This window comes from Beta vulgaris, chromosome 4, assembly GCF_026745355.1.
Source record: "Beta vulgaris subsp. vulgaris cultivar EL10 chromosome 4, EL10.2, whole genome shotgun sequence".
Taxonomy (NCBI): Eukaryota; Viridiplantae; Streptophyta; class Magnoliopsida; order Caryophyllales; family Amaranthaceae; genus Beta; species Beta vulgaris.
In genome coordinates, this window is record NC_079205.1 from 48,070,952 (window position 1) to 48,131,899 (window position 60,948).

The 60,948-nt window shown below is 34.9% G+C and overlaps 6 protein-coding genes across 6 annotated transcripts in view; 1 reads left to right on the forward strand and 5 right to left on the reverse strand.

Moving 5' to 3' along the window:
• LOC104890922 (zeta-carotene desaturase, chloroplastic/chromoplastic) overlaps window positions 1-584 on the forward strand; it is a 9,824-nt gene extending 9,240 nt beyond the window's left edge. Inside the window, exons 13-14 of the mRNA XM_010676540.4 lie at window positions 1-65; window positions 234-584. The exon at window positions 1-65 is cut by the window's left edge and continues 100 nt beyond it. Of these exons, the coding sequence (XP_010674842.1) occupies window positions 1-65; window positions 234-395 (227 nt within the window). The 3' untranslated portion in view covers window positions 396-584. The remainder of the gene's footprint in view (window positions 66-233) is intronic.
• Window positions 585-833: 249 nt separating this feature from the next.
• Window positions 834-2,155, reverse strand: LOC104890921 (DNA damage-repair/toleration protein DRT102). The gene has a single exon (XM_010676539.4). It carries the CDS (start codon window positions 2,028-2,030, stop codon window positions 1,080-1,082), a length of 951 nt encoding a protein of 316 aa, XP_010674841.2. The 5' UTR covers window positions 2,031-2,155; the 3' UTR covers window positions 834-1,079.
• Window positions 2,156-8,950: 6,795 nt separating this feature from the next.
• LOC130591165 (disease resistance protein RPM1-like) lies at window positions 8,951-10,471 on the reverse strand. The gene has a single exon (XM_057394100.1). The coding sequence runs from the start codon at window positions 10,469-10,471 to the stop codon at window positions 8,951-8,953; it is 1,521 nt and encodes a 506-aa protein (XP_057250083.1).
• Window positions 10,472-10,559: 88 nt separating this feature from the next.
• On the reverse strand, window positions 10,560-15,475 carry LOC104890949 (putative disease resistance RPP13-like protein 3). The gene is made up of 3 exons (XM_057394101.1): window positions 15,044-15,475; window positions 14,581-14,972; window positions 10,560-10,947 (listed from the first exon to the last, which is right to left on the reverse strand). The coding sequence occupies exons 1-3, from the start codon at window positions 15,473-15,475 to the stop codon at window positions 10,560-10,562; spliced, it is 1,212 nt and encodes a 403-aa protein (XP_057250084.1).
• A 10,647-nt stretch (window positions 15,476-26,122) lies between these two features.
• LOC104890948 (disease resistance protein RPM1) lies at window positions 26,123-33,367 on the reverse strand. Its single transcript, XM_010676565.4, has 2 exons — window positions 32,577-33,367; window positions 26,123-26,894 (listed from the first exon to the last, which is right to left on the reverse strand). The coding sequence occupies exons 1-2, from the start codon at window positions 33,365-33,367 to the stop codon at window positions 26,222-26,224; spliced, it is 1,464 nt and encodes a 487-aa protein (XP_010674867.2). The 3' UTR covers window positions 26,123-26,221.
• Window positions 33,368-44,620: 11,253 nt separating this feature from the next.
• Window positions 44,621-54,579, reverse strand: LOC125496727 (disease resistance protein RPM1-like). The gene is made up of 4 exons (XM_048642269.2): window positions 54,419-54,579; window positions 48,950-49,696; window positions 44,834-45,408; window positions 44,621-44,784 (listed from the first exon to the last, which is right to left on the reverse strand). Exons 1-4 carry the CDS (start codon window positions 54,577-54,579, stop codon window positions 44,621-44,623), a joined length of 1,647 nt encoding a protein of 548 aa, XP_048498226.2.
• Window positions 54,580-60,948: the final 6,369 nt, after the last annotated feature.

Below are 60,948 nucleotides of genomic sequence, written 5' to 3' on the forward strand. Positions count from 1 at the left end.
CTTTCAGGCCCGACCAAAAGACTCCTGTTAAAAACTTCTTCCTCGCGGGGTCATACACAAAGCAGGTAATTCATGTTGACTTCCTGTTGTGATGCACAGCAATAACTTCTCCATTGTTGCAAAAAATTTAGGCCCTGAATATTGCACTTACTACCTGATTTCTTACAATTATTCCTTCCAAAAATTCCTAGGTAAATTGATTATTTTAATTTTGCAACTGGCCCTTTTGACAGGACTACATAGACAGTATGGAGGGCGCGACTCTCTCAGGCAGGCAGGCTTCTGCTTACATATGTGATGCTGGAGAAGAGTTGTTTACATTAAGAGAGCAACTTCCTGCTATAGAATCTCTAGAACCTACATTACCTTCCTCCTCCCAGCTAAGTTTCGTATGATTCTTTCACATCGTTATCGTTAATTTTTAGTCCCTAATTTTTTTACCACCTTCATGTATTGTAATATTCTGGTGGTAGCCCCTTGTAATATGTATGTGTATTAATATTATAAACATGTAATAGGTGTAAGAAACTTGCATTTGCTTGAGATAACATTAATAATACTTGTAAAGTTGTAAATTTTATCAATCTTTTGGAGGAACTAGAAGACGAATTTTATCAGACAACAAATACAACATATAATTATAGATCTATTTTCGTCCTCCATCTCCAAGGTCATCAGACACACTCTACTGCACCCTCGTCCCATACTAAAATTCTTGAAATTCTAAATGTACATATTGAAACACTGCAAATGAGAATTTGATATGGGGCACAAAGCAAACGAGAATTTGATATGGGGCACAAAGAACTATCATAACACAAACCCAATATCACTGACAGTAACAAGACATTTACTTCATCATTTTCCTCCGATTACTTTTACTTGGGGGGAAGTATTGTGAATTGGAAATCTCCAGATTCATACACATATAGACATAGATATAACAACAAAATTTCACACAAAAATCATAACATGACACAAAATCAAAGTTATAAAATCTGCAACCAACAACACAATAAATTACAAAAATCCCATATCACATCATCAAGATCACATTATTCTCTTACCAATTTTCCAGTTCAACAATCTTCCTTAGCAATAACAGCCTTAGCAGATTCAAGATCCTCATCCAAAACAATATCCCAAGGACCATCCCACTTAAGAAAAAACTCTGTATCCTCAAAATACTTGACTCTATGAATATCCCCAGCTGGAGTAAACAAATAATCTCCATCACTTAAATCATATCTCTCTTTCTTACTCAAATTCCACACAGTTTTCTTCCCCTTGATCACCATTAAATCATGCCCAAAACTATGGTGATGAGCAGGCTCAACACTCCCTGCTTTAAACCTTATAATCGCCGATGTCGGACTTTCTCTAACTATCTTCATCATCCCTCCTGGCATTATCTCCACTGGAACAAACTCCCTGCACTTCGCCACACAGCAAATGGCACATTCGCCTTCTTCATCATTATCTTTTGCAGAGACAGACAGAGGAGTAGACTGTGATTGTCCGATTTTCGCCATTTCCGGAATAGATTTGTCGAGGAAATCCTCGACTTGTGGGTCCCACTCCTTGTCCCCGGAGGCGGGGCAGGGGGACTTGAAGGGGGCGTTGATGAAGGTGTTGATGATTTCGACGGCGGTTTCAGGCGAAGTTGACATGCCAGAGACAGCGAGGACGTTGGCATTGTTGATGGAGCGGGCGTTTTTGGCGTCATCGGCGGTGAGGCAAGTGGCGGCGTAGACTCCGGGGATTTTGTTTGCGAATATTTGGACACCGACGCCTGTGCCGCACGCGACTAGGCCACGAGCGGTGTATCCGCTAGCGGCCACTTTGCGGCCGATCTTTTCGCCGATTGAGTAGTAAGAGTCGACGCCGAGATCCTCGACTTCGATGTTGAGGGAGCGGAGGTGGGAGATGAGGGTGTCTTTGATGGAGCACCCGTTGGAGTCGGCGCCAGTGATGAATTTGAGGGGTTGGTTAGTAGAAGTGGTGGTAGTTGGGTTGTGGTGGTCGGCCATGGTAGGAGGAGAGTGGAGACTGGAGAGTAAGAAAGGCAATGAAATTGTGGCCTGAGGGTGTAATGAGGGAGGAGTGTGATAGGGTGAGGGTGAGTGTTAAAACGGTTAAAGTTCGAATTTGTGGGTGCAGGGTGCACCAATGTCATTGTCCATTAATTACTTAAATTCTCATTAAGGCTATGTTTGGTTGACCTGAAATTTTCTGATTTGAACTTATCTGATCTGATCTGAACTTATTTTTTCTGATCTGATCTGATCTGAACTTATTTTTTCTGATCTGATCTGATTTACAAGATCTTATCTTTTATAAATATATTATTACTATTATATTATTATTTTGTAAATCATTATTATGCAATACATTATAAGATCTTCTTTATACTACCTCCGTCCCAATTTATTTGCTACATTTGCTTTATCACAAAGACCAAGGAGGGAGTGGGGACCATTGCCATAACAAGAATTAATAAAAAAGCAAATAGGTAAATTGTGGGACCTATGTAATATATATGGAAATATTTACAAAAATCAAGGAGGGAGTGATGACAAATTTGTAAATAAAGTGTGGGACCTATATACTATATATGAAAATATTTGCAAATGTAGCAAATAAATAAAAAAACTAATATGAACCCGGTGCACACTAATTAGTGTGCACCCGATCCATATCACGTGAGTTTATGATAGTGTATATTGATATGATATAATGTATGTTAAAATGATATAGTGTATGTTAAAATGACATAGTGTATATTAAAATGATATAGTGTATGTTACAGTGTATGTTAAAGTGATATAGTGTAAGTTATAGTGATATAGTGTATGTGTAAAAGTGATAGTGTGTGTTAAAGTGATATAGTGTGTGTTAAAGTGATATAGTGTGTGTTAAAGTGATATAGTGTGTGTTAAAGTGATATATAGTGTATGTTACAATGATATAGTGTATGTTAAAGTGATATAATGTGTGTTAAAGTGATATAGTGTGTGTTAAAGTGATATAGTGTGTGTTAAAGTGATATATAGTGTATGCTACAATGATATAGTGTATGTTAAAGTGATATATGTATGTTAAAGTGATTTAGTGTGTGTTAAAATGATATACTGTATGTTACAATGATATAGTGTATGTTAAAGTGATATATGGTGTGTTATGGTCACGTGCCTGGGCCTGGTCTACACTATTTTTAGTGTGAACAGGGTCCGCGCAAGTCGGATTGGCAAATAAATTGGGACACACCTAAATGGCAAAATGTAGCAAATAAATTGGGACGGAGGGAGTAGTATTACTATTATTATCATTTTATTTCTATTACAACTTTACATAACTTTAATTATTAATAATAATTATTATTATTATCATTATTATAAGAACAACAATAATAATTATTATTATCATTATTATAAGAACAACAATAATAATTATAATCATAATAATTATTATTATTACTAAAAATAATTTTATAACTGAAGTCATTAATTTATAAGAGCACTTATACAATGTTTCACACTTTCCCTTTAAAAAAATATTTCACACTTGAGAAGTCGGCAAACTCAACTCTTTTTTTTTCATATAAAATAAAATAAGATATACAAACAACTATGACTTGAGCAAAAAAGAAATAAATATCGTGCAACTTCAAATTGCTAGAGAGATTCGGAATTCGGTAGGAAGAGGTATACCGAATCTAAATTTATAATTTGTATCTCACACTTAGCTTATTTTGAAATGTAATCCGAACTTAGTAGTTTCGTTGTCATGAATTTGAGATATCTATTTTATATATTTCTTATTTTTGCGTCAATCTTATGTTCTTAACACGTGGCTTTTAATTTTCTATTATTTAATAACAAGAAAATAACTTAATATAATGATAACAATGACATTTATAATGGTAACAACAAGATTAATAATAATTACTAATATTAATAACTACAACAACAACAACAACAATAACAATAATAATTCTTTTGAACAAATGTACTAGTATATAATAATACTCCCTTTGTATTTTTTTATCTTTTTCACTTAGAATCTTAACACTATTCACAATTAGAAGAATCTTTTAGATTTTTCTCAATATATAAGAAAAAATATAGTCATGTGGGGCCTTGTTTGATTCGTCTCAATGAGTACTTATTAATATTCAATTATTATTATTTTTACTAATATGTAATGAAAGATATTTAATAATAATAATGAGTTTTTAAATATAAGCATGATCTGAACTGATCTGATCTGATCTGATTTGGTCTGATCTAATCTGAACTTATTTTTTCTGATCTGATCTGAACTTATTTTTTCTGATTAGATCTGAAATAAGCAAAATTAAGGTGAACTGAACATAGCCTAAGTAAATCAACTACAATCCCCAAAAAGGAAATTTAAAGTCAAACTTAGATGTAACATTGAAAAATTAACTTAAATATCGAAGATAATTAAGTTATTGGCCCTTTTGACAATCAGCTTTTAGAGGTTTTGAACTTATTTTAGAGTTTTGACCAGTCAAAACTCTAATATGAGTGTTTGGTGAGGAGAGGTTTGCAAAAAGGTTTTGGGGCCAAAACTCTCAAAACAAAAACGCTACAAAATGCAACGTTTCGTTAAGAGTTTTACAAAACAAAAATTTGAAGACAAATTTACCTAAAGTTAATTACCATTATTAACCCAATGCAAAACCACCATCATTTCTACCACCAACAATTTCACTGAAATTCACCACCGTAAACACCACCACCGACATCCACACAAAAAACCACGACCACCAACCACCACTACCATTGATGAAGAATCGCAGATGGAGATGCTGCCGCCTTCAATTATTAAAATTCCTCTTTGAAAAAAGATAGATGTCAGCAAAAACGCACTAGTTGAGTTCAAAAAATTATCCCATCCCATATCACTTAGCATATTATAATATAAGATAGGGATAAAAAAATTGACTTGATTTAAGAATCCTTGTTTATTGTTTATCTTGGTGGAGCTAGCTATGTGAAATACTCTATCTACTAAGATTGGACAAGTCTGAGCATCAATAGTGACTAGTGAGAGTAGGAGAAGAAGATGGACGAGTCTGTCTATAAACTTACAGAGATCAAAATCAACAAGAGTGGTTCCCATTGTGTTTTACAAGCAAGTTATTAGTACAGATATTTACTTTGGCGAGAAGTGGTTCTGATGGAAATTTGTTAATGGAACTTGTAGTGGGCTTTTTATGTTCATGTTACGAGAGTAATGCTTTTATAGTTGAATTTTATCTTTTGTTATGGCGGAGTGAAGTAGGAAAATGAGGGAGATCTTTTTATGAATGGTTGACCTCTTATTAATGATGCTTGGTTTGTTACGTTGATGATCAAAATATGGCCTTGGTTCCCACTTGAAGTACGTAGTTATTCGTATTTTTCCGGTCGTCAATACTTTCGGCCCAATCGATGACTGTGTCTCCGGTAAGCTTGTAATTCTTCTCTATCTCGTACAGAATATCATATTTTTTTGTTCCCTTGACATACTTGAGAATCCTTTTTGCTGCTGCCAAGTGAGTTTTACTTGGCTCACTCATGAACCTTGATACATTGCTCACAACATGAACTATGTCGTGCCTTGTGTGTGTGAGATAGATGAGAGAGCCGACCAAACTTCAATATATAGATGCACCAACCTTCACTTTGCCATCACTCTTGGATATCTTTTCATTAAGTGCCATTGGTGTAGCCAATGACTTGCCTTCATTCGTTGAACTTTTCAAGTAGGTCATGTGCATTTTTCTCTTGTGAAAGAAATATTCTTAGCTTCCTAGGCTTTCCTTGACTTGCATGTCAAGGAAGTACTTCATGGCTCCAAGGTCGGTTATCTCGTATTCCGACATCATTGCATTCTTAAATTCATCTACATAGAGGCTTTCAATTTTGAATTAGTGCCTCTGTAGATTAAATCATCTACATAGAGGCACACTATGGGAAATCTTGAGCTCCTTGGGCCTTAATATATAGTGATGGCTCACTTGGGCTTTTTATGAAGCCATTTTGGAGGAGATAGCCATCAATTTTGCTATTCCAAGCTCGGGGAGCTTGTTTCCCATAAAGGACTTTTAGAAGGCGATATACTTTATTTTCTTGGCCTTCGATGACATAACCTTGAGGTTGCTCAACATATACTTCTTCTTCGAGCTCCCCGTTAAGAAATGCTGACTTGACATCTAATTGAAATACTGGTAATTTGAGTTGTGCAGCAAGTGCAAAGACTGGCATGATTGTCTCCATGTGAACTACTGGAGCATATGTCTCGTTGAAGTCAATTCCTGGTTGCTGAGAGTAGCCTTTTGCAACAAGACGTGCCTTGTATTTTTGGATGGAGCCATTTTCATTGTATTTGACTTTGTAGACCCATTTGAGGCCGATAATATCTCTTTCTTAAGACTTGTCAACTAGCTCCCATGTGTTATTCTTGTTAATCATTTTCATTTCTTCATCCAGGGCTTCGATCTATTTTTCTTCTTGTACCGCTTCTTGAATGTTTTTTGGTTCGCTAATGAAGAGAGCCATGATAGCTTGATTGCACTGAAAATCTTCCAAGTAGCTTGGTTGTCGCTGATCTCTTTGTGAACATCGTAACACTGGAGTTTGGCTTTGGGAGCTAGACTATGATGTTGGACTCACCAATCTCGAAGATGTTGTTGGAGATCTCTGTGATGATGGACTGTATGATGGCTGCGTTGCTGGATGAGTCTGACCTTCATCTTCACTTGGATTTGATGGAAGAAAATTTACTTAATGTGGTTGAGATTCCTTTTCTGTCCACGTCCATTGAGCTCCTTCATCGAAGATGACATCTCTTGAGATTATTAGCTTCTTATATTGTGGCTGATAGAGAGGATATCCTTTAGATTCGTCACTATATCCAATAAAGATATATTTTTCTCCTTTTCCATCGAGCTTTTCCCGATGTTCTTTCGGGATGTGGGCATATGTAATGCACCCGAATACTTTAAGGTGCTCTACTCTTGGCTTTCTTTTATGCCAAGCTTCATAGGGTGTCCAACCCTTTACTGCTTTCATGGGAGACCTTTTGAGAATATACACAGCTGTATATGGATAGCTTCAGCCCAAAAATATTTTAGTAAATTCTTAGCTTGCATCATACTATGGGCTATTTTAGCAATTGTTTTATTTTTCCTTTCCGCAACACCATTTTGTTAAGGAGTACGTCTTACTATTAATCCTCTTTTGAGCCTATGTTCCTTACAAAAGTTGTTAAATTCTTTACTTGTAAATTCTCTTTTGATCCCATGCTCCTTACAGAAGCTGTTAAATTCTTTACTATGTAAATTCTCCTCTATGATCAGTTCAAAGAATTTTTGTTGAATGCTCACTTTGTTTTTATGTGAGGACTTTAAATTGCATGAAGTGGGAAAACACTTCTGATTTTTGCTCCAATATATAGACCTGCATCATACGAGTGAAATCATCAACAAATAATAGAAAATATCTTTTTCCGTCAATAGAAGGATTTCTGGTTGGGCCCCATATATCTACGTGAAGAAGCTCTAGTGGAGCTCTGGCCCTCTACGATGAAGTAGGATATGACAATCGATGCATTTTACCATATATACAACCCTCACAAATTTTTCTTTCATTATTTATAGATGGAATTCCAATCACCATTTCTTTTTGTTTTAATAGTTTTAAACTGTTAAAATTTAGACGTCCAAATCTAAAATGCCACAATGTGGATTCATCCACTATAGAACTTGGGGGAACATTATGCTCCAATTGCATTCTTAATGAAAATATTAAATTAGGAGCCATTTGAGTAGTAGTAATAAATTGCCCTTTTTTCTTATCAAATATGAGGCATTTATTAGCATCAAATTTCACCATATAGCCTCTTTGGATTAGTTGGCGTACTTAATAAATTTTGTGCAAGCCCGGGGACATAGAAAAACTTCGTGAATAAATTTAGAGCCGTTTCTCACTCTAAGAACAATTATCCCCTTTCCAGCAACCTCTTGGTTGCTACCATCACTAAGAGTAATTTGAATTTTTATGTTTTCATCCAAATTGACAAATGAATTTTTGCTGTCAATCATGTGATTTGGACAACTACTATCAATAAATTATATATCGTTTGACGAGCATTTAAACAGGTATAAAATAATTGATCTCTACCATTTTATTGAAAATTTTGGATGAGATTAATGTATTCAGAGTACGTTGTTTTATTTGGAAAAGGAGGAGAGAGAATTAGTGATACACTTGAGATTGTTTGCAAATGGTTGTGTTTCGTTCAACTTCAAAGAATAACACATGCATATATATACATGTTTGAGTCGATGAATGATCGACATACATACTTCATTTTTCTTCTATAACACTCTAGAGAACACTAGGATACACTCTAGATAATACTAGACTACACTCAAGAATTTTCTGTTTAGATTATTCTATTCACTTTTCATCATCATTTTTTACTAAATTTTTCTAGATTAGTTTTTAATGATGTTACCTAACTCTATTTTTTTTTCTCCCATTATCTTTACGAACAAAGCAAGTTAATAGAAGTAAGCTTCATAGAATTATAGAAGGCGATGAGCTAATGACAAATTGAATTATATTTTTCACTATTAAAAAAGTATTAAAAGATAAAAATGAATTTACAAAGATAATAGTTTTGGGATGGACAAGAATTACCATAGACATAATTCATGATTCATGAACATGTAAATTTCCTAACAAAAGCATACTGAAATTCCATACTGTTATCACCATTTTATATTAACAACTATTAAATGGACGGTCTAGATAAAATTCATGAAAAAAAAATTGGGGAATGAGGATAAATCAGTCAATTATCTTGACCCCCCCTCCAATCCCATTTTAAACAAAAACAACAATACTTCCCTTCCCTCTTATTGCCATCCTCCTCTTTAACCATGAACATCCTTTCCATGTAAAAAACCATGAATAGACGTCTCATCAACATTTACAACAGTTATTGAATTTGAACTTGTTTGCCAAATTGTAAATGGGCATCGAACATTATTTTCATGCATTAGCGATAATCGGCTTAAACCCCATGGATTGGACATATTATGTATGGACACATCAAACTTGTTTGGACAACCATCAATCAATATCGTCTGAAGATGAGGCGTATTGATATACAAATACTTCAGATATGGTAGCCTATAGAGTATAACAACCCTAAGCTTACCATGTGTGAAGTGAAGATCCTCACCAATATAGGCTTCATTAAGAGTGAGGTCTTCTAGATTTGGTAGATAATGAAGCATATATAACTCACCTTCCTGGATTCTTGAATATGCCAAGTACAATTTGGTCAAGTTGCGAACCCACATTATCCACATTGGTAACTTCTCAAGTATTAATGGTCCACCCAAGTAGAGACGTTCAAGTAAAGGAGGAGGTGAGAATATGTATTCTAAATCAAGGATTTCATGATCTGCATCTATATTAGATTTTGACTGTACACTTAATGATTGAAGATGTTTCATCTTCTCTATTGCAGAGCACAACTCCCTCCCATATTCTTTGTGAAGATTTGTGATCTCTAGCCTTCTCAGCTGATTTAAATGTTGTAAATCAACCATTACACTAGGTCTATCAGCAACATCTAGACGTGCTAATTTTTGCAGCTTTGGAAAATTGAGTACTCCTTCTAGTATCTTTACACCTTTCTTCTTTAACTTTTGACGCCAAAATAAGGCAAGCCCATCATGTACGCGTAAGTGTACGTGCTCCTCTACATAAGCAATAAGATGGCGTAACTTATGACAATTACCAATTTCTCTAGGAAGCTCAACTACCAAACATTGCTTAAGATCTAGTGTTTGTAGGTTCCAAAGCTCCCCAATTGTCCTAGGAAGCGTTTTGACTTGTGTGTTTCTCAAGCTCAAATAATGCAAGTTATGTAGGTTTCCCAATTCATTAGGAATATTGTTAATGGGAGCACCTCCAAGATCTAGTACTTTCAAAAGGCGAGTAACTTTCAAGAACGAACTCATGTAAGGTTCTGACAACTTGCTAAACCAAAGGAGAGAACGAGTACTGCTCAAGATGTTGCCATTATTAACAACCTCTGCAAACATACTATTGCTAACACCATCTGCATAGATAGATAATCGCCGAATTTTTTTATTGGTTGTGAGTAAATTGTTTTCTGATAAAACTTCACCAATGCATAAGTATTCTAACTTTGGAAGAATTACTATCTCACGGACAATATCATGAACTCGAAATCTTATTTGTGGTCGCTCAGTTGGGTTATTTATCTCATGAACTTGAATCAAACTCCTATTAATGAGTTGACCCAAATATTCTTTCGCTACCTCTTCAACCGTTTTCCCTCGTTGATTTTGTATAAAACCCTCAGCAATCCACAGCCGAACTAACATGTTGCTGCTGATGATGTAATCTTCAGGAAACATGCCCAAGTACAAGAAACAAGGCTTGAGATAATATGGTAACTTATAATAGCTGAATAATAGTATTTTAGTGGTATTGGAGAAGTGAGGATTACTTCCATCTCAAAACCAAAACTATTGTACAGCTTAATCCACTCGAAATAATCTTCTCTTTGGTGGACAAAAGCCCTGCAATCGCTACAAGCGCAAGTGGTAATCCTTCACATTTCCCCACCATTTCCCATGACAAATTTTCCAATTCAGGAGGACAATTTGTATTACCAAATGTCTTATGACAAAAAAGATCCCATGATGCTTTTGCACTTAGAGGTTCCAACTTATAGAGATGATGACCACTTGATGGATCATTCCAAGCACCACCCACGTCTACTTCTCGCGTGGTTATCATTATTGCACTGCATCTTTTGTTATTGGGTAAAGCATTTTCAACATATTCCCACAGCTTTGAATCCCATACATCGTCGAACACGACTATGTACCTATAAATAATATTAAAAGGGCATACATGAATAATATAAAATAGATTTACCGAAATTTATACTCCTTTCATTTTTATTTAGTTTTTATATTAATAATTTATATGCTTTAGTATTAGTAGGAAAAGCAGGCCCTTCACTTTGAATTAATAACATTGATAATTCTCTATTTATTTTTTATGAGTTACTGTACTATAGTTTCATATGACTTTTGTATTTTGGCCTTGACTGACATATATAGTCATGTTGTGGTGAGAAGAGGTATTAGGGTGAGATGTGAGAAGGAATTATAATCTAATTGAGAAGGATTACAATTTTGATTACACATATGTAAGATATTTATAAATTTACCTCGATGTATATTTTAAAATATAATATTGAGATAAAATTTACGAATAGAGAATTATAGATATTAACGGTCAAACCTGTATTGGCAAGCGTGAAAGTCGTAATGTTGCAAGTTTTAGCAACGAAGAAAGTATTCATTTAGAATAGTTAAATGAGCTATATGTATTCTCTCTTTTTCTCGCAAAAACCCTAGCCTCTACCCATTCTTCATCAGTTAGGGGCTGCCATGAATGAAATCATTATGGTAAGCCCTTTTTCTTTTTAATTTTCCGTTTTTAGATCATTTTTCTATTTGTTGAATAACGTAGTCTCTCTTTATAAGATATTTTAAACCCTATTATGAGGGTTTTAGTTTCTGTTGTCAAGATCTCCTTTCCCCTATGGGAGTTGTGAGTATGATTTTTTTGTCTTTAGGTATGAAATTATTTTCTCATTAGTTGAAGTTTGGGACTCAACATGAAGGTATTGAAATCTCGGATGGGGTCAATATGGCTCGATCAAGAATGCTCTTCCCAGACTATGTCAGAATGATAGACTTCTTCATCAATAGCTGCTTGATTCAGAAATACAAAGGGGCTACATTATATTGCTCGATCTAGTTCATTGTAGTTTCATCGAAGACGAATTTGATTATTTAACCTTGTTGATTGTATCTTGTTTTTTTATACTTATTGTAAATGTCGTTTGACCTTTAATTAATGAAATTTCTCTTTTTTAGAATAAAAAAATATTCATTTAACATAAGTTATGTCATAAATTTTAATTTGTAAATATCAGGTGTCAACACCGAAAATTAGTTTGAATTTGCAAAATCTATTCCAAGTGACTTTGACATTCTGATATTTTTTTTGAACAAAGGATCTGAATAATTGTTGGGAGAAAAGTAATAAGTAAGGGTAAATGTTAATTAGTAAGAATGAGTTGTAATCAACAAAAGTCAAGTTTGATCACCACAGATCAGTTTCTATCGGCGAACATATAACATTTTAAGTGATTTTGGCATTCCTCTAATTGTTTAGAGGGTTATCAACAACAATAATTTTGATGTTTGTTAATTATTTATGATATATGGTGGATTTGCTACAGATCTTAACGGTCCGTTTGGTAGTGGGTTATAAATGGTGGTAATGGGAATGAATTTGTATGTAAATTTGTGAAGAAAATCACGGTTCATTCCCATGGTAATGCTAATTTATCCTATAGTGTCTGTTTTTCTTTTTGAATTTTCATTCCATCCAATACCACCTTGTTAGGTGGTAATCAGTGTAATGAAAATTAAGGTGAGTTTGCTTCCCCATGGAGAAAAAACAAAACTTGGGAATTGAAATTGTCTCCCCATGAAGATTTTAAGGGTGCTTCCCTTGTAAGCTACACTTAAATCCATTCCTATTACTGGAATTTATTAACGACTACCAAACAAACTGTAAAGGTATACAATGCAATTTTTGAAACAAAATGTATCTCGTGCATTCTTTGAAATCTTAAAGGTTCTATTTAAAAGAATAGACAACCAAATTGGTTGGTTTTCAATATGATAAAAAAGAATCTTATTAAGGCTATGTTTGGTGATACTAGTTAAAAAATAAAATGAAATTAATAAGTTAATTGAAACTGATAAGATAAAACTTAAACTGATAACGTGTTGGAACTAATAGGTAGTTGATTAGCTTAATTGTTTGGCAAATTAGTTATTATTAAAATTTTGGAAAGATTTTCGAAATTTTATTCACCTAATTTTGAGAAGGTAAAAATTTTAACATTTCATTTAAGCCATTCGGTGTTAATAAAAAAATTGAAATCAGAAAATCGTATAGACGTACCAGAAACTGGTTTAAATGGGTGGTAATCGTACTGATAATTTTTTTTTAACGATACGGTTGTCGAACAGATAAAAGTAACGATTAAACCGTATAGTTATGATTATTCAGTGAACGGTTAACTGAAGAACCGATTTTTTTTCTCTATCTCATTGTTGTGAAACATTTTCCAACAATTACATTAATTTTAATATTTTTTACTAAGTAACAACAACTAAAAGAAGTATATGATTGCTTGGAAACTTAGTACTAATATAAGCACTATAATTAGGGAATGGAGTGAATTCTTAGTGATAGTTTTATTTTCCAATAAATTTAATATCCACCCTATATTTTGTAGTAATGGTGGGGGAAAGTAATAACTTGTTTAGTAGAAAGGATTTGGAAGGAAAAGAAAGGAAGTAAAAGGAATTTTGTTACTTTTTACTGTTTGGTTAATCAAAAAAATTTAACTAAAAGGAAAAGGAAAGAATGGGAAGGAAAGATTTTTTAATAAAATTTCAATTTTCTTTCCTCTCAAAAATGGGGGAATTTGGGAAAAAATAGAAAAATTTATACCAAACACGGGAAGTTAATTTTTTTTTCCGTTCTCTTCCATTTTTTTCCTTTCTCTTCCCTTCCTTTCTCTTTTCTTCCTTTCCTTTACTAAAAAAGAACTAAAAATACTATAAGGAAAGAGAGGAGAGAAAAGAGGGAGGAAAAGAAAGAAAGGAAACAACGAGCTTGTAATTTCCTTCTAAATCGTTCCACAATTGGAAGGATTTGGTCTATTAAAGAGGCGGGGACATGAATCCTTCCAATTCCCTTCCCTTTCCTTCCTATATGTTGTATCCAAACAAGAAAAAATTCGCTCCCTTCCATTCTCTTCATTCCCTAATATAAGTTATATTTAATCATTTGTACTTAATAAAGGAAGTGTTTTTTCTAGTCTTATACTCTAATCTCCATTTAATTTGCTCATTTGCCCCAAACTAAAATAATCAAGATTAAAGTAATTTTTTTTAGGAGAAAAAGCTTAAGTGCTTGTTTGGTTGCAATGGAAATGAAATTCCATAGGAAATTACAATTTGTGGGAAATTAATTCCATTATGAAATTCTTAGAAATTAGTCTAAACTGTTTGGTAGTTATAAGGAAAGTTGTATTTCATAGGAATTTATGTAGGAATTGTGAGTGACCAAGGGGAGGGTAGGTAAATAAATTCTTACATTTTGGGAGAATTCCAAATTCTCATTAATTTTCGTTACCCTCATTTTCGTCATTTCATGTCAAGCAAACAACTACCCAAATCTAAAAATCATGAGAATTTCTATCGCCTCTTTAATGTATACCAGACCAAACAACCACTAAAAGTTATTTATATCTTGTTATAATGAACAAAAGGATTAGAAACACGTCAAGAACAAAGATTTATACATCACAGAAGATAAAATCGAAGGTTTTGGAAACTAAAAATTATAAGGTTAGAAGTACCTCTTTTCCTCAAGGTGGATCCTTAATTTACTGATAATGGTGTGCTCATCAGATGTATCTAATTGTAAAGAAGGCTCCGCGTGAACTTGCTTAAAGATGCTATTTAGCAAATCCCTCCATCTGTATGATTGAGAGACTGTCACCCAGGCATACACAGAGAAGCCTTCTTTGACCTTCTTATCTTCATACACTTTCCGAACAAGCGTTGTTTTGCCTAATCCTCCCATACCAACCACGGCTATGACAGCACGAGGGCCTTGTATCTTCGTACGATCTTGATCATTTTGCTGCTCCAAATTCAACCAGCTAAAGATTTGCGTCTTCTTACGAGTAAAATCGAAAAGCTCAGACTCATCCTTGAAGAGGGAGGAAACTCGAGGGTCTTGCCAATTCTGCTCTTTTCAGTAGAGTCATCTGGTGTGGTAATGAGTTCATACCTTTCTCTTCTGTTGTTTATCTCAACAATATCAGCTAGAATCTTTTTCATCTCAGAGCTTAACTCATGTTTGGGTTTCAGCTGTGTGATACAAGCAAATGCGCTCTTCACCCGCTTACTGATTTTGTTTATCATCAGTAAGAACTGATTTTTCAGACTTTTATTATAGTCAGATTGCAACAAATGTTGTTGTTGTTGCTGCTGTTGCTGCTTGAGCAGGAAGTATTGATCAATAACATCCTCAATGTGGTAAGCGCTTTCTCTTAGTTGCGTCAGCCACACACGGATGCCATTATCTACTTCAGCTTTCTTTTCAGCATCCTTGAGAACTTCTTTGATGCTATCTAATTCATATTGCAACTTTCTAACATCATCTGATAGGCTACCTAGCAATTCTGCCTCTGCAGTTATGAGGGTTGAAAGTTTCTCCAAAGCAAAGCTCAGCATAGTGTCTGCCATTTCGTAGTTTCGAATTTTTTTTGGGTTTAGATTCTAATTTCTAGTAAATGAGAGTTTGATAGATTGATATGTGATTTCAACCATGAATGCATATACTTATATATAAGAATAGGGCACCACTGGGTTAAACAGCTTGTCTGAAAATTTACTACCTTAAAAAGTATGGAACATTCTTTGTTCACCAAATCACTCAAACAATTGGGGTAATTATTTGCTTATTCTTTTCCGGATTAAAGTATAGGGTTTAGGAACCACATTCTTAATTCTTTGCTTATTATAGTTCAAAGTATGCATTTCACGAATCACATGCTCAATTCTTTGCTTATGTTTGTCAAAGTATGGCATTTCACGAATTTCATGTGCTCAATTCTTTTCTTATTCTTGACCAAAGTGTGGTGTTTAGAGAAGGCATGCCCAATTCTTTGCTTATTTTAGTTGGAGGAAATATATTCTAAAACCAAAGGAAATCTACTTGAAGATAAAAGATTTTAATATAATACTTTATGATAAGAGTACTAAATACAACTTAGTCGAGTAATTAAGACGTTAGTATATGTACGTGAGGTCTCGGGATCAAACCCTATACTTCACAATTTCTAAATTTTTTATTGTACATAGATTACATGAACTAATTAAAACTCCATAGGGAGAGTGTCATGTAGCACAGTTTATTGTTAATGCACGCCTTTTAATATATTTATATAGATATTTGCACGTTTTAGATTTTGCTCATTTGAAAAAAACGACAAGTGTGCAAAAAAATAAATGTGCTTGGAAACACATTGTTATAGTCAAGTGCATTGTCTTTTTTGATCATAAACTCAAAAAGAAATGGTTGGACATTAACCTAAATTTTCTCTTTAGAATAGCATAGAGGGGGGCCGGGGTTTGCAAAGCTTAAGCAAAAATATTTTCCGAGAGCAAAGAATAAATTTTATATCTTACATAGTGTACTCTCAAGACCTTAAACTTTTTCTGTTGTGGATACTTAGTGTTTGATATTAACAATGTAATCTCTTTATCTGAAAATCTCGAATTTTATCTGGACTAAACTTGTATAAATTTTTTTAAAATTATTAGAAATTATTGGACCTAATTGGAACTTATTGCACCTTAATTGATCAAATTTGTGATATAGTAATAGCACAGTTACTACAAATTAGAGTTTGATGGATTAATGTGTGATTTCAGCCATGCATGCACATTACTTATATAACTATATAACAGGGCACCACAAGGGTAATGGGTTAAACAGCTTGTGAGAAAATTTACTATGGACAAATTAAGTATGGAACATTCTTTGCTTACCAACTTAAACAATTGCGGTGATTAGGAATTTTTTTTTTTGACATCGGAAAAACGTGCATTGATTAAATAACAAAGTACAACCTAATACTAAACAACACAAAAAACAAACGAAAGCCTAAAAGAGCTTTATGAGCTCTTACATGTCCTAAAAAACAGATATAAGCAAAGCTGATAAAAAGTCGCCTAAGGAGTAACGCGCCGCTAGTCGATGAATGTGTTGGTGAAATCAAAACTCTGGTGATTGCCGATGGATGTGGTTGGAGAAGCAAATGACGATCACGATCATGACAACGAACCAAAGGCAAGATTTGCATCTCATCACATGAGCAAGCCCAACGAACTTCTGACTTGTGGGATTCTTGGCTCATTAACTGTAAAAGAGTCACATTCCTAGGTGACTCATGACTCTCTTTCGAGAGTCCGTCAAGTTTCTCCGTAAAGTAGGAGAAACGGGGTGTGCTGAAATCCACCAGATGAAACTGGGGGGCCGCCTGCAGATTTGATTTTGTCGAGGCAAAGACCATTAAGATCATTGCCAAGCAAAAAAGAGAGCTAAACATGGTGAGCTCTCGAACACACCTCCGATTTGTAAAATCGGAAAACATAAAGTTCAACCGTGAATAACGAACATCGCCTTGACCATACTCACATTTATCATCCATGTGATGTACCCGTTCCTTCAACAAACATGTCAATGAAACTATATATGTAACGACTACAACTTTACACCACCATCCCATATTCGACAGACAAACAATTTTTAAAAACCAGAACCAACAACATACTATGTCTAGAACAACATGGACGAACCAACTCACACCAACTAGGGGGGAGGGGAAAGGGAAGCCCAACTACTGGGGGGAAGGGAATGGGATGCCCAAACATAACCAAACAACACTTGAACAGGGGATACATGGGATGGGGTGAGGACTTGACTGAACCACTCAAACCTAGGGGGGGAAAGGGAAGGAGAAGCCCAATTAACTAAGACAGGGGAGGGGAAGGGGAGGCCCGACGAAGGAATAGGGCAGGGGGAAGGGAGGGCCGACGAAGGAACAAGGCAGGGAGAGGGGATACCTGAGTGACGTGACTGGGAAAAGGGAAGATGGGCGACACGAACTGGAGGCGACATGGGCCTGCACGCGGCGGTGGCTGACCGGACTAAAGAACCAACGACAACAAAACTTGAGCGAAAACCGGCGACGAAGGAAAATCGCAACGCGACTAACCTTCGTACGAGATGAGAACAAGCAGCGAATCAAGCAGCAGGCTCGCCGGCGACCTGCGCCCACCAACGAGCCTGCTGCGACGAAATTATGTGGAGGGAGGCTAGGGTTTTGGGTGTCGGGGCAGAGAGAAGGCAAAGAGGCTAGGGTTTTCTCCAGATGATTAGGAATTTAGGATGTCAAAATTCCTCTCTTCTAACAGTAATTATATTCCAGTCCGAATTAAAGTATAGGGTTTAAGAACCACATTCTTAATTCTTTGCTTATTATAGTCCAAAAGTGGCATTTCACGAGTCACATGCTGAATTCTTTGCTTATGTTTGTCAAAGTATGGCATTTCACGAATTTCATGTGCTCAATTCTTTTTTTATTCTAGTTGGAGGAAAGATATTCTAAAATCAAAAGGAAATCTACTTGAAGATAAAATATATTTTCCTCAAATTTATTACCATAATTAATTTCCAAATCTAGCCTCTTTCGCTAACGCTTCCTTGGGCATGGTTCCCCTATGTGGAAGAAATACAAGCACTTCATAATGCTCCTGAAGTACGTAGTTCTTTCATATTTTTTTACACATTTAGTACTTGCATGTTTTATATTTTGTTCATTTGAAAAAATAAAGGAGTATGCTATATACAACAAAAAAAAAAAAGCAAGGCTAAATACCGCGAAACATATTAAAAGACAAACCTACCCTTTGGGGGGTCATTTATGACAAATGACCCCCTTTTGGGGGTCCTCTATGAAAAATGACCCTGCTTTGGGGGGGGGGGGGGTTCATCTATGACAAATGACCCCCTTATATGGGGTCATCTATGACAAATGACCCCTTATATGGGGTCATCTATGACAAATGACCCCTTTTATATGGGAGTCATCTATGACAAATGACCCCCTGTAGAAGGGTCATCTATGATAAATGACCTCATTCCTGCTATACACCTACCGCGTCAAACATATAATATAACCTGACACGAAAACTTTAGGCGCCGACTATTATTGTTATAACGGACGTGAGAGAGAAACAAATAACGAATGCAAAAACAATAAAAACAAACAACAGATTTACATGGTTCACCAATTTGGCTACGTCCACAGAAGAGAGAGAGAATATTTTATTATGAGAAGAGAACATATTACAGAGAGAATAGAGTATTTTTCGTATAAAACAATTAGGTTAATGACCTATTTATATTCCCGCGTCAAAAACATGTTTTTCGGATAAAAACCCGAACCGCCCGACATGCTCGGGCAAACTCCGCCCGACCGGGTGAGATTTCGCTTTCCTAAAACAGCTTGCGCGCTCAACTGAAAGTGCCCGGGCGAAATCCGCCCGACCTGCCCGGGCGGGGCGCAAGACGAAACAGTTTCGTCAGAAAACAGTCATAACTTTCTCGTTTCTCAGCGGAATTGGGCATATGACCTATCGTTGGAAAGCTCTTGGAACAAGCTATCACCTCCAATTTGAATCACATCAAAACCATTGCTTCATTCGCAGACTGAACATACATTGCTTCAAAAGCAACCCGTTAGTTAGAGATTTTGTCATATACAAACTCTCTGATTTCAACCACAGACCAGATGCGGTTTCTTCCTCCACGACTTCAGTGATTATGTCATCTGCCAGACACAACATAATCGTTGAATGAGCCTTCTCCTCCAGAGTGGTCATCTCAGCGGTAACTGAATTTGTTGAATTCTGTGTCAACGGCGCCCACAACCCTTGTTGCTTCAGTAAAGCCCGCATCTTGATTTGCCACAGACTGAAACTATTCCTCCCAGTGAATTTGTCAATTTTCACATTCACCCCGGACATCTTTCTCACCCAGATCGAACACAAAGCTCTTGATACCAATTTGTTATAACGGACGTGAGAGAGAAACAAATAATGACTGCAAAAACGATAAAAACAGACAACAGATTTACGCGGTTCACCAATTTGGCTACGTCCACGGCAGAGAGAGAGAGAATATTTTATTATGAGAAGAGAACATATTACAGAGAGAATAGAGTATTTTTCGTATAAAACAATTAGGTTAATGACCTATTTATACTCCCGCGTCAAAAATGCGTTTTCCAGATAAAAACCCGAAACGCCCGACCGGGCGAGATTTCGCTTTCCCAAAACAGCTTGCGCGCCCGACTGAAAGTGCCCGGGCGAAATCCGCCCGACCTACTCGGGCGGGGCGCAAGACGAAACAGTTTCGTCAGTTCTTCGTAAAACAGTCATAACTTTCTCGTTTCTCAGCGGAATTGGGCATATGACCTATTGTTGGAAAGCTCTTGGAACAAGCTATCACCTCCAATTCGAATCATATCAAAACCATTTATAGATTTAGAGATATGTGCATTCAAAGTCAGCCTTATGTCATTCCTTCTTCACGCATTCTACCAAACACCTTCAAGACACCATTCAAGGCACTATTCTTACAATTATGTTAGGGGGGATGCGATAGGCCCATTTCAGAAACTTGTCAGTATTGTTAATACACAAGTCCTCTAACATGGTATGAGATGACTCTGAGAGGTGTCTGAAACTTGTTCTTTTGCCGAGTTGTGCTAAGTTGTATAGCATGGTTCCAGACCTGCTTTATCAGCTACAAATTTGGGTAAATTAGATATGTCTGATAATTATTTCACACAGGTTGGTCCAGCTTGTAGAAACTTGTATACTAATCCATATAGTGTGTCTACTAGTGAATAGCTCAAACACGATTCATCGAAACTTGATCAACACCTATTATTACTACTAGCATTAAAAACCCAACGCAGCTTGCTTGTTCCCTAAGTTTTGGCATGAATACAAACCTAACTTTAAAGGTTTGAACCTAAGCCTTTTATCACATCCTCGACGGCTCGGCTTGTGTAGGTTACGTTATTCTCCAAAGTCCTAACAGTTAGAAAGCTCAGTTTCAATGATCGGAACTAGGAAGAAAAGTGAGGGAAAAAAGGGAAGTGAACTCTATGAGCATAGTCTGCCAGGAAAAATAAGTTTATACGGCAGCAATAGTCAATTTTGCACCCAACAATAATGAATATCTTAGGAAGTAGAAAATGCTGCAAATTTCAGAAACTGTTTATGCCAGTATCTAGTTCCAAAAAGATAAGAACTTACATCTTCTCCAATGTTCTTATGTTTCCAATCTCTGAGGGTAGAGGACCAGAGAAGCTGTTTGAACCAAGACCTCAGAAAATGTAGCACAACATGTATATGAAGATTCAACTTACAGTCTGTGTTTAAAGTTCTCTTGCGGTTAAAGTTAATACCTCTGTCCCAAGTAATAGGGCACATTTAATTTGGTTTTCCCCAAATGATATGCCTCATCTTTAAATTGTATTAAGTTAATTTTAACATTCTAGAAGGAGAAGTAAGAGAGCATCAGAGATAAATTATGTCATTTTGCTTGTTTTAGGGTAGTACATCTTTGGAATCTTTGTTATGATAGTATATATCTCAGGGGAAATTTTTCAGGTTAGGAACCTGAAATATGGAGTAGCTTTAAGATCTGCTGATCAAGAAACTTGTATTTGAGTTTTATGAGGAAACTTTATTGCTTTCTTATTGTCTTTGTTGTTAGAAGGATATACACACCAACAATATGCTATGTTATTATGAGAAATATGGAATGAGTGAACTCAAAGTAACGATTTCAGATGTTCTTCATCAGTTTGGTCGAGGGAGAATACTACATGAGAAATAAGAACTGAAGATTTTCTATGCTGCTCATTTTTATCTCTCGTCAAAAGCAATGAATAAAAACAAAAGCTACATAGTACACAAATATGCTCCTGCACCTCTCAAAACTATTGTCGATGGTTATAGTTTAGGTTGTTTGGTTAGCTTACTGGCATAACCTTTTGAGTATTTGTTAGATTACATCATTACAGCCACAATTTTTCTCTTTGTATTGTTGATTCTAGTGCTAAAGATCACATGACAAATAACTTTAATTTATTTTCTCATACAAGAAACTTACTAAAAGAATTGGAATTGGATTGCATATAGAAGTTGTACCTATGTGTCTGAAATTGGTGATGTGATGTTATTTGCTGGTATTGTTTTACATATGTGTTGTTGGTACCAAACTTTAAATATAATCTCTTATCTGTTGCGAAGTTGGTTGTTCATAGCAAGATTAATGTTCATTTTAATGAACATGATTGTACTTATCTATCTTCTGTTACCAAGAAACTTGCTTTTGGTAATAAGGTTGGAGGTGTGTATTGTTTGAATGTCTTCAATTCTGGTCCTTCCATTCAATTCATTCATTATTATCCTATCTTTATTAGAGTCAATACCTCACATAAATTATCTTTCGATAATCTTCATGCTAGATTAGGACATAAAAGGAGTACTGTAATTTTGTCTCTTTAATATTTTTTTTGTGTGTTGTTGATGGTGTACGTTTACTAACTATTACAATGTTTGAATTTTTAGGTGAATAATGACCCAACCGAAGGAGATCAAACGTAGACGTCTCACTATACACACTATCGGCCAGATTTAGCTAGCTATATTATAGTGATGCAGTACTTGATGGTTAGAAGGAAAATGATCTATATGTACTTATTAGAAGTATTTGTGGTACTAAAACAAATATTTATTAGTTGGGCTTGATTAAGTACATTAATTTTCGTTAATTAGGATTTGTCATGTATACTCTTAATTTAATTAGTTTTGGAAATTATAGTACAGATATGACAATTATTTTTGGCATTTCAAGAGTATTTTTGCATTTGTTGCATCGTTACTAATATATATATCCAGGGCTGTAATATTATAGGTTTTTGGTAGGTTACAGTAATAATAGTTGCAATATCCCCCACAAAAAATGAAAAAAAAATCCATCATAAAGGCGTTGCAATATCTATATGATAGTATTGCAATATATAGGGAGGCGTTGCTATAGAAGCCAAAATGGGACGCAACGACTCTTTACATCTATTGCAACGGCTTTGTGGTAGCCGATGCAATAGGTCCAAAAGGTCGTTGTATTAGACCTATAGCAAAGCCTTCAAATGCAACGGTTACAAGTCGTTGCCTTAGGTCTACTGCAACGGTATTTGGCCCTAATGCAACGGATTTTAGGCGTTGCATTAGGCTTTAAATGTAGTAGTTTGGATAGCGTTGGCCCACAATTATTTTAGTAAATTCTTAGCTTGTATCATACTATGGGCTATTTCAGCAATTGTTTTATTTTTTCTTTTCGCAACACCATTTTGTTAAGGTGTACGTCTTACTGTTAATTCTCTTTTGAGCCCATGCTCCTAACAGAAGTTGTTAAATTCTTTACTTGTAAATTCTCTTTTGATCTCATGCTTCTTACAGAAGCTATTAAATTTTTTACTTTGTAAATTCTCCTAGACGACCAGTTCAAAGAATTTTTGTTGAACCCCCACTTTGTTTTTATGTGAGGACTATAAATTGCATGAAGCTAGTGGGAAAATGCTTATGATTTTTGCTCCAATATATAGACCTGCATCATACGAGTGAAATCATCAACAAAAAATAGAAAATATCTTTTTCCGTCAATAGAAGGATTTCTGGTTGGGCCCCATATATTTACGTGAACAAGCTCTAGTAAAGCTCTGGCCCTCCGCGATGATGCATTTTGCCATATATAAAACCCTCACGAATTTTTCTTTCATTATTAGTTATAGATGGAATCCAATCCCTATTTCTTTTTATTTTAATGGTTTTAAACTGTTAAAATTTAGATGTCCAAATCTAAAATGCCACAATGTGGATTCATCCACTATAGAACTTACGGCAACATTATGCTCCAATTGCATTCTTAATGGAAATATTAAATTATGAGCCATTTGAGTATTAGTAATAAATTGCCCTTTTTTCTTATCAAATATGAGGCATTTATTAGCATCAAATTTTACCATATAGCCTCTTTGGATTTGGCGTACACTTAATAATTTTATGCAAGTCCGGGGACATAGAAAAACTTCGTGAATAATTTTGGAGCCATTTCTCACTCTAACGACAATTGTCTCCTTTCCAGCAATCTCTTGGTTGCTGCCATCACTAAGAGTAATTTGAGTTTTTATATTTTCATCCAAACTGACAAATGAAAATTTTCGCTGTCAGTCATGTGGTTTGAACAACTACTATTAATAAATTATATATCATTTGACTCTTGATGAGCATTAAACATGTATAAAATAATTGATCTCTACCACTTTATTGAAAATTTTGGATTTATTTGGAAGAGGGGAAGAATTAGTGATACACTTGAAATTGTTTGCAATTTGTTGTGTTTTATTCAACTTCAAAGAACAACACATGCATATTTATACATGTTTGAGTCGATGAATGATCGACATACATACTTCATATTTCTTCTATAACACTCTAGACAACACTAGGCTACACTCTAGATAATATTAGGCTATTACCGCTACACTTCAGAATATTTTGTTTTGATTATTCTAAATCACTTTTCATCATCATTTTTTACTAGATTGTTCTTGATTAGTTTTTAACATTACCTAACTCTATTTTTTCTCCCATTATCTTTATGAAAAAAGGAAGTTAATAGAAGTAAGCTTGATAGAATTGTAGCGATGAGCTGATGAAACATTGAATTATATTTTTCAATTTTAAAAAGTACTAAAAGATAAAAATGAATTTACAAAGATAATATCTTTGGGATGGACAAGAATTAAATAGATAGGATTCAGGATTCATGAACATGCAAATTCCCTGACAAAAGCATACTAAAATTCCATACTGTTATCACTATTTTATATTAACAACTACTAAATGGACAGTCTAGACAAGATTCATGAAAAAATTTGAAAAATGAGGATAAAATTTCATTATTATATGGGTCAATAATCTTACACAAACACAACAACTTTTAAATCCCACCCCGCTTATCGTTATCCTACTCTTTAAACATGAATATCCGTTCCAAAAGAACCACGAACAAGCACCTCATCACTGTTTACAACAATTATTGAATTTGAACTCGTTTGCGAAATTGTAAATGGGCATCGAACATTCTTATACATTAGCGATCGGCTTAAACCCCATGGATAGAACATATTATGTATGGACACATCAAACTTGTTTGGACAACCATCAATCAATATCGTCTGAAGATGAGGCGTATTGATATACAAATACTTCAGATATGGTAGCCTATAGAGTATAACAACCCTGAGTGAAGTGAAGATGCTCACCAATATAGGCTTCATTAAGAGTAAGGTCTTCTAGATTAGGTAGATAATGAAGCATATATAACTGACCTTCCTGGAGTCTTGAATATGCCAAGTACAATTTGGTCAAGTTGCGGACCCACATTATCCACATTGGTAGCTTCTCAAGTATTAATGGTCCACCCAAGTAGAGACGTTCAAGTAAAGGAGGAGGTGATAATATGTATTCTAAAACAAGGATTTCATGATCTGCATATATATCAGATTTTGACTGTACACTTAATGATCGAAGATGTCTCATCTTCTCTATTGCAGAGCACAACTCCCTCCCATATTCTTTGTGAAGATTTGTGATCTCTAGCCTTCTCAGCTGATTTAAATTTTGTAAATCAACCATTAAACTAGGTCTATCAGCAACATCTAGACGTGCTAATTTTTGCAGCTCTGTAAAATTGAATACCCCTTCTAGTATCTTTACACCTTTCTTCTTTAACTTTTGACGCCAAAATATGGCAAGCCCATCACGTAAGCGTAAGTGTACGTGCTCCTCTACATAAGAAATAAGATGGCGTAACTTATGACAATTACCAATTTCTCTAGGAAGCTCAGCTACCAAACATTGCTTAAGATCTAGTATTTGCAGGTTCCAGAGCTCCCCAATTGTCCTAGGAAGCGTTTTGACTTGTGTGTTTCTCAAGCTCAAATAATGCAAGTTATGTAGGTTTCCCAATTCATTAGGAATATTGCTAATGGGAGCACCTTCAAGATCTAGTACTTTCAAAAGGCAAGTAACTTTCAAGAACGAACTCATGTAAGGTTCTGACAAGTTACTAAACCAAAGGAGAGAACGAGTACTGCTCAAGATGTTGCCATTATTAACAACTTCTGCAAACATACTATTGCTAACACCATCTGCATAGATAGATAATCGTCGAATTTTTTTATTGGTTGTGAGTAAATTTTTTTCTGATAAAACTTCACCAATGCATAAGTAATCTAACTTTGGAAGAATTACTATCTCACGGACAATATCATGAACTCAAAATCTTATTTGTGGTCGCTCAGTTGGGTTATTTATCTCATGAACTTGAATCAAACTCCTATTAATGAGTTGACCCAAATATTCTTTCGCTACCTCTTCAACCGTTTTCCCTCGTTGATTTTGTATAAAACCCTCAGCAATCCACAGCCGAACTAACATGTTGCTGCTGATGATGTAGTCTTCAGGAAACATGCCCAAGTACAAGAAACAAGGCTTGAGATAATATGGTAACTTATAATAGCTGAACAATAGTATTTTGTTGGTATTGGAGAAGTGAGGATTACTTCCAATCTCAAAACCAAAGCTATTGTACAGCTTAATCCACTCGAAAATAATCTTCTCTTTGGTGGACAAAAGCCCTGCCATCGCTACAATCGCAAGTGGTAATCCTTCACATTTCCCCACCATTTCCCGTGACAAATTTTCCAATTCAGGAGGACAATTTGTATTACCAAATGTCTTATGACAAAAAAGATCCCATGATGCTTTTGCACTTAGAGCTTCCAATTTATAGAGATGATGATCACTTGATGGATCATTCCAAGCACCACCCACGTCTACTTCTCGTGTGGTCATCATTATTCCACTGCATCTTTTGTTATTGGGCAAAGCATTTTCAACATATTCCCACAGTTTTGTATCCCATACATCGTCGAACACAACTATGTACCTATAAATAATATTAAAAGGACATACATGAATAATATAAAACAGATGTACCGAAATTTATACTCCTTTTATTTTTATTTAGTTTTTCACATTAATAATTTATATACTTTAGTATTAATAGGAAAAGCATGCCCTTCACTTTGAATTAATAACATTGATAATTCCTGTATTTTTTTAAGAGTTATTGTACTATTGCTTCATATGACTTTTGCATTATTTGGCCTTGACTGGATTCTTGACATATATAGTCATGCTGTGGTGAGAAGAGGAATTAGGGTGAGAAGTGAGAAGGAATTATAATCTAATTGAGAAGGATTACAATTTTGATTACACATATGTAAGATATTTATAGATTTACCTCGATGTATATTTTAAAAATATAATATTGAGATAAAATTTATGAATAGAGAATTATAGATATTAACTGTAAAAACCTATATTGGCAAGCGTGAAAGTCGAAATGTTGCAAGTTTTAGCAACGAAGAAAGTATTCATTTAGAATAGCTTAAATGAGCTATATGTATCTCTCACTTTTTCTCTCAAAAACCCTAGCCTCCACCTATTTTTCATCAGTTAGGGGCTGCCATGAATGAAATCATACATGGTAAGGCCCTTTTTCTTTTAAATTTTCCTTTTTTTTAGTTCATTTTCCTATCTTGTTGAATAAAGTAGTCTCTCTTTATAAGATATTTTCAAACCCTCTTATGAGGGTTTTAGTTTATGTTGTGAAGATCTCCTTTTCCCCTATGGGAGTTGTGAGTATGATTTTTTTGTCTTTAGGTATGAAAAATTATTCTCATTGGCTGAAGTTTGGGACTCAACATGAAGGTATTGGAATATCCGATGCGGTCAATATGGCTTGATCAAGAATGCTCTTCCTAGACTATGTCAGAATGATAGACTTCTTCATCAATAGCTGCTTGACTCAGAAATACAAAGGGGCTACGTTGTATTGCTCGATATAGTTCATTGTAGTTTCATCGAATACGAATTTGATTTAACCTTGTTTGATTGTATCTTGTTTTTCTTTAATACCTATTGTAATGTCGTTTGACCTTTTATTAATGAAATTTCTCTTTTAAAATAAAGAAAGTATTTATTTAAAATAAGTTATGTCATAAATTTTAATTTGTAAATATCAGGTGTCAACACCGAAATTAGTTTGAATTTGCAAAATCTATTCCAAGTGACTTTGACATTCTGATATTTTTTTTTTTGAACAAAGGATCTGAATAATTGTTGGGAGAAAAGTAGTAAGTAAGAGTAAATGTTATAGTAAGAATGAGTTGTGATCAACAAAAGTCAAGTTTGATCACCACAAATCAGTTTCTATCGGCGAACATAACATTTTAAGTGATTTTGGCATTCCTCTAATTGTTTAGAGGGTTAATCAACAACAATTTTGATGTTTGTTAATTATTTATGATATATGGTGGATTTGCTACAGATTTTAACGGCCCGTTAGATTATAAATGGTGATAATGGGAATGAATCTGTATGTAAATTTGTGAAGAAAATCATGGTTCATTCCCATGGTAATGCTAATTTATCCTATAGTGTCTATTTTTCTTTTTGGATTTTCATTCCCATCCAATACCACCTTGTTAGGTGGTATGAGTTGTAATGAAAATTAAGGGTGAGTTTGCTTCCCCATGGAGAAAACACACAAACTTGAGGGTTGAAATTGTCTCCCCATAAGGATTTTAAGGTTAATTCCCGTGTAAGCTACACTTGAAATCCATTCCCATTACCGAAATTTATTCACGACTAATAAACAGGCCGTAAAAGTATGTGGTGCAATTTTTAAAACAAAAAGTATCTCGTGCATTCTTTTGAATCTCAAAGGTTCTATTCAAAAGAATATACAACCAAATTCAGTTGGTTTTCAATATGATAAAAAAATCTTATTAAGGCTATGTTTGGCGATACTAGCTAAAAATAAAATGAAATTGATAAGTTAATTGAAACTGATAAGATAAAGCTTTAACTGATAACGTGTTGGAACTAATAGGTAGCTGCGTAGCTTAATTGTTTCGCAAAATTATTATTATTAAAATTTTAGAAAGATTTTCAAAAATTTATTCACCTAATTTTGAAAAGGTAAAAATTTTAACTTTTCTTTTACGCCATTATAACTAAGAGTGTTAATAAAAAACCGAAATCGAAAATTGTACAGACGTACCGAAAAATGGTTTAAATGGGTGGTAATCGTACTGATAAAAAAAACGTTTTAATGATACGGTTGTCGAACCGATAAAAATAACGATTAAACTGTATAGTTATGATCTTTCAGTGAACGGTTAACTGAAGAAACAATTTTTTTTTTCTCTATCTCATTGTTGTGAAACATTTTCCATCAATTACATTAATTTCAATATTTTTTTACTAAATAACAACAATTAGAAGAAGTATATGATTGTTTGGAAACTTAGTACTAATATAAGCACTATAATTAGGGAATGGAGTGAATTCTTAGTGGTAGTTTTATTTTTCAGTGAATTTAATATCCACCCTATAATATATTTTATATTAGAGTATATATATGCTATTAAATTATAAGTAAAAAATAGAAAATATATATGTATAAATTAAGAAAAATATAATTATAATTACTGGTTAATCGAAAAACCATACCGAAATAATGGTTAATTGCTTGGGCGGTAACCGGTTTAAATGGTTACAATTTGTAAAAAGAGCGAAACAAAAGTTATGGTTACCGATCCGAAATATCATTTTGGGGCGGTTAACTACCCATAAATGCCCCTAATTATAACCTTGAAATTTTATTTTAGGTACTTCTCGAACACTACTAATCATTTTAGTACCTAAAATATGTTAGCACCTTATCATTTAAGGTAACTAAAATATTTTCCCAAACAGAACCTAAATCAAGAGAAAATTAAAGAAGGCATGATCTTGATCTATGACGATAATTCCTAGCATTCTTAATGTTAAAAGTGCTTTGAATTATTTATTATAAGTCCTAATATTTAGGAGTTGATGGTTAGTGGTTAGTTTCATTCTACCATGGTCTTGTAAGTGGGCAATGTTCCTTGTTTTAAGTAGCACTTACCTATAAGAATGGAACTTCTTTACATTGTTCTCTCAACTTATCCTCCTCTCAAACCCTAGAGACCCCAAAAACCCTAAACAAATCCGCCGCCCAGCAGGCTCGCTAGTGGCCGCAGGTAGCCGGCGAGCCTTCAGCAGCTTCCTCCATCGCGTTCGTGTAGGCAGCCCCCCCTGTTCAGTTGCGTCGAGTCCATCGCCTCCCTTGCGTTGTTCCCCGGTTTCCCTTTCCCCTGCGCCGTTCACCAGTTTCCCCCCACCCTGTTGTTCCATCGATTCCATCCCTTTCTCTGTTTTAGTTTCCACCACCCCCTCCCCTGTTTTACTTTTGGTGTTGGTCAGGTGGTTCTGCCAACCCCTTCCCCAGTTTTCGAGTCGTTTTTGGTATGCGTTTTGGTCAGGCTTCCCCGCTGTTTGGTTATGTTGAGAGTCCCTGGTTCTCCCCGTTGGTCATCCCCCTCCCCGTCGTTGTCCATGGATCCCGTCCCTGGTTTAGTGTCTCTAGTTAGTGTGGTAGATATTCTGGGCTTCCCCTTTCCCTCCCCTGGTTTAGTTTCGGGCCTCCCTTTCCCCTCCCCCTTGTTAGTGTCGGGCTTCCCTTTCCCCTACCCCCTTGTTAGTGTCGGGCTTCCCCTCCCCCTCCCCCTTGTTAATATGGTTGTTGTCAATTAATCTGGTCCTTCCTTGAAAAGTGTGTTTATTCTCCGAATAATAGGAGTGCGTTGGTTTTATCGAATTGTTAACGATGTTGTCAATAGTTGGTTATGGCCATCGACAAGTATTCTCCATTCAGGGTTATCACAGTAGTATTTGTTGGTTTTTGGGACTATGTGCTAAGGGACAAGGTGCATAAGCATGGATGAGGCGATGATGAATTTTCATGGTTGGGACGTTTGTTTTCCGATTTCGTAAATCGGAGGTGTGTACGAGAGCTTGACTTGTTCGGCTCTCTTTTTAACTTGGCATTGATATCAATTGTCTTTGCCTTGAAAACTTCAAATCTACAGGCGGCACCCCAGTTGCAACTGGGGGTTTTTAGCACGCCCACTCATCGGCGTTTCTCCTACTTCACGGAGAAACCTGAGATACTCTTGATCGAGAGTAACAAGTCACAATAGAATGTGACTCATAGGATCATGAGCTCCGACTCCCAAGAGATAGCCGATCGTCGGGATTGCTCATGCGGCGAGAGTCGACACTCGTTGATGGTTGTTCGTTGTCCGGATCGTGATTGTCATTCGCTTATTCTCTCCTTTTCATTAGCCATTTGAGGATTGTATCCATCACAGGCTCTGACCCCCGATGGCCTCCTTCTTAATAACGTTTGTATTGCTTTTATTTCCTTTTATTCGAGGTGGTATGTACGAACTCCTAAAGCTCCTTTATGTTTGTTTGTTTGTATTAGGTTGGATTGCATTAGCATTAGGCTTTAATTCCTCTTTTAATTAATGTACGATTTCTCGATGTCAAAGAAAAAAGTAGCACTTACTTAATTAATTTTAGAATCGTTAGTTAGCCTATACTATATTTTGATAGTAATGGTGGGTGAAATGTAACAACTTGTTTGGTAGAAAGGATTTGGAAGGAAAAGAACAGAAGTGAAAGGAACTTTGTTACTTTTTAATGTTTGGTTAATTAAAAAAATTTAAGTGAAAGGAAATGGAAAGAATTGGAAAGAAAGACTCTTTAATAAAATTTCAGTTTTCTTTCCTCTCAAAAATGAGGGAATTTGGGAGGAAATAGAAAATTTATACCAAACACGGGAAGTTAAGGTTTTTTTTTTTTCCGTTCTCTTCCATTCTTTTCCTTTCTCTTCCCTTCCCTTCTCTTCTCTTCCTTTCCTTTTCTAAAAAATGAACTAAACATACTATAAGGGAAGGGAGGAGAGAAAAGAGGAGGAAAAGAAAGAAAGAAAACAACGAGCTTGTATTTTCCTTCTAAATCTTTCTACGGTTGGAAGGATTTGGTCTAGTAGAGAGGAGGGGACATGAATCCTTCCAATTCCCCTCCGTTTCCTTCCCTTATCTTATGTCGTATCCAAAAAAGAGAAGATTCTCTCCCTTTCCATTCTCTTCCTTTCCTGCAAATTCCCCTATCCAAACATACTCCTATATATATACATTACAAGTTATATTTAATCATTTGTACTTAATATAGGAAGTGTTTTTTCTAGTCTTATACTCTAATATCCATTTAATTTGCTTATTTTCCCCAAACTAAAATAATCAAGATTAAAGTAATTTTTTTTGAGGAGAAAAATATTAAGTGCTTGTTTGGTTGCAATGGAAATGAAATTCCATAGGAAATTACAATTTGTGGGAAATTAATTACGTTATGAAACTAAAAATTTTAAGGTTAGAAGTACCTCTAATTTTCGTTGCCCTCATTTTCCCCCTTTCTTGTCAAGCAAACAACTACCCAAATCTAAAAATCATGGGAATTTCTATTGCCTACATAATGTCATGTATACCAGACCAAACAACCACTAAAACTTATTTATATCTTGTTATAATGAACTAAAAGGATTAAAAAACACGTCAAGAACAAAGATTTATACATCACACAAGATAAAATCGAAGGTTTTGGAAACTAAAAATTATAAGGTTAGAAGTACCTCTTTTCCTCAAGGTGGATCCTTAATTTACTGATAATGGTGTGCTCATCAGATGTATCTAATTCTAAAGAAGGCTCCGCGTGAACTTGCTTAAATATGCTATTTAGCAAATCCCTCCATCTGTATGATTGAGAGACTGTCACCCAAGCATACACAGAGAATCCTTCTTTAACCTTCATATCTTCATACACTTTCCGAACAAGCGTTGTTTTGCCTAATCCTCCTATACCAACCACGGCTATGACAGCACGAGGACCTTGTATCTTCGTACAATCTTGATCATTTTGCTGCTCCAAATTCAACCAGCTAAAGATTTGTGTCTTCTTACGAGTAAAATCGAAAAGCTCAGACACATCCTTGAAGAGGGAGGAAACTCGAGGGTCTTGCCAATTCTGCTCATTTTCAGTAGAGTCATCTGCTGTGGTAATGAGTTCATACCTTTCTCTTCTGTTGTTTATCTCAACAATATCAGCTAGAATCTTTTTCTGACTTTTATTATAGTCGGATTGCAACAAATCTTGTTGTTGTTGCTGCTGTTGCTGCTTGAGAAGGAAGTATTGATCAATGACATCCTCAATGTGGTAAGCGCTTTCTCTTAGTTGCGTCAGCCACACGCGGATGCCATTATCTACTTTTGCTTTCTTTTCAGCATCCTTGAGAACTTCTTTGATGCTATCTAATTCATATTGCAACTTTCTAACATCATCTGATAGGCTACCTAGCAATTCTGCCTCTGCAGTTATGAGGATTGAAAGTTTCTCCAAAGCAAAGCTCAGCATAGTGTCTGCCATTTCGTAGTTTCGAATTTTTTTTTGGGTTTAGATTCTAATTTCTAGTAAATGAGAGTTTGATAGATTGATATGTGATTTCAACCATGAATGCATATACTTATATATAAGAATAGGGCACCACTGGGTTAATATAGGAGTACAGATATTTAATTTATAAAGTTTGTTACAAGTTAGTTAAAAGTTGGTTATAACTGATTGTAATATCAGCTATATAAGCTGTCATTACAGCTACAATATTGCTTGTAACCTCATAAACTGAGAAATGAATATAGCTTATTTCTTTCTCTAAACCTTTCTTCTTTCTTCTTCTTTATTTCTTCTTACAAATCTATATGGTATCAGAGCCTGGAATCTCTTTCTGAGATTGAAATTCTTGATTCTGTTTGTAAGAAATCTTCTGTAATCTTGCAAACAGTGAAGTAATTGTGAAATTTCTTGCGATATTTGCGAAATTTCTTGCAGTAAACATTGAAACATATTAACATTTTCTTAAAATGTCTGAAGAATCTGCAACTAATGGAGATGTTTTTGAGTAAAAATCAGCAATCAAATAATGGAGGTATATCTGATCCTTATTTCATTGCTACGTCTGATAATCCAACTGCTTCACTTGTATCTACTGTTTTTTCTGGAACAAATTTTTGAGGTGGAGTAGAAATGTGAGGCGAGGTTTAATTGCTAAAATAAAGAAGGTTTTATCAATGGAGATATGTAAAACCTGATGTAATTAGCAAAGATTATCAGAAATGGAAGCGTGCAGATTTTATGGTGGTAAGTTGGATATTGAGGTTCAATGAGCTCAGAATTAGCTGATGATTTTGGATATATTGAATCTGCTATAGAGTTTTATGGAGAGATTGAATGAACGATTTGGTCAAACTAATGGACCATTAGTTTATCAATTAAAGAAAGAGATAGACAATTTGAGACAAGAAAATATGACTATAGTGTCATATTATGGAAAATTGAAGAAGCTATGGGATGAGATGCAATGTCTAAGAATCTTTCCTTCTTGTTCTTGTGGTGCTATGAAGAATTGTAGTTGTAATTTTCTTAAAAAGATAACTGAATTTGAAGATGAAGAAAAATGATGAAATTCTTGCTTGGATTAAACAGTGGATTTGATTAATACAGTAACAAATGTATTATCCATGGATCCACTGCCAAGTATCAATAGAGTATTTTCAATTGCTCAGCAAATTGAAAAACAGAAGGAAGTAAGTGGTGTTGTTATTGAAAGCAACGCTCTAGCAGCACAAGTGTACAGAAATAATTCAAGAAATGTTCAAGGAAGAAGAGATTGGAGAGATGAGAAAAAGGTAGGAATGATATAAACAATGTACTCATTGTAAAGGGAAAGGACATACCATTGATCAATGTTTCAAGATCATTGGTTATCCTGAATGGTACAATGCAATTAAGGCTGCAAAGGAAGGCAATTCTACTGGTGCTGGGAATAAGAATAAAATTGTGGCTAATGTTCACACTGAAAATCAGTATTATGCTGATGATCCTCTTGCTGATTCTACTGGAGATAATAGTCTGAATACAGATATGTTAAATGCCATATGTCAAGAGGTTATGAGAGCTATGAAAGGGAAACAACCTCAATCTGGTGATGATGTCAAGAACAGCTATTCTCTAGCTAATTTTGCAGGTATCATGTCATACTCTTTTAATTGTCATATGAATAAATCCAATGAAGATTGCTTATGGATAATAGATTCAGGCGCATGTGATCATATGACATATAATGAGAATTGGCTAATGAATTTAAGAAAGCTAAATATACCTGTGAAAGTAGGATTACCTGATGGAAGATGGAAGAATGTGGAGATTATTGGTGAAATAAAACTGAGTGATACATTGGTTTTGAAAGATGTTATGCTGGTTAAAGATTTTAAGTACAATCTTCTGTCTATTGGAAGATTGATTGAACAAAAAATAACATTTCAGTGCAATTCACAAGTATATGGTTGTTATTTCCAGGACCTTCATAGATCAGTTGTTCTTGGTGCTGGCACAGAAAACATGGTTTGTACTATTTTGATAGCTGCAAAAGTCTGAAGATTACTCAAAGACAGGTGAAAGATGATATTGTTGTTTGCAATACTATGGTAAAAGATGTAGATAGTGATGGTAGATACACTAATGATGGTAGTTTGTTACCTGATAAAACTGCTACTAGTATAGCTCAGAATAAGAAAGGAAGTAGACATGTATTGGATTTAATGCATGCTAGGCTTGGGCATGCTTCTCTTTCAAAGATGCAACATATTCCTGATTGGGAATGTAATGGTTTACATGAATACAACTGTGGAGCTTGTTTCAATTCAAAACAACATAAATTACCATTTCCTATTAGTGTTAATAGGGCTGCTAGTTGCTTTGATTTGGATCCACATAGATCTCATGTGGGTCCATATAGAATAAGAGCTTTAAATGGTGCTTCTTATTTCTTAACCTTGCTTGATGATCATGTAGTAGAGTTACTTGGACCTTTTTATTGCATAACAAGAGCAAGTTGAGAAAACTGTAGCTCATTTCTTGGAGATGGTATATACTCAATTCAATAAACTGATCAAATGTATAAGATCAGATAATGGGACTGAATTGATTAAAGAAGCATGTACTGACTTGTTTACTAGCAAAGGTATATTACATCAGAAAAGTGTTCCCTATGTTCCACAGCAGAATGGAAGGGTGGAGAGGAGACATAGGTCTTTGCTTGAAATTGCTCGGGCATTGAGGTTTCATGCTTCTTTACCTAAGAAGTTCTGGGGTGATTGTATATTGACAGCAACTCATTTGATAAATAAACTTCCTACTAAAGTTCTCAAGTGGCAGTCTCCATATGAGGTATTGTTTCAAAAGCTTCCTTCATATTCTGAATTAAGAGTATTTGGCTCTCTTTGTTTTGCTTACAATATGCAACTCAAGAGAGACAAATTTGACTCTAGAGCAAGAAGATGCATATTTCTTGGTTATCCTTGTGGACAAAAGGCTTTTAAATTATATGATCTTGATTCCCATACTACTTTTGTTTCTAGAGATGTAATATTCTTTGAATCCATCTTTCCTTACAAAATTGCTAGTATTTGCAATCCTGTGTCTTCTGTTAACACTAAACCTATAATTCAGTTTGGTGATGATTCTGAACCTTCTACATCTCTTATACAACACACAACTACCCCACAACATGATCCTATCTGTTCTTCATCTCCTTCTACCCCTAATTCTTTTACTCACATTTCAAACACTCATATCTCTTCTAATTATGATAATTCTATACCTATAATCCAAGTTCCTGTTAGTACTGCATCCACTGATTCAGTTCTTAATTCTCCTTCTCCCATTAACACTGTTTTTCCTACTCCACTAAGAAAGTCTTCCAGAATAATTAAACCCACTACTGCTCTTAATGATTTTGTTGTTGGTTATATACCACACAAAAATCTTTCTTCTACTGAAAACAATTCTCACTCATTTGCTGTTAATTCAGCTCAGATTATGGAACCTAAAACTTATAATCAAGCTAAAAATGATCCTAATTGGATCATAGCTATGGATAAAGAAATTACTGCTCTTGAGAGTAATAACACTTGGGAACTTACTCTTTTGCCTGCTGGGAAAAAGGCAATAGGTTCCAAATGGGTGTTTAAGATTAAGTTGCATCCAGATGGTACTATTGACAGATACAAGGCCAGATTAGTTGCTATTGGCTATCAACAAGTAGAGGGTCAAGACTTCAATCAAACTTTCTCTCCTGTTGCAAAATTAGCAACAGTTAGAACTGTGATTTCTCTTGCTGCTGTTAGGCAGTGGCCTATTTGTCAATTGGATGTGAATAATGCATTTTTGCATGGCTTTCTTGATGAAGAAGTGTATATGTACCCTCCTGCTGGTTATAAGAATGCTAAATCAGGTGAAGTTTGTAGACTAAAGAGGTCAATCTATGGATTGAAGCAAGCTTCAAGGCAATGGAACAAAGAGCTTAGCAAGTTTCTGAAAAGTTTAGCTTTTGTTCAGTCAAAGCAAGATTATTCTCTTTATACTAGGAGTCAAGATGGTGAATTCTTAGTTCTATTAGTATATGTGGATGATATCTTGCTCACTGGCACTTCTTCTTCTCAAATAACAGTAGTCAAGCAAGCTTTGGATAAAGCTTTTACTATCAAAGACATTGGTGCTCTCACTTACTTCCTTGGGATTGAAATTTGTAGAACTGACAAAGGTATTTTCCTTTCTCAAAGGAAATATATTAAAGATATTCTTGAAGATGTTGAAATGCAAGAGTGTATTCCTGCTCCTGCCCCTTTGTCTTGTGGTTTGAAGTTGTCTACTGATGTGGGTGACTTATTGCCTGAACCTGATGTCTATAGGAGGCTAGTAGGCAGATTGCTTTACTTAGGCATTACTAGGCCAGATCTCTCTTATTCTGTGCAGCATCTGAGTCAATTTATGAATGCTCCTCGAGTTCCTCATCTCAAAGCAGCATTACATCTGGTCAGATACTTAAAGGGTACTCTTGATAATGGCTTATGGTACAATTCAGATACTGACTTCACAATCACAGCTTACAGTGATTCTGACTGGAGCTCCTGTCAATTCAGTAGTAGATCTTTGAGTTCTTATGCAGTTTTTCTTGGCACTAATCTCGTTTCATGGAAAACAAAGAAACAATCAAGTGTCAGCAAATCTTCAGCTGAAGCTGAATATAGGAGCTTATCTGCTACTGCCAGTGAACTTGTTTGGCTTCAAGGTCTCTTAGAAGATCTTCATGTTTCTGTTTCATTACCTATCACACTTTATTGTGATAATACATCTGCTCAACACCTTGCTCATAACCCCATGTTTCATGAGAAAACTAAACACATCAAGAGAGATATGCACTATATCAGAGAGCAAGTAGAAGAAGGTTTCATACAAACTGCTCATATCTCTAGTGCTCATCAGTTAGCGGATTTGTTTTTTTTTTGCTAAGTAAGAGTAAGTTGTATTAAACACAAGAAAATTCAGTACACCTACAGCTATCCCCTGGGGAGCAAACCAACTAGGTTGGACTCCTCCACACAAGGGAAGCTACAACCGTTAGGCTAACAGCTAAACACTATACACTTTGCTCTTTACATTTTCCCACCATGCTATATCCTTACTGGATATCTTCCTAGGCAAAACACTATTAATTCGCATCACTGTACACTCCCTAATGATTCTATACACCTTCTCTGGTCTCCAGAGGGTCATATTCCATTGAGCCTCATTCCTTGCCCACCAAACATAATAAGCACAAGCCTTGATTCTTGCAGCATGTATTTGCTTCTGAACTCTGGACATTCTACTTCTGCCATTCAGCATCATCATGATACTCATCAGTTGATCTTGCCTGCTTTTGAATCCCAACCATTCAAATACATACTTAAGGACTCTCTTTACATAGGAACATTGAAAAAACAGATGCTGATGACTCTCTGTATGTTCACAGCAGAGATTACATTGAGTATCAGTTGTTACCCCCATCTGACACAGCCTGTCAGTTGTTTTGAGTCTTCCTTGGATAGCCAGCCAGCATATCACTCTATGTTTAGGCACTGCTAGCCTATTCCAGATCATTTTAGCCCAGTATACTCTTTCCTCTTCCTCTGTAATTTTGTCATACACCACTTTAATCTTGAAGGTCATCATCCTCTTCATCTCTTCTTCTGTGTAGTGATGCTTCATATACTCTTTCACATTACATATTTGCTTCCAATACCATGAGCAGTTCTTTGGTGGAATATAACTCCACCAATTTTCCTCTTTTATGTACACTGTGTGCACCCACTTGACCCACATGCTGTCTTGTTTTGTTGTTATTGCCCAAACATACTTTGCAAGAGCTGCCATATTCCACTCCTTGATTTTCCTGAAACCCAGACCCCCTGAGTTCTTAGGTCTACAAACTTTCTCCCATTTTATGCTACCAGGGACATTACTAAAGTAGTTTCCAGACCATAGGAATGCTCTACAAATTTTCTCAATGTCCTTTAACACTGTCTGAGGCAACATAAAAACTTGTGCCCAGTATATGTAAAGGCTAAGAAGCACAGAATTAATTAGCTGTACTCTTCCAGCATATGAAATGTTCCTGCTACTCCACACTTTAATCCTTGCACACATCTTTGCCAGCAGCACCTCACATTCCGCAACATTCACTCTTCTAGCACAAATAGGAACTCCCAAATATTTGAAAGGAAGCCTACTATGATTAAACCCTGAAACCTCTTTAACTCTTTTAATCACTGATTCATCAACATTAACAGTGTAGAAGTCAGACTTCTGCTCATTCACACACAGCCCTGAAGACTTAGAGAACAATTTAAAGGCCTGCAGCATCTTGTATATGGATTGAAAATCACCACCACAACACAGTATGATGTCATCAGCAAAAGCTAGGTGGTTCAGTTTAAGTGCTTTGCATCTTGGATGAAACTGAAACTCCCTTGATACACTTAGTTTCATCATAATCCTTGATAAATACTCCATACACAGGACAAACAATAGAGGAGAGATAGGGTCTCCCTGCCTGAGTCCCCTTTTTGAAGCAAAGAAACCATGTATGCCTCCATTAATCATCAGGGAGAACCTAGGTGTTCTAACACAATTCATCAATAACTGTATAAACATCCTAGGAAAACCCAATTCATACATCATCTCCTGTAAAAAATCCCAATCTATGGTATCATAGGCCTTTTTCATGTCTAATTTCATTAGACAACTAGGCTTAGTACTCTTTCTTCCATAAAACCTCACCAGGTCTTGACATATCATAACATTGTGTATGATATACCTTTGCTGGACAAATGCACCCTGATTCTCAGCTCTAATGTCAGGTAGAATCTCTTTCAATCTATTACACATCACTTTTGTGATACATTTATATAGCACATTACAACATGCTATTGGTCTAAACTCCACCACACTGCTAGGACAACTAACTTTTGGAATCAAAGTTAATATAGTTGTATTCACCTCAGTTAACAACTTGCCTGTTTGGAAGTAATTAAGGATAGCATTTGTTACCTCTTCCCCAACTATTTCCCAAGCATCCTTATATTCATTTCTCAGTTTATGAGGTTACAATCAAAGTTAGCGGATTTGTTAACAAAGCCTCTTGCTTCTACTCAACATCAGTTGCTGTGTGCCAAGCTTGGACTCATTTCTAAGGTCCAGCTTGAAGGGGGAGTATAGGAGTACAGATATTTAATTTATAAAGTTTGTTACAAGTTAGTTAAAAGTTGGTTATAACTGATTGTAATATCAGCTATATAAGCTGTCATTACAGCTACAATATTGCTTGTAACCTCATAAACTGAGAAATGAATATAGCTTATTTCTTTCTCTAAACCTTTCTTCTTTCTTCTTCTTTATTTCTTCTTACAAATCTATAGTTAAACAGCTTGTCTGAAAATTTACTACCTTAAAAAGTATGGAACAATCTTTGTTCACCAAATCACTCAAACAATTGCAGTAATTATTTTCTTATTCTTTTCCGGAATAAAGTATAGGGTTTAAGAACCACATTCTTAATTCTTTGCTTATAATAGTCCACAAGTGGCATTTCACGAGTCAGATGCTGAATTCTTTGCTTATGTTTGTCAAAGTATGGCATTTCACGAATTTCATGTGCTCAATTCTTTTTTTATTCTAGTCGGAGGAAAGATATACTAAAACCAAAAGGAAATCTACTTGAAGATAAAATATATTTTCCTCAAATTTATTACCATAATTAATTTCCAAATCTAGCCTCTTTCGCTAACACTTCCTTGGGCATGGTTCCCCTATGTGGAAGAAATACAAGCCCTTCATAATGCTCCTGAAGTACGTAGTTCTTTCATATTTTTTACACATTTAGTACTTGCATGTTTTATATTTTCTTCATTTGAAAAAAATAAAGGAGTATGCTATATACAGCAAAAAAAAAAAAAGCAAGGCTAAATACCGCGAAACATATTAAAAGACAAACCTACCATTTGGGGGGTCATTTATGACAAATGACCCCCTTTGGGATCCTCTATGAAAAATGACCTTGCTTTGGAGGGGGTCATTTATGACAAATGACCCCTTTTATATGGGAGTCATCTATGACAAATGATCCCCTGTAGAAGGGTCATCTATGATAAATGACCACATTCTCGCTATACCCCTACTGCGTCAAACATATAATATAACCTGACACGAAAACTTTAGGCGCCGACTATTATTGTTATAACGGACGTGAGAGAGAAACAAATAATGAATGTAAAAACAATAAAAACAAAAAACAGATTTACATGGTTCACCAATTTGGCTACGTCCACGGCAGAGAGAGAATATTTTATTATGAGAAGAGAACAAATTACAGAGAGAATAGAGTATTTTTCGTATAAAACAATTAGGTTAATGACCTATTTATACTCCCGCGTCAAAAACGCATTTTTCGGATAAAAACCCGAACCGCCCGACCGGGTGAGATTTCGCTTTTCCAAAACAGCTTGTGCGCCGGACTGAAAGTGCCCAGGTGAAATCTGCCCGACCTGCCCGGGCGGGGCGCAAGACGAAACAGTTTCGTCAGAAAACAGTCATAACTTTCTCGTTTCTCAGCGGAAATGGGCATATGACCAATCTCGAAGATGTTGTTGGAGATCTCTGTGATGATGGACTGTATGATGGCTGCGTTGCTGGATGAGTCGGACCTTCATCTTCACTTGGATTTGATGGAAGAAAATTTACTTCACGTGGTTGAGATTCCTTTTATGTCCACGTCCATTGAGCTCCTTCATCGAAGATGACATCTCTTGAGATTATTAGCTTCTTATATTGTGGCTGATAGAGACGATATCCTTTAGATTCGTCACTATATCCAACAAAGATAAATTTTTGTCCTTTTCCCGATGTTCTTTCGGGATGTGGGCATATGCAGTGCACCCGAATACTTTAATGTGCTCCACTCTTGGCTTTCTTTTATGCCAAGCTTCATAAGGCGTCCAACCCTTTACTGCTTTCGTGGGAGACCTTTTGAGAATATACACAGCTGTATATGGATAGCTTCAGCCCAAAAATATTTTAGTAAATTCTTAGCTTGCATCATACTATGGGCTATTTCAGCAATTGTTTTATTTTTCCTTTCCGCAACACCATTTTGTTAAGGTGTACGTCTTACTATTAATTCTCTTTTGAGCCCATGTTCCTTACAAAAGTTGTTAAATTCTTTACTTGTTAATTCTCTTTTGATCCCATGCTCCTTACAGAAGCTGTTAAATTCTTTACTTTGTAAATTCTCCTCGACGATCAGTTCTAAGAATTTTTGTTGAATGCTCACTTTGTTTTTATGTGAGGACTTTAAATTGAATGAAGTGGGAAAACACTTCTGATTTTTGCTCCAATATATAGACCTGCATCATACGAGTGAAATCATCAACAAATAATAGCAAATATCTTTTTCCGTCAATAGAAGGATTTCTGGTTGGGCCCCATAAATCTACGTGAACAAGCTCTAGTGGAGCTCTGGCCCTCCACGATGAAGTAGGAAATGACAATTGATGCATTTTGCCATATATACAACCCTCACAAATTTTTCTTTCATTAGTTATAGATGGAATTCCAATCACCATTTGTTTTTGTTTTAATAGTTTTAGGGCCTGTTCTCCCCAGCTTATTTTCAGTTCAATTCAGTTCAGTTCAGATCAGTTCAGATCAGTTCAGTCCAGTTCAGCTCTTGACAATACTTTTACTCTCACATATCACTATTCATTTCAGTTCAGTTCAGTTCAGTTCAATTCAGATCAGTTCAGTTCAGATCAGTTCAGTTCAGTTCAGTTCAGCTATTTTATGCCGAAGAGAACAGGCCCTTAAACTGTTAAAATTTAGATGTCCAAATCTAAAATGCCACAATGTGGATTCATCCACTATAGAACTTAGGGAAACATTATGCTCCAATTGCATTCTTAATGAAAATATTAAATTAGGAGCCATTTGAGTAGTAGTAATAAATTGCCCTTTTTGCTTATCAAATATGAGGCATTTATTAGCATCAAATTTCACCATATAGCCTCTTTGGATTAGTTGGTGTACTTAATAAATTTTGTGCAAGCCCGAGGACATAGAAAAAATTCGTGAATAAATTTAGAGTCGTTTCTCACCCTAAGAACAATTGTCCCCTTCCAGCAACCTCTTGGTTGCTACCATCACTAAGAGTAATTTGAGTTTTTATGTTTTCATCCAAATTGACAAATGAATTTTTGCTGTCAATCATGTGGTTTGGACAACTACTATCAATAAATTATATAAATTTTGACTCTTGATGAGCATTTAAACAGGTATAAAATAATTGATATCTACCACTTTGTTGAAAATTTTGGATGATATTAGTGTATTTAGAATACGTTGTTTTATTTGGAAAAGGAGGAGAAGAATTAGTGATACACTTGAAATTGTTTTCAAATTGTTGTGTTTTATTCAACTGCAAAGAACAACACATGCATATTTATACACGTTTGAGTCGATGAATGATCGAAATACATACTTCATATTTGTTCTATAACACTATAGACAACACTAGGCTACACTCTAGATAATATTAGGCTACAACCGCTACACTTCAGAATATTTTGTTTTGATTATTCTAAATCACCTTTCATCATCATTTTTTACTAGATTTTTCTAGATTAGTTTTTAACATTACCTAACTCAATTTTTTCTCACATTATCTTTATCAAAAAAGCAAGTTAATAAAAGTAAGCTTGATAGAATTGTAGCGATGAGCTGATGACAAATTGAATCATATTTTTCAATATTAAAAACGTATTAAGAGATAAAAATGAATTTACAAAGATAATATATTTGGGATGGACAAGAATCAGAATAGATATGATTCAAGATTCATGAACATTCAAATTCCCTGACAAAAGCATACTAAAATTCCATACTATTATCACTATTTTATATTAACAACTACTAAATGGACAGTCTAGACAAGATTCATGAAAAAAAATTGAGAAATGAGGATAAAGTTTCATTATTATATGGGTCAATAATCTTGACCTCCCCCTCTTATCCCATCTTACACAAACACAACAACTTTTAAATCCCATCCCTCTTATCGTTATCCTACTCTTTAAACATGAATATCCTTTCCACGAAAACCACGAACAGACCTCTCATCACTGTTTACAACAATCATTGAATTTGAACTTGTTTGCCAAATTGTAAATGGGCATCGAACATTCTCAAACCTTAGCGATTATGTATGGACACCTCAAACTTGTTTGGACAACCATCAATCAATATTGTCTGTAGATGAGGCATATTGCTATACAAATACTTCAGATATGGTAGCCCATAGAGTATAACAACCTTAAGCTTACCATGTGCGAAATGAAGATGCTCACCAATATATGCTTCATTAATAAGAGTATTAATCATGATAATGAAGCATATATAACTCACCTTCCTGGAGTCTTGAATATGCCAAATACAATTTGGTCAAGTTGCGGACCCACTTTATCCACCTTGGTAACTTCTCAAGTATTAATGGTCCACCCAAGTAGAGACGTTCAAGTAAAGCAGGAGGTGAGAATTTGTATTCTAAATCAAGGATTTCATGATCTGCATCCACGTTGGATTTTGACTGTACACTTAATGATTGAAGATGTCTCATCTTCTCTATTGCAGAGCACAACTCCCTCCCATATTCTTTCTGAAGATTTGTGATTTCTAGCCTTCTCAGCTGATTTAAATGTCGTAAATCAACAATTAAACTAGGTCTATCTGCAACATCTAGACGTGCTAATTTTTGCAGCTCTGGAAAATTCAGTACCCTTTCTAGTATCTTTACACCTTTCTTCTTTAACTTTTGACGCCAAAATATGGCAAGCCCATCACGTAAGTGTAAGTGTACGTGCTCCTCTACATAAGCAATAAGATGGCGTAACTTATGACAATTACCAATTTCTCTAGGAAGCTCAGCTACCAAACATTGCTTAAGATCTAGTGTTTGCAGGTTCCAGAGCTCCCCAATTGTCCTAGGAAGCGTTTTGACTTGTGTGTTTCTCAAGCTCAAATAATGCAAGTTATGTAGGTTTCCCAATTCATTAGGAATATTGTAATGGGAGCACCTCCAAGATCTAGTACTTTAAAAGGCGAGTAACTTTCAAGAACGAACTCATGTAAGGTTCTGACAAGTTGCTAAACCAAAGGAGAGAACGAGTACTGCTCAAGATGTTGCCATTATTAACAACCTCTGCAAACATAATATTGCTAACACCATCTGCATAGATAGATAATCGCCGAATTTTTTTATTGGTTGTGAGTAAATTGTTTTCTGATAAAACTTCACCAACACTACTAGAATCCGGTCTTTTACCGACCGATTCTACCGACCGCACAATAATCGGTTGTTAATATTACAAATACCGACCATTTCCAAGGTGGATGGTAATTACCGACGGCTTTAGTATATTTACCGACCGTTTTTATTGGCATTAGGTATTTAGAGACTGAATCAACGACTGCTCTTGTTTCTGTTGGTAATTACCTACCGCCTTTAAATATTTCCAACCGCTTAACGGTCGGTAAATCCCAACTAGTAACTCCAGCCTTTTTAACTCCCACGTTTCCCTTTTCCTCTCTTTTCTAACTTCTATGCGGTAAACCTAGTTTCGAAAAACCGACGACACCATTGAAGTTGCCCGTTTGTTTTCGCCTCTCCACTGCTCCTTCGCCGGTTATTCTCCACTGCCGCCATCTCCGGTTTCGTCTTCATCTTCTCCGTCGCCAATTGCTTCGTCATCATCACGCCGTTGCCGGTTTCAGGTAAGTAATCTTCATCTCTTTTTTAAAAAAAAAATTAGTATAATTTTTAGAAAGTAATCTGTTTTTCTGTCCTAAATTTGCAATATTCATGTACCAATTGAGAATTCTAACTTCTAAGCAGTAATGCACTTTGCCTGCATGTTACCGGTTGCAAATTTTTTGTTTTTATTTTTTATTTTTGAAGTACTTTTGGAGGGTTAATGTCTGATGATGAATGTCTTGTTTAACTTCAGAATTCACCGTCGACGCATGTCGCCACCACACCAATATCGCGAATTTTACCGTCGTCGTCGCCACTGCTCCGTCGCGTCGCGCCCACCACAACAGGTTGGTTTAGTTTGGTGCGAATTGTTTCATGAATTTTGTACTTTGTTTTTTCCGAATAAATGCAATGAATTTTCTTTGGAACAAGGGTATTGAAGCTGTAATTATGATAGACCAATTGAGAATTCTAACTAAGCAGTAATGTGGATTGTTATTGGAACAAGCATATTGAAGTTTATTGGAACAAGGGTATAGAAGTAGCTACTTCATGCAATCTATAAGTTCATCCAATCTTTAAGTTCATGGATCATTTTTCATTTTCCTTAATCCGGAGTAAGCTTGTAATTCTACTTATATATTGTATATTACAGACTATAGTTATCTAAGGTAGGTAGAGAAAGTGGCAACATGAGAGAAACAAAAAAAAGTTAGACTGCTAAAGAAATGCAGTTTAAAGTACCATTGGTTGCATAGATATCTGCACCTAACTTATTAGAAAAAAAAAATACACCCTAACACAATGCATAATCATCTGATTAAGTGCTTTAAGCATTGGTTTTTGTTAAAGATCATTATCTTCAAATAAAATAAAGAAGTTTCCATCATTTAGCACTACATAATCATGTGCTTTGCTGTTTAGTTAAGCAAGATTAGTGAGAGCTTAATCTTTGGCCTCTACGAGCTGACTGCAATTCATGACAGCAACGTACCAATCACGTGAGCATTTTCGGAGTAAGCAGGAGTAAGCTTAATTGTTCATTTTTCTTAAATTAGACTACCTTAATTTTATCATATATAGCTATAAAATAACCTTAGGGTACAAATTTCATTAAATATTGATATAATACTGAATCAAATTGATTAACTGAAATTGAATATGTAAATGCTGTTTGATTTATATATGGTTTTCTTTTAAAATATATTAATCTCACATAATTATTTATTATCTATTTTCAAGTTCTATTTAAGGGTACTTGTTCATGAAGATGTGTTACTCACATATTTTAGAGTGGCATGAAGTCGCTATAGTGTTTTTGTTCTAGCAATTTGGGATCATAATCGAACTTTTTGCATGTTAATGCTTATAATTCCAATTTTTTTTCTCATGGGGTAGTAAGAGAAGTGAAATATGCAAGGAAGGAGATGAGAATGTTACCAACATTTTGGGGGCAATACATTATCCTAATTCCTAATAAGGGAAGCTGAATAAGCTAGGAATTAGGATACATTATCCTTCTATTCTGGGAAAACCTCTTTGGAAAAGATAGATATTGATCCTCCTCAAATTATTGTAATTATGATAGACTACAATGGTGGTATATATATATATATAATGATATTGATATCACAGTGAAATAACCTTAATTTGACTTATTTGGATAACTTGTAATTTTTAATATAATGTGTGATACTCCTATGTTCATTTTGACGTGATTAAAGTTTAATGTAGTAAATGACGATGTTGAATTTAGACTTTGTTAGTAATATTGTTTTAATTGAGATGTGTAGAATAGAGGATCATGAAACGAAAAGAGCGTAGTTGGATGTTATGATAGACGTATGGACGCTTTCTCAAGACTGAGTTTGTGAATGGAGTTCGAGATTTTATTAAATTTTGTAGTGTGCTATGAACTTCTAAATTTCGATACATTATATTATTATGTTTGGTGGATTTAGTAATGATTGGTTTTATAATTCATATTTTTATATTATATAATATGTTGAGTTTGAATTGATTCTTATTTCATCCTTAAATTTGATATAAAAAACTTTTAAGTTTATACTATATTATATTATTCGTTATACTAATCTGTGTTATTTGAATAAAATTATTTTAGATGTCTTCTTCTAGCAGGAGAGGGAGAGCTTCAGAGGCCAGTCTACGCCACATTCGTCGAATGATCCTGAGGGCGAGACTCCTTTATTCTTTTATTAGTATATTATGTATTTTTGAGAAAATAATGTTTATTTTGGTTGTTGGAATTACTATTAGATCTATATTTTGGAGAATATGATGTTTAATATATGTGTAACAAACCTATTATTTATATAAAATGGAGGGTTAGTTTCTATTGTGGTAAAAAAATATTTTTTTTAGAAAATAATAGCAAATTATCGACCGAATAACGGTAGGCTTACCTATCTAAATACGTTGTCTAACCTAACAAAAATAGTAGGTAAAATGTATAAAACGGTTGGTAATCACCTACCGTTGTTTTTAAATTACCGACCGCCAGATATCCGGTAGGTAAATACCAACACATTGCTTGTAGGTGATTACCTACTGCATTTACCAACCGGACATCAGTAGGTAATTACCTACTACAGGCGAACGGTCGCTAATCACCCAAAAGCGGTAGGTAAAATTTTCTGAAATTACCAACCAACCTTATACCAACCGACGATCAGCGACCGTTCAGCGGTCGGTAAAATGTTTACCGTCCGTTTTTTGTGTTTTACCGACCGATTGGGGCGGTCGGTAAAAACACGGATTCTTGTAGTGCAATGCATAAGTAATCTAACTTTGGAAGAATTACTATCTCACGGACAATATCATGAACTCGAAATCTTATTTGTGGTCGCTCAGTTGGGTTATTTATCTCATGAACTTGAATCAAACTCCTATTAATGAGTTGACCCAAATATTCTTTCGCTACCTCTTCAACCGTTTTCCCTCGCTGATTTTGTATAAAACCCTCAGCAATCCACAACCGAACTAACATGTTGCTGCTGATGATGTAATCTTCAGGAAACATGCCCAAGTACAGGAAACAAGGCTTGAGATAATATGGTAACTTAGAATAGCTGAATAATAGTATTTTAGTGGTATTGGAGAAGTGAGGATTACTTCCCATCTCAAAACCAAAACTATTGTACAACTTAATCCACTCGGAAATAATCTTCTCTTTGGTGGACAAAAGCCCTGCAATCGCTACAAGCGCAAGTGGTAATCCTTCACATTTCCCCACCATTTCCCATGACAATTTTTCCAATTCAGGAGGACAATTTGTATTACCAAATGTCTTATGACAAAAAAGATCCCATGATGCTTTTGCACTTAGAGGTTCCAACTTATAGAGATGATGACCACTTGATGGATCATTCCAAGCACCACCCACGTCTACTTCTCGCGTGGTCATCATTATTGCACTGCATCTTTTGTTATTGGGTAAAGCATTTTCAACATATTCCCACAGCTTTGAATCCCATACATCGTCGAACACGACTATGTACCTATAAATAATATTAAAAGGGCATACATGAATAACATAAAATAGATTTATCGAAATTTATACTCCTTTCATTTTTATTTAGTTTTTATATTAATAATTTATATGCTTTAGTATTAATAGGAAAAGCAGGCCCTTCACTTTGAATTAATAACATTGATAATTCCTCTATTATTTTTTTATGAGTTACTGTACTATAGTTTCATATGACTTTTGTATTTTGGCCTTGACTGACATATATAGTCATGTTGTGGTGAGAAGAGGTATTAGGGTGAGATGTGAGAAGGAATTATAATCTAATTGAGAAGGATTACAATTTTGATTACACATAAGTAAGATATTTATAAATTTACCTCGATGTATATTTTAAAATATAATATTGAGATAAAATTTACGAATAGAGAATTATAGATATTAACGGTCAAACCTGTATTGGCAAGCGTGAAAGTCGTAATGTTGCAAGTTTTAGCAACGAAGAAAGTATTCATTTAGAATAGGTTAAATGAGCTATATGTATCTCTCTCTTTTTCTCGCAAAAACCCTAGCCTCTACCCATTCTTCATCAGTTAGGGGCTGCCATGAATGAAATCATTCATGGTAAGCCCCTTTTTCTTTTTAATTTTCCGTTTTTAGATCATTTTTCTATTTTGTTGAATAACGTAGTCTCTCTTTATAAGATATTTTCAAACCCTATTATGAGGGTTTTAGTTTCTGTTGTCAAGATCTCCTTCTCCCCTATGGGAGTTGTGAGTATGATTTTTTTGTCTTTAGGTATGAAATTATTTTCTCATTAGTTGAAGTTTGGGACTCAACATGAAGGTATTGAAATCTCGGATGCGGTCAATATAGCTCGATCAAGAATGCTCTTCCCAGACTATGTCAGAATGATAGACTTCTTCATTAATAGCTGCTTTATTCAGAAATACAAAGGGGCTACATTATATTGCTCGATCTAGTTCATTGTAGTTTCATCGAAGACGAATTTGATTATTTAACCTTGTTTGATTGTATCTTGTTTTTTTATACTTATTGTAAATGTCGTTTGACCTTTAATTAATGAAATTTCTCTTTATTTTAGAATAAAAAAAATATTCATTTAACATAAGTTATGTCATAAATTTTAATTTGTAAATATCAGGTGTCAACACCGAAAATTAGTTTGAATTTGCAAAATCTATTCCAAGTGACTTTGACATTCTGATATTTTTTTTGAACAAAGGATCTGAATAATTGTTGGGAGAAAAGTAATAAGGGTAAATGTTAATTAGTAAGAATGAGTTGTAATCAACAAAAGTCAAGTTTGATCACCACAGATCAGTTTCTATCGGCGAACATATAACATTTTAAGTGATTTTGGCATTCCTCTAATTGTTTAGAGGGTTATCAACAACAATAATTTTGATGTTTGTTAATTATTTATGATATATGGTGGATTTGCTACAGATCTTAACGGTCCGTATGGTAGTGGGTTATAAATGGTGGTAATGGAAATGAATTTGTATGTAAATTTGTGAAGAAAATCACGGTTCATTCCCATGATAATGCTAATTTATCCTATAGTGTCTATTTTTCTTTTTGAATTTTCATTCCATCCAATACCACCTTGTTAGGTGGTAATCAGTGGTAATGAAAATTAAGGGTGAGTTTGCTTCCCCATGGAGAAAAAACACAAACTTGGGAATTGAAATTGTCTCCCCATGAAGATTTTAAGGGTGCTTCCCTTGTAAGCTACACTTAAATCCATTCCTATTACTGGAATTTATTAACGACTACCAAACAAACTGTAAAGGTGTACAGTGCAATTCATAAAACAAAATGTATCTCGTGCATTCTTTGAAATCTTAAAGGTTCTATTTAAAAGAATAGACAACCAAATTGGTTGGTTTTCAATATGATAAAAAAGAATCTTATTAAGGCTATGTTTGGTGATACTAGTTAAAAATAAAATAAAATTAATAAGTTAATTGAAACTGATAAGATAAAACTTAAACTGATAACATGTTGGAACTAATAGGTAGTTGATTAGCTTAATTGTTTGGCAAATTAGTTATTATTAAAATTTTGGAAAGATTTTCGAAATTTTATTCACCTAATTTTGAGAAGGTAAAAATTTTAACATTTCATTTAAGCCATTCGGTGTTAATAAAAAAACTGAAATCAGAAAATCGTATAGACGTACCAGAAACTGGTTTAAATGGGTGGTAATCGTACTGATAATTTTTTTTTTAACGATACGGTTGTCGAACAGATAAAAGTAACGATTAAACCGTATAGTTATGATTATTCAGTGAACGGTTAACTGAAGAACCGATTTTTTTTTTCTCTATCTCATTGTTGTGAAACATTTTCCAACAATTACATTAATTTTAATATTTTTTACTAAGTAACAACAACTAAAAGAAGTATATGATTGCTTGGAAACTTAGTACTAATATAAGCACTATAATTAGGGAATGGAGTGAATTCTTAGTGATAGTTTTATTTTCCAATAAATTTAATATCCACCCTATAATACATTTTATATTCGAGTATATATATATATATATATATATATATATATATGATATTAAATTATAAGTAAAAAAATAGAAAAAATATATATAATTTAAGCAAAATATAATTATAACTTGAATAATGGTTACTGGTTAATCGAAAAACCATAACCAAATAACGGTTAATTTCTTGGGCGGTAACCGGTTTAAATGGTGACAATTTGTAAAAAGAGCGAAACAAAAGTTCTGGTTACCAATCCAAAATATCATTTCGGGGCGGTTAACTACCCATAAACGCTCCTAATTATAACCCCCTGTAACTTTGTTTTAGATACTCTCCAAACAATACTAATCATTTTAGCACCTAAAGTATGTTAGCATCTTATCATTTAAGATAACTAAAATAAATGTTTTCCCAAACAAAACCTAAATCAAGAGGCACTACTAGAATCCGGTCTTTTACCGACCGATTCTACCGACCGCACAATAATCGGTTGTTAATATTACAAATACCGACCATTTCCAAGGTGGATGGTAATTACCGACGGCTTTAGTATTTTACCGACCGTTTTTATTGGCATTAGGTATTTAGAGACTGAATCAACGACTGCTCTTGTTTCTGTTGGTAATTACCTACCGCCTTTAAATATTTCCAACCGCTTAACGGTCGGTAAATCCCAACTAGTAACTCCAGCCTTTTTAACTCCCACGTTTCCCTTTTCCTCTCTTTTCTAACTTCTATGCGGTAAAACCTAGGTTTCGAAAAACCGACGACACCATTGAAGTTGCCCGTTTGTTTTCGCCTCTCCACTGCCTCCTTCGCCGGTTACTTCTCCACTGCCGCCATCTCCGGTTTCGTCTTCATCTTCTCCGTCGCCAATTGCTTCGTCATCATCACGCCGTTGCCGGTTTCAGGTAAGTAATCTTCATCTATGACGATGATTCCTAGCATTCTTAATGTTAAAGTGCTCTGAATTATATATCACAAGTCCTTAGTTTCATTCTACCATGGTCTTGTAAGTGGGTACTGTTCCTTGTTTTAAGTAGCACTTACCTAATTAGTTTTGGGAATCGTTAGTTAGCCTATACTATATTTTGTAGTAACGGTGGGGGAAAGTAATAACTTGTTTAGTAGAAAGGATTTGGAAGGAAAAGAAAGAAAGTAAAAGGAATTTTGTTACTTTTTACTGTTTGGTTAATCAAAAAAAATTAACTAAAAGGAAAAGGAAAGAATGGGAAGGAAAGACTTTTTAATAAAATTTCAATTTTCTTTCCTCTCAAAAATGGGGGAATTTGGGAAAAAATAGAAAAATTTATACCAAACACGAGAAGTTAAGTTTTTTTTTTCCGTTCTCTTCCATTTTTTTCCTTTCTCTTCCCTTCCTTTCTCTTTTCTTCCTTTCCTTTACTAAAAAAGAACTAAAGATACTATAAGGAAAGAGAGGAGAGAAAAGAGGGAGGAAAAGAAAGAAAGGAAACAACGAGCTTGTAATTTCCTTCTAAATCGTTCCACAATTGGAAGGATTTGGTCTATTAGAGAGGCGTGGACATGAATCCTTCACATTCCCTTCCCTTTCCTTCCTATATGTTGTATCCAAACAAGAAAAAATTCGCTCCCTTCCGTTATCTTCCTTCCCTAATATAAGTTATATTTAATCATTTGTACTTAATAAAGGAAGTGTTTTTTCTAGTCTTATACTCTAATCTCCATTTAATTTGCTCATTTGCCCCAAACTAAAATAATCAAGATTAAAATAATTTTTTTTAGGAGAAAAAGCTTAAGTGTTTGTTTGGTTGCAATGGAAATGAAATTCCATAGGAAATTACAATTTGTGGGAAATTAATTCCGTTATGAAATTCTTAGAAATTAGTCTAAACTGTTTGGTAGTTATAAGGAAAGTTGTATTTCATAGGAATTTATGTAGGAATTTTGAATGACCAAGGGGAGGGTAGGTAAATAAATTCTTACATTTTGGGAGAATTCCAAATTCTCATTAATTTTCGTTACCCTCATTTTCGTCATTACCTGTCAAGCAAACAACTACCCAAATCTAAAAATCATGAGAATTTCTATCGCCTATTTAATGTATACCAGACCAAACAACCACTAAAAGTTATTTATATCTTGTTATAATGAACAAAAGGATTAGAAACACGTCAAGAACAAAGATTTATACATCACACAAGATAAAATCGAAGGTTTTGGAAACTAAAAATTATAAGGTTAGAAGTACCTCTTTTCCTCAAGGTGGATCCTTAATTTACTGATAATGGTGTGCTCATCAGATGTATCTAATTGTAAAGAAGGCTCCGCGTGAACTTGCTTAAATATGCTATTTAGCAAATCCCTTTCCCCTGCGCCGTTCACCAGTTTCCCCCCACCCCGTTGTTCCATCGATTCCATCCCTTTCCCTGTTTTAGTTTCCACCACCCCCTCCCCTGTTTTACTTTTTGGTGTTGGTCAGGTGGTTCTGCCAACCCCTTCCCCAGTTTTCGAGTCGTTTTTGGTATGCGTTTTGGTCAGGCTTCCCCGCTGTTTGGTTATGTTGAGAGTCCCTGGTTCTCCCCGTTGGTCATCCCCCTCACCGTCGTTGTCCATGGATCCCGTCCCTGGTTTAGTGTCTCTAGTTAGTGTGGTAGATATTCTGGGCTTTCCCTCCCCTGGTTTAGTTTCGGGCCTCCCTTTCCCCTCCCCCTTGTTAGTGTCGGGCTTCCCTTTCCCCTACCCCCTTGTTAGTGTCGGGCTTCCCCTCCCCCTCCCCCTTGTTAATATGGTTATTGTCGGTTAATCTGGTCCTTCCTTGAAAAGTGTGTTTATTCTCCGAATAATAGGAGTGCGTTGGTTTTATCGAATTGTTAACGATGTTATCAATAGTTGGTTATGGCCATCGACAAGTAGTTCCCATTCAGGGTTATCACAGTAGTATTTGTTGGTTTTTGGGACTATGTGCTAAGGGACAAGGTGCATAAGCATGGATGAGGCGATGATGAATTTTCATGGTTAGGACGTTTGTTTTCCGATTTCGTAAATCAGAGGTGTGTACGAGAGCTTGACTTGTTCGGCTCTCTTTTTAACTTGGCATTGATATCAATTGTCTTTGCCATGAAAACTTCAAATCTACAGGCGGCACCCCAATTGCAACTGGGGGTTTTTAGCACGCCCACTCATCGGCGTTTCTCCTACTTCACAGAGAAACCTGAGATACTCTTGATCGAGAGTAACAAGTCACAATAGAATGTGACTCATAGGATCATGAGCTCCGACTCCCAAGAGATAGCCGATCGTCGGGATTACTCATGCGGCGAGAGTCGACACTCGTTGATGGTTGTTCGTTGTCCGGATCGTGATTGTCATTCGCTTATTCTCTCCTTTTCATTAGCCATTTAGGATTGTATCCATCACAGGCTCTGACCCCGATGGCCTCCTTCTTAATAACGTTTGTATTGCTTTTATTTCCTTTTATTCGAGGTGGTATGTACGAACTCCTAAAGCTCCTTTATGTTTGTTTGTTTGTATTAGGTTGGATTGCATTAGCATTAGGCTGTAATTCCTCTTTTAATTAATGTACGATTTCTCGATGTCAAAGAAAAAAGAAGCACTTACTTAATTAATTTTAGAATCGTTAGTTAGCCTATACTATATTTTGATAGTAATGGTGGGGGAAATGTAACAACTTGTTTGCATGGTAGAAAGGATTTGGAAGGAAAAGAACAGAAGTGAAAGGAACTTTGTTACTTTTTAATGTTTGGTTAATTAAAAAAATTTAAGTGAAAGGAAATGGAAAGAATTGGAAGGAAAGACTCTTTAATAAAATTTCAATTTTCTTTCCTCTCAAAAATGAGGGAATTTGGGAGGAAATAGAAAATTTATACCAAACACGGGAAGTTAAGGTTTTTTTTTTTTTTCCGTTCTCTTCCATTCTTTTCCTTTCTCTTCCCTTCCCTTCTCTTCTCTTCCTTTCCTTTTCTAAAAATGAACTAAACATACTATAAGGGAAGGGAGGAGAGAAAAGAGGAGGAAAAGAAAGAAAGAAAACAACGAGCTTGTATTTTCCTTCTAAATCTATCTACAGTTGGAAGGATTTGGTCTAGTAGAGAGGAGGGGACATGAATCCTTCCTATTCCCCTCCGTTTCCTTCCCTTATCTTATGTCGTATCCAAAAAAGAGAAGATTCTCTCCCTTTCCATTCTCTTCCTTTCCTGCAAATTCCCCTATCCAAACATACTCCTATATATACATTACAAGTTATATTTAATCATTTGTAATTAATATAGGAAGTGTTTTTTCTAGTCTTATACTCTAATATCCATTTAATTTGCTTATTTTCCCCGAACTAAAATAATCAAGATTAAAGTAATTTTTTTTGAGGAGAAAAATATTAAGTGCTTGTTTGGTTGCAATGGAAATGAAATTCCATAGGAAATTACAATTTGTGGGAAATTAATTACGTTATGAAACTAAAAATTTTAAGGTTAGAAGTACCTCTAATTTTCGTTGCCCTCATTTTCCCCCTTTCATGTCAACCAAACAACTAACCAAATCTAAAAATCATGGGAATTTCTATTGCCTACATAATGTCATGTATACCAGACCAAACAACCACTAAAACTTATTTATATCTTGTTATAATGAACTAAAAGGATTAAAATACACGTCAAGAACAAAGATTTATACATCACACAAGATAAAATCGAAGGTTTTGGAAACTAAAAATTATAAGGTTAGAAGTACCTCTTTTCCTCAAGGTGGATCCTTAATTTACTGATAATGGTGTGCTCATCAGATGTATCTAATTCTAAACAAGGCTCCGCGTGAACTTGCTTAAATATGCTATTTAGCAAATCCCTCCATCTGTATGATTGAGAGACTGTCACCCAGGCATACACAGAGAAGCCTTCTTTGACCTTCTTATCTTCATACACTTTCCGAACAAGCGTTGTTTTGCCTAATCCTCCCATACCAACCACGGCTATGACAACACGAGGGCCTTGTATCTTCGTACGATCTTGATCATTTTGCTGCTCCAAATTCAACCAGCTAAAGATTTGCGTCTTCTTACGAGTAAAATCGAAAAGCTCAGACTCATCCTTGAAGAGGGAGGAAACTCGAGGGTCTTGCCAATTCTGCTCATTTTCAGTAGAGTCATCTGGTGTGGTAATGAGTTCATACCTTTCTCTTCTGTTGTTTATCTCAACAATATCAGCTAGAATCTTTTTCATCTCAGAGCTTAACTCATGTTTGGGTTTCAGCTGTGTGATACAAGCAAATGCGGTCTTCACCCGCTTACTGATTTTGTTTATCATCAGTAAGAACTGATTTTTCAGACTTTTATTATAGTCAGATTGCAACAAATGTTGTTGTTGTTGCTGCTGTTGCTGCTTGAGCAGGAAGTATTGATCAATGACATCCTCAATGTGGTAAGCGCTTTCTCTTAGTTGCGTCAGCCACACACGGATGCCATTATCTACTTCAGCTTTCTTTTCAGCATCCTTGAGAACTTCTTTGATGCTATCTAATTCATATTGCAACTTTCTAACATCATCTGAGAGGCTACCTAGCAATTCTGCCTCTGCAGTTATGAGTGTTGAAAGTTTCTCCAAAGCAAAGCTCAGCATAGTGTCTGCCATTTCGTAGTTTCGAGTTTTTTTGGGGGGTTAAGGTTCTAATTTATAGCAAATGAGGGTTTGATGGACTGATGTGATTTCAACCATGCATGCATATACTATATATAAGAATAGGGCACCACTGGGTTAAACAGCTTGTCTGAAAATTTACTACCTTAAAAAGTATGGAACATTCTTTGTTCACCAAATCACTCAAACAATTGCGCTAATTATTTGCTTATTCTTTTCCGGATTAAAGTATAGGGTTTAGGAACCACATTCTTAATTCTTTGCTTATTATAGTTCAAAGTATGCATTTCACGAATCACATGCTCAATTCTTTGCTTATGTTTGTCAAAGTATGGCATTTCACGAATTTCATGTGCTCAATTCTTTTCTTATTCTTGTCCAAAGTGTGGTGTTTAGAGAAGGCATGCCCAATTCTTTGCTTATTTTAGTTGGAGGAAATATATTCTAAAACCAAAGGAAATCTACTTGAAGATAAAAGATATTAATATAATACTTTATGATAAGAATACTAAATACAACTTAGTCAAGTAGTTAAGACGTTAGTATATGTACGTGAGGTCTCGGGATCAAACCCTATACTTCGCAATTTCTAAATTTTTTATTGTACATAGATTACGTGAACTAATTAACACTCCCTAGGGAGAATGTCATGTAGCACAATTTCTTGTTTATGCACGCCTTTTAATATATTTATATAGATATTTGCACGTTTTAGATTTTGCTCATTTGAAAAAAAAGACAAGTGTGCAAAAAAATAAATGTGCTTGGAAACACATAGTTATAATCAAGTGCATTGTCTTTTTTAATTGAACCTAATTGGAACTTATTGCACCTTAATTGATCAAATTTGTGATATAGTAATAACACAGTTACTACAAATTAGAGTTTGCATCCATGCATGCATATTACTTATATCTCTATTATATAAGGGAAGGGGGAGCAATGGTGTCCTCTTTTGAAATGCCTATTTTGCCCCCCTTCTTTTTCTAAATTACAAAAGGATTGTCAAAATCAAAATCGGCACTCAAAGAAAACTACCGAAAATTAATTTACAACACTCACTCACAAATCACTTAAAAGAAGAAACTTTACAAATTACTCATACAATTCAGAAAATCACGTTATAAAAAATCACGCAAATCACTCAAATAATAAGGAAACTTCATTAAAACTTAAAATTAACATACAAACTAAAACTAATAACCTAGAACATCAATACATACAAAAACATTTACAAAAATTTACTTACAAATCACTATTCTCAAGAACCATTCACAATTAATGGTGGGCCATGATAAAAATAAAGGTGTATTTATAGTGAAATAAGAATTTAGAAATTAGACAAGGAAAAAAATTATTTAATTTTTTATAGTGTTTCCTGTATATAAAATTTTTTTTACATATATTTGGACCTATCTTTTTCTATTATACAATAGCGATTAATTATCAGGGTAAAAAGGTTTATGTAAAATATCATTGAAAAATTAAAGTACATATCTCTATTATATAAGAGAAGGGGGGAGCTATGATGTCCCCAAATGAAGAGACTATGTTACCCCCTTCCCATTTTAAATTACAAATTCACTTACAAATCAAATGGGGCTTCAAACAAAAATACCAAAAATATAATTATAACAATCACTCACAAACTACTACCTATGCATCAAAGTGTCCACTTTCTTTACAATTTATGAAGTACTGTACTTAATTCAAAAATCAATTAAAAAATTATCATATTAGAAATCATAATGAATTTAATAAAATTTCTATTTTGTTCATAGAATTTAACTTTGAAATGTAAATAAAACAAAAAAAAAAATGGTGAGAGACTTAAGTGATAGAAACTAAACCAATCAAATTTTGCAACTAAAAACAATTATATACTTCGTTTGTCTAATATTCAAATTTTGACTCTTATGCCGAAGAAAATCGAGTTTCTGTTTTGAAAAAAAAATTCAAGCACGCATCGCGTGCAAAAAATTCTAGTAACTATATACCAGGGCACCACAAGGGTAATGGGTTAAACAGCTTGTGAGAAAATTTCCTATGGACAAAGTATGGAATATTCTTTGTTTACCAACTTAAACAATTGCGGTGATTAGGAATTTAGGATGTCAAAATTCCTCTCTTCTAATAGTAATTATATTCCAGTCCGAATTAAAGTATAGGGTTTAAGAAACACATTCTTAATTCTTTGCTTATTCTAGTCCAAAAGTGGCATTTCACGAATCACGAGTCACGAGTCACGAGTCACGAGTCACGAGTCACATGCTCAAGTCTTTGCTTATGTTTGTCCAAAGTATGGCATTTCACGAATTCCATGTTCAATTTTTTTCTTATTCTAGTCGGAAGAAAGATATTCTAAAATCAAAAGGAAATCTACTTGAAGATAAAATATATTTTCCTCAAACTTATTACCATAATTAATTTTCAAATTTAGCCTCTTTCTCCATCGTTTCCTTGGGCATGGTTCCCCTATGTGAAAAAAAGTGCTTGAAAGCACATAGTTCTAATTAAGTGTGTTATCTTTTTTGATCATAAACTCAAAACGAAAGGGTTATTTATTAACCTAAATTATCTCTTTAGAGTAGCATAGAGGGTGGTTTAACAAAGCTTAAGCAAAAACATTTTTTCGAGTGAATAAATTTTGTATATATCATAGTGTACTCTCAAGACCCTAAAGTTCTCTGTTGCGATACTAAATGTTTGATATTAATAGTGTGTTCTTTTTTTTTTTTTTTTTTTTTTTTTTTTGGACATCAAGAAAACGTACAAAAGTTAAACAAGAGAGCAAAACTAGTAAAGGAATTACAGAGGGCAATTGCAAGTTGTCCCTGTCTGGCCCGAATAGCCAGATCATGTGCCAGCTGGACCTGCGAGCGATTGACCTTCATGATCCGACACCATTGAAAGTTGTGGCCAATTAACGAATGTCACTGAGTGTCCATGTAATAGCTATCGGCTGTGTCCGTGGATTACGTAAGCTTTGGACAACAACCTCAGAATCAGTATGAACTGCAACTCGTTGATAGCCCTTGCCATGTGCCAAATTAAGGCCTCCAAACAAGCCATAGCTTCCGTAAGCAGTGCAGAATCAGCATGGATGCAAATGCCTTGCCCTTCCTGAGTC

What these genes read in the sequence shown, in the direction of transcription:
- LOC104890921 (XM_010676539.4), bottom strand. Translation starts at nt 2,030, where the DNA reads ATGGCCGACCACCACAACCCAACTACCACCACTTCTACTAACCAACCC.
- LOC130591165 (XM_057394100.1), bottom strand. Translation starts at nt 10,471, where the DNA reads ATGTTTCCTGAAGATTACATCATCAGCAGCAACATGTTAGTTCGGCTG.
- LOC104890949 (XM_057394101.1), bottom strand. Translation starts at nt 15,475, where the DNA reads ATGGCAGACACTATGCTGAGCTTTGCTTTGGAGAAACTTTCAACCCTC. An exon ending in AAAAGATTCTAGCTGATATT is followed by an intron (nt 14,973 to 15,043) that starts GTTGAGATAAAC and finishes TGAAAAGAGCAG; the next exon opens with AATTGGCAAGACCCTCGAGT. An exon ending in ATCCACCTTGAGGAAAAGAG is followed by an intron (nt 10,948 to 14,580) that starts GTACTTCTAACC and finishes TATTATTTATAG; the next exon opens with GTACATAGTCGTGTTCGACG.
- LOC104890948 (XM_010676565.4), bottom strand. Translation starts at nt 33,367, where the DNA reads ATGGCAGACACTATGCTGAGCTTTGCTTTGGAGAAACTTTCAATCCTC. An exon ending in ATCCACCTTGAGGAAAAGAG is followed by an intron (nt 26,895 to 32,576) that starts GTACTTCTAACC and finishes TATTATTTATAG; the next exon opens with GTACATAGTTGTGTTCGACG.
- LOC125496727 (XM_048642269.2), bottom strand. Translation starts at nt 54,579, where the DNA reads ATGGAACAACGGGGTGGGGGGAAACTGGTGAACGGCGCAGGGGAAAGG. An exon ending in ATCCACCTTGAGGAAAAGAG is followed by an intron (nt 49,697 to 54,418) that starts GTACTTCTAACC and finishes TATTATTTATAG; the next exon opens with GTACATAGTCGTGTTCGACG. An exon ending in ATTGCACTACAAGAATCCGT is followed by an intron (nt 45,409 to 48,949) that starts GTTTTTACCGAC and finishes AACGCTTCCTAG; the next exon opens with GACAATTGGGGAGCTCTGGA.